This window comes from Megascapheus bottae, chromosome 20, assembly GCF_031878675.1.
Source record: "Megascapheus bottae isolate mThoBot1 chromosome 20, mThoBot2.hap1, whole genome shotgun sequence".
NCBI lineage: Eukaryota > Metazoa > Chordata > Mammalia > Rodentia > Geomyidae > Megascapheus > Megascapheus bottae.
The window spans coordinates 1608742-1680191 of record NC_143528.1 but is presented as its reverse complement, the minus strand read 5'-3'; the positions used below and the strand labels follow the sequence as shown (position 1 = coordinate 1680191).

Below are 71450 nucleotides of genomic sequence, written 5' to 3'. Positions count from 1 at the left end.
ATATATGAGTATTTGGTTATTTGAAGTCAGATAGGGAAGGGAGGAAGACAAAATGAAGGGCAGGGTGGGGGAAGGGAAATGGGGACCAAGACATGAGAAAGGGTATCAATGTATGTGAAGTAATGCACCCTCTATCTGGTGAATATAATTTAACCCTTCTGTTAATTACAATAAAAATATATGAAAAAAAGAACTGAGAGTTTGATTCAAATGGTGCATCACTTGCCTACTAAACTTAAGGCCCTGAGTTCAAATCCCAGTACTGGGGGAAAAAAGTGAGTCTATGTGTCTGTCTGTACCTTGAACATGACCTTGACCTCTTCCTGAAATGTACTTGTGTTATGTAAGGAATCTCCTTTCTCTTCCCTTTACCACTATTTTGTCTATTTGCTGTTTGGAGACAAGTGTCTAAACTATGTAGTTTCTCATACCCTTTTTTATGTTTGTTTTACAGTGCTGGGGATCAAACTCAAGACCTCCAACACTAAGCTAGTGCATTTCTACTGAGCTGTGCCAATCTTCTTCTTCTTCTTCTTCTTCTTCTTCTTCTTCTTCTTCTTCTTCTTCTTCTTCTTCTTCCTCTTCCTCTTCCTCTTCCTCTTCCTCTTCCTCTTCCTCTTCCTCTTCCTCTTCTTCTTCTTCTTCTTCTTCTTCTTCTTCTTCTTCTTTTTCTCTCCCTCTCTCTCTCTCTCTCTCTCCCTCCCTCCCTCCCTCCCTTCCTCCCTCCCTCCCTCTCTCTCTCCCTCTCTCTCTTTCTCTCCCTCTCCCCCCTCTCTCTCCCTTTCTGTCTCTGTCTCTCTCCCCCTCCCCCTCCTTCCCCCCTCCCCCCTCCTCCCTCCCCCCTACCCCCCCCCTCTCTCTCCCTCTCTGTCTCTGTCTCTCTCCTGTTCTTGGACACTTTTTGCTCACGGCTAGCACTCTGCCATTGAGCCACACAGCACCACTTGTGGCTTTTTCTTAGTATGTGGTACCAAGAAATCAAACTCAGGGCTTCATGTATGCTAGGCAACACTATCACTAGGCCATGCTCCCAGTCCAGAACTTCTATTTTTTTTTTTGCTAGTCTGGGGGCTTGAACTCAGGGCCTGGGCTTTATTCTTGGACACTTTCTTTTTTGTTCAAAGCTAGTGTTCTGCCACTTCAGCCACAGAGCCACTTCCAGCTTTTTCTGTGTATGTCGTACTGAGGAATGGAACTCAAGGCTTTGTGCATATTAGCCTAAGCACTCTACCACTAGGCTACACTCCTAACCAGAACTTCTAATTTTTATGATTGGCTTCAGGGGACAAAGAAAGGCAAGAGATAGAAGACAACATTAGAGGCACTTTGCTTCTAAGGCTGCTTCTTAAGCGTTTTCACACTCATCAATCGAAGGGCTTAGTATGCCCGGGCATCTTTTTGTTGTTGTTCCAGGGCCTGGAAACTGTCCATGAGCTTTTTTGCTCAAGGCTAGCACTCTATCACTTGAGCCACCGCTCTACTTCTGGCTCTTTTGGTGGATAATTGGAGATAACAGTCTCAGGAACTTGGTTGCCCAGGCTCGTTTTGAACCTTAGTCCTTAGATCTTAGCCTCCTGAGTAGCTAAGATTATAGGTGTAAGCCACTAGCACCTGCCTCCAGACACCATATTTTGGAGACATGGTTTTCTGAGCTGCAGCATATACCCTCAGAGACTAAAAACACCTGAAAATCCAGTGAAGGTGACAACACAAGTTATGTATGTTTTCACAAAGGAATGGATGAGTTAGGATGTGGAGGTGACAAGAAGACTCTCTGACACACTCCATCTCTGTCTCTCTTTCTTCCTCTCCTTCTTTCCCTCTCTCCCTCTCTCCCTCCCTCCTTCCTTCCTCCTCCCTTCTCTTCCTCTCTTCAATCCCTCTCTCCCTCTCTCAGGTTAAGAGACCTGAGTCTTAGAGGAGCCTGAATTACAATCTTGAAGAGTTTGGTGTTTACACTGAAACATTTGGGAGCTTCTGAAAGACTTTAAAACTAATAGGTCAGAACTACATTTTTTGGAAATCGGATTATATGTAGAAAAAAAAATCTCATATCTGGAAAATGGAGGCCAGACTGGAAGATTTGAAGCCGGGCTTGTGCCAGCAAAGATAAGAATAACATAACAGTGTAGCTTCTATAGCCTGCTGTGGTGAACTACGTCTCAGTCTTCACTGTGATAAAATGTAAAGAACTGTTCGTTGTTGCTGCTGTTAGTGCAGAGATTGAACTCAGGGCCTGGGTGCTGTCCCTGAGCTTTTCTGCTCAAGTGCTCTACCATTTTGAGCCATAGCTCCACTTCCAGTTTTGTGGTCGTTAATTCGACATAAAAGTTTCCCAAGCTTTCCCGCCAAGGCTGGCTGCAAACCTCAATCTTCAGATCTCAGCCTCCCAAGAAGAGGCCAGCTAAGAACGTTTCCTAAAAGACATCAGAAGGCTAAAAGGCAAGCAAGGAAGTAATGTATTGGGAAAATAGAAATTGAGAGATGTAAGGATGATATTTGCCAAGCCAGAGTAGCAATAGAGAGTGTCACTTCCAACAGCCTAATCCACACATTGTATTCCTGGGAATCGTGGTTCATACAATTCTGGGAATCCATGTTGAAGGCGAGGCTCAGGTGGTAGAGCACCAGCCAGCCAATGAATGAAAACATCGGGTACTACATTCCAATTTTAGTGTTAGGAAAAGAGGAAAAAAAGCAGTAGCTCATCTTCCCAGAAATCTGTACATGAAGCTTAGACTTTCTTTAGGAGTTTAGGAAAAAAGTTCCAGTAGTACTTGAAACTCTGTTACCAATAGACATCAGATATTTCTCTTACCATATTTATAGTTGTTACAGGTAAGTTAACATATCTTGCTGTTGTTGTTATAGAAGTGGTATACAGAGGGCTTGCTGTTCTGTGAGTCAGGTCATAAGTACAATTCTTTATGAACCATGTCTCCCTTTCCCTTGCTCTCACCCAGTTTTCTCCTCCCATCCCCACCCACCAGCTAGACAGTTCACTTTCCACATAGTGTCTACTGTTGTATTTGGTTTTTCGTTTTTCTTTTTTGAGGGTCATGGGGCTTGAACTCAGCCTGGGCACTGTCTCTGAGTTCTTCAGCTCATGGCTACCACCCTACCCTTGAGCCAAGCCTCACTTTCCGTTTTCTAGAAGTTAATTGGAGATATGAGTCTCAGGTCCTTTTGTGCCCATGCTGGCTTTGAACCTTGATCCTCTGATCTCAGCCTCCAGAGTAGCTAGGATTACAGGCATGAGCCACTGCACCTGGCTTAATGATGTATTTTTTTGGTGGGGGGGGGTCTGTCGTGGGTCTTGAACTCTTGGCCTGGGCACTGTCCTGAGCTTTTTTTTTTTTTTTTTGGTGGGTCATGGGCTTGTACTTGGCCTGGGCACTGTCCCTGAGCTCTTCTGCTCTAAGCTACCAGGCTACCACCCTACCCTTGAGCCAAGCCCCACTTACCATTTCCTAGAGGTTAATTGGAGATAAGAGTCTCGGTCCTTTTGTACCTGGGCTGGCTTTGAACCTTGATCCTCAGATCTCAGCCTCCTGAGTAGCTAGGATTTCAGGCTTGAGCCAGCCACCGCACTGCACAGTCGTATCCTGAGCTTTTCAGCTCAAGTCTAATGCTCTTATCATTTGAGTCACACCACCACTTGTATTTGTTTTATCACTATTTCTAAATGGTTAAACTTGTGGCTAGAACTTATTTGATGCATTGAGAAAGAAGCACATGTATTACTATGATCACATTCTTCGTGTTTTGATTATTTCAATATAATAAGTTACTTTTGTAACTCTATCTGTTGTGTCTTAAGCTTCAAGACAATGTTCTGAGGTTTTCATCATTCCATCAAACTCCCAAGGAATTGGTAAAATGCAAGGGTAAGTAATTACTCTACCTGAGGGGCAGATGTTAAGAGTTCAGTTCCTAGGAAGGGCAGAAGTCTGGAAAAGCACTCTGTAGTTGGAATTAGTACCCTAGGAGTAAAAATAAACTAGAAATAACCATGGCACCAGCATGATGTGTTGGGGGCCGAGTAACCCCATGTCTAATAACTTTCTGCTGAGGCTTGTAGTAAGGATAAAACACGTGGATCTCTTTGTCCTGTCCATCTTGTATACTGATAGGCTCCCTCACCCAATATAAGGAGGAGGGATTTAGGGAATAAAGGGAGACAGATCTTCCTGCCTTGATGAGGCTGCATGGCGTCTCTGTTCGTGCTCCGGGGTAAGAAGGCTGGGTGCGGGAGGACAGTGGGCTCCTTCCTCTTACAGCTTGGCCTGGTCGGGGTGTGTTTTTCCCCATCCCCCTACTAGTAGAGGGGGACCGGGGACGAAGGACCCCGACAATGATGGCCATGCAGAAGTAGGAGGATCAAAGTTTGAAGCCAGCCTGGGCTACTTAGTGAAGGCCCTGTCTCAAAAGAGAGAGAAGGAGAGTGAGGAGGGAGGAAAGAAAACATAGATCCCTAGCTCCACCAAAAAATAAAAGGAAGTTTTACTTTTATAATGTTGATTTGGTTTGGGCTTTTGTGGTTTTGTTTTATTTGTGTAGGTCCTGGGGCTTAAACACAGGACCTGGGGGTCAGGAGTGTGGCCTCGTGGTAGAGTGCTTGTCTAATATGCATGAAACCATTCCTCAGTACCACATACACAGAAAAAGCTGGAAGTGGTGCTGTGCCTCAAGTAATAGAGCACTGGCCTCGAGGAAAGCCCAACGACAGTGCTTAGGCCCTGAGTTCAAGCCCCAGGACTGGCAAGAAAGAAAAAACAAACAACAACAAAAAAAGGGCCTGGGCACTATCCCTGAGCTCAAGGCTGGCTTTTTGCTGATTAATTGGAGATGTCTCTCAGATTTTCCTGCCTGGGGTGGTTTTTAACTGCAATCCTCAGATCTCAGCCTCCTGAGTAGCTAGGATTATAGGCCACTGGTACCTGGCGTTGTTGTTTTATTTTTGAGACAACTTCTCTTACCCAGCCTAGCCTGGAACTTGCTATGTAGCCAATGTTTCCTAAGAGCCCTGTGTTTTATTTTCAATACAAAAAAACTCTGACAATGATTGCTATTTATAATATCCATATTACCTAAACATTCTAGTTTAGATACTTAATTCAGTTGCATGAATTTTTGTGTGTTTTTAAAATTTTTATTGTTGTTTGGCTGGTTGGTTTCGGTGGTTGCTTTTTTGGTCTCTGTGATGCTGGCTATTGAAGCCAGAAACTCACCTAAACCTGCTACCTAAACTACATCCCATTTGCAAGAAGTTGAATGTTTAAAATTCATTTTCTAATTTAATGTATCTAAACCAGTTATTATAGAAGGGAAGTGTTTTTTCTGTTTGGTATTAATAAAGGGTTTGTTAAAGTTGTAAAATAAAGAAAAGAAAAGCACTCAACCAATTGAACGTTCTCATTCACTGCCATTAGCTTGCTTTTGAATTGCAAGGATGGCCCTGACCATCTTAAATGTGTAAACTGGGTTAACTTTGTCATGATTGCACCTGCTTCCAGCCATCTGTTATCATCCGTAAATTGCAATCATCTTTTGTATTTCCATAAGCAATTTTTCCAGCATAAAGATAACTAGACACATAAAGAAAAAAGATAAGATGGAGCAACAGATCATAGAAAAAGTAGCTCCAACAAGAGCGAGGACTCAATAACTGCATACCCAAAGCTATGGCCATGGTAATGGAAATATAAACATAACTATATAGACATAAAACCTATGACTCTATAGAAATAATGTTTTATTTCTTAAATTAATATGTTTCTATGACATACAAACCCTTAGCCTAATTTTGATTAAGTTCTAAATACTAAGTCCCAGTGATTGTAGAGATTCCCTCCTTGAACACTTGTATGTTAAACTTGTCATTTAAAATATGATGTAAAAATCAATATTAATAAATTCTTTAAAAAATAAAAAGTAGCTCCAGATAGTTGAATTTCTAACACCCATGTTCATGAGTGAAGATGGACTCAAAAGTTTCAGCGAGGAGTTGGAAGCAGTAAAAAGTAGCTGTGAGCTGGCATATATAGTTCAATGGCAGAGCTCTTGTCTAGCGTGGCCAGTTCCCTAGTTTTGATCCCCAATGCCACAGGTCCCCAGGCCTATTATCAGCTTGCCAAGAAATGCCACCCTGACTCAAATAAGGATGATCCTAAAGCCAAGGAAAAATTCTCAGCTGGCAGAAGCCTATGTGGTCCTGAGTGGTGAGGTAAAGAGGAAGCGGTATGAGGCCTGCAGTTCTGCTGGCTTTGATCCTGGGGCCAGCAGCTCTGGACAGAGCTATTGGAAAGGGGGACCCTCTGTTGACTCAGAGGAGCTGTTCAGGAAGATCTTTGGAGAGATCTCATGATCTTCCTTTGGAGATTTCCAGAGTGTGTTTGATCAACCTCAGGAATACATCATGGAGTTGACCTTCAACCAGGCTGCCAAGGGTGTCAACACCATGGACCCCTGCAAGTGCTGTGATGGTGAAGGGAATGAGCCTGGCACCAAGTTGCAGCACTGCCACTACTGCAGTGGCTCCGGCATGGAAACTATCGATACTGGCCCTTTTGTGATGCGTTCCACATGTAGGAGATGTGGCAACCGAGGCTCCATTATCACAAATCCTTGTGTGATCTGTAGAGGAACAGGACAAGCCAAGCAGAAGAAGTGAGTGGTGTTTCTTGTGCCTGCAGGAGTCGAGTCTGGCCAGATTATGAGGATGCCTGTGGGAAAACAAGAGATTTTTGTCACCTTCAGGGTACAGAAAAGCCCTACATTCCAGAGGGACAGCACAAACATCCACTCCGATCTTTTTATTTCAATAGCTCAGGCTATTCTTGGGAGGACAGCGAGAGCCCAGGGTCTGCAAAGGGAGACGATCAACGTGATGATTCCCCCTGGGATTTAGGCAGACCAGAAGATTCGATTGACTGGGAAAGGCATACCTCGATAAACAGCTACAGTTATGGTGATCATTACATTCACATCAAAGGCAGCAAAGCCTGATCCTGAGCTATGCTGAGGATGAGGCAGATGTGGAAGGGACCATGAATGGTGTTTCTCACACAAGCACTGGAAAACGGTCCACTGGAAACTAGGCTGGAAGCAGCATTTCCGCCCCCCCCCCCCCACTCAAGGCCAGGACCTCAGACATAGGAGGAACCCAGACCAACAGCACTGAGCCTTTATCTGCAAAGCCCTCTGGACCCCCTGGCAGCAACACAACTATGTGACGACACTTCTGCCTGGAAAGGTCCTCATAGGCAGACATGAGCAGTGACATGTAGCACCCAAGGGCTGGAAGAAATTTTTTGTCCACCAGTAGAAGCGTCTTCACTTCTGGCTTAGGCAGGGTAAGACACTTGGACTCTCTTGCAGTAGTAAAACTCTTGAAAACAAATATGGTTATCTTAGTTTAAAAAAAAATTAAAGGCCATGCTTACTGCTTACAAGTGAAGCCTTAAGCTGCATCAAGTTGTGACGTGATTAATTTTCCTCTCAGCAAATTCCCAGAAGTTCTGGAATAAGACCTTCCTGACAGGCGGTCTTCAGGAACTGAGGATTGTACACCCTACCAGGTCTGCCCTCCCCCAGTAGGCTCTGCCAACACATCAATTTCTCCTCTTGGAGTTTGTTTTTAGTCCTGGAGCTTCCGTACAGCTGGAAAGTTGGGTGTTCTTCCTCCTGCCCACCTCAGATGGCCACTTGTCCCAACTGCTGAGTTGTTGCTCTAGTCTGGCATGGTAGGACTTGCCTACACTGTGATCCTGTAGGGCAGACTTCTGAGAGCTTCATTCTGCCCACATACGCTGTGTGTTTAAATTGCTCAATGCCACACTATGAATCATTGTCTTTTTCCTGGGCGAAGGTTTGCTCAAGAGAGCAGAGTGCAGTGTGAGCCAGTGAAGGCTCCCACATGTAGCCAGAGCAAATGATCCATCCTCAGCCTTTACTGGTAGCATGTTACATTGTCCATGTGTTTCAAGGTTCTTGAACTCTAGCACAAGACAGGTGAATGAAGAACACTTTCTCAGTGGCCTCCTTTGTGTTTTCCTTTATAATTTACAAAAGTAAAGCATCTATTAGTGTCTGACTAAAGAATGTAAAATGATTCTGTATCAATGTAAATATGATTTTTTTACTGCAAAAGGTAAAAAATAAAAATAAAAAATAGCAGCATAACCTGATGCCGGTGGCTCATGCCTGTAATCCTAAACTACTCAGGAGGCTGAGATCTGAGGATTGTGGTTCAAAGCCAGCCTGAGCACTAAAGTCCATGATACTCTCATCTTCAATGAACTACCAGAAAACCAGAAGTGGCACCGTGGCTCAAATGGTAGAGCAATAGCCTGGAGCTGGAGAGCTCAGAAACAGCACTAAGGTGCAGAGTTAAATCCCCACAACCACCACCAACAACAAAAATAGCAACATTATAATTTCAGTCAGTATGCTGGAGGTATTCATGGAATGTGAAGTTGCAGACTTCTGTAAGAACCAGAATGTAGAAAGTCCTCAACCAGGTAAGAATGAGAGGCCTTAAAAGTTTCTGTAGTCTGACTTGGTGGCCATCAGCTAGCCTATGGACAAGATCCCAATTAATTTGTGAGTCTGGTTTTACTACATATTGTATTATCCCTATGCTTTGTAATAGTACATGGCATGGTACCACACAGCTTTTTTTTTTTTGCCAGTCCTGGGGGTTGCACTCAGGGCCTGAGCACTGTCCTTGGACTTTCTCAAGGCTAGAGCTCTACCACTTGAGCCACAGTACAATTTCTGGCTTTTTCTATGTATGTGGTATCAAGGAATCAGACCTGGTTCTTCGTGCATGCTAGGCAAGCACTCTACCATTAGGCCAAACTCCTGGACCTAAAACAGCTTTTAATCAGTAGTTTAGTGCTCCCTTCAATTCCTCTATTAAAACTTAAGATTTTGCAAATAGTGTGGCCTAGAGCAAAAGAAGCTCAGGGACAGTGCCTAGGCCCTGATTCAAGCCATAGGACTGGCAAAAACAAAAAACAAAAACAAAACAAAAAAACCCACTATTTCAAAAAGAATTGAATGATTGGGAGGGGGTGGAGGGAAGGAAATGGGGTCAAAAACATGAGAAGGGTTATCACTGTGTGAGAAGTAATGCACCTAGTGCCTTACGAATGTAACTAACTGTAACTCCTCTATACATTATCCCAACAATAAATTGAAAACATTTTAAAAATCAAAATAATTAAAGTTTAAACCTCAACAAAGCACCATTGATATCTTAAGTAATGTGTCTAATTGGCTCAATAAAAAAAAGTGTGGGGACTTTCTGGCTTCAATATTACGATCCTGGTTAATTGCAGATGTAGTATATTTAGACTTCTCTTATTTTTTGTTTTTTGTTTTTCCTAGTCTGAGTGATTATAGCTCAATAACCATTCATATCATTTTCATATCATTTCCATTTCAGTTTCATATGCTGAAGCAGACTCTTGAAAGCAAAGTGGAGAGACATGGGTATATTCTAGGATGAGGGGCTTTAAGACCAGAGGACATCATGCCAGCAGTGTTCTTGGCCTCAACAATTATGGCACACGATGGATGATCCAGGAGAAATGAAAAACATAGTTTCCCCATGGCGCCATTGGAAAGCACTGTACATTTACAATACAAGTGGTGGTGTTCCTTGGTCATTTCTATTTGCCTTTCATTGTATTATTAATTACAGATCTCTGGAAATCTAATAGCCTAATAAAGGCAGTAAGAAACCAAGCAGGGTCTCTGTTTTCCTCTAGAGGCAGTCCTGCATGGTTGCTCAAAACATGGGTGTTGTGGAACAAGAAAGGACCTAGAATAGCCAAAACACAGGCAAAAAGAGCAATGCAGATGGTATTACAATACCAGACTTCAAGCTCTACTATACAGCCATAATAACAAAAACTGCATGGTATTGTCACAAAAACAGACCAGAAAATCAGTGGAACAGAATAGAAGACCCAGAAATAGAACCACATACCTATAGTCAACTTGTATTTGACAAAGGAGCCAAAGATATACAGTGGAACAAACACAATCTATTCAATTATTGGTGCTGGCAAAACTGGGCAGCCACATACAGAAAACTAAAAACTGACCCTAGCCTTTCACCATACACAAGCATTAACTCAAAGTAGATCAAAGACCTCAATGTCAGACTGGAAACCAAGAAACTGCTACATGATAGAGTAGGAGAGACACTGGAACTCATAGGCACAGGCAAAAGATTCCTGAATAGAATCCCAGGGTCACAACAGATTGGAGAAAGACTAGATAAATGGGACTACCTAAAAATAAAGTTTCTACACAGATAAAAGCATAGTCGCAAAAGTAGAGAGAAAGCCAACCAATTGGGAAAAGATATTTACCAATAATACATCTGACAAATGCTTAATATCCAGTATCTACAGGGAACTCAAGAAACCAATCCCCCCCCAAACCCAACAAACCATTCACTAAATGGGCAAGGGAACTAAAGAGAGACTTATCAGAAGAAGAGATTAAAATGGCAGAAAAGCATATGAGAAAGTGTTCATTATCTATGGTCATAAAGGAAATGCAAATAAAAACAACCCTAAGATACCACCTTACCCCAACAAGAATGGCCAAGATTTTGAACTCAGACAATGACAGTTGCTGGCGGGGTTGTGGAGAAAAAGGAACCCTAATACACTGCTGGTGGGAATGTAAACTAGTTCAGCCACTCTGGAAAGCAGTGTGGAGGTTTCTTAAAGAACTGAAAATTGACCTTCCCTACGATCCCGCCATACCTCTTCTGTGCATCTATCCTGAAAATCATGACCCAAGATATTATAAGGACACACCTGCTCAGCTATGTTCATCTCTGCACTATTCACAATAGCCAGGTGATGGAAACAATCCAGATGCCCTACGCAGATGAATGGATACAGAAAATGTGGTATATATATAAAATGGAATTCTACATAGCCAACAGACAAGATAAAATAATGGCATTTGCAGGGAAGTGGATGAATCTAGAGCGAATCATGTTGAGTGAGAAGTCAAGACCTAAGGAACAAAAGGCGCATGGTATCCTTAATATGTGGCTATTAGATCCAAACAGTACAAGAGCGAGGACTCAATATTTGCATACCCAATGCTATGGACATGGTATTGGAAATATAAACATAACTACATAAACATAAAAACCTATGACTCTATAAACATAATGTTTTATTTCATAAATTAATATGTATGTATGATATATAAACCCTTATCCTAATTTGATTGTTCTAAAAACTAAGTGCCCGTGATTATTTATAGAGATTCCCTTCTTGAATACTTGTTTGTTAAACATGTCATTTGAAATATGATGTAAAAATCAATGTTAATAAGTTCTTTAATAAAAAAAAATGGGTGTCGGCTGGGAATGTAGCTTAGTGGTAGAGTGCTTGCCTTGCATGCATGAAGCCCTGGGTTTGGTTCCTTAGTACCACATAAACAGAAACATTGTCTTTGCATAACATGGTTTAGTGGATCTATCCCCCTGAGATTGTTTCCAGACATTTGTTTTTTGTTTTGTTTTGTTTTTGTCATTTGTGAGGCTTGAACTCTGGGACTGGGCTCTGTCCCTGAGCCCTTCAGCTCAAGGCTACCACCCTACCCCTGGAGCTGCAGCTCCACTTCCGGTTTTCTAGTAGTTAATTGGAGTCTCACAGTCTTTTTTGTGTGTGTGTGCAAATAGTTTAATCTCTACTCCAGAAATCCTATTGTACTTCATATCTTTTCAAAATAGATTTCAAACAATTATTTACTTAAAAATGTAATTTTGAAGTTAAGCTTTTCAGAACAACATTTGCAATAACCTATATACAAGAGGTACTAGGTACCACTGGCGAGTCTCACAGTCTTTAGTGAGGGGCTGGCTTTGAACCTCAATCTTCAGCCTCCTGAGTAGCTAAGATTATAGGCATGAGCCACCAGGCCTGGCTCTGTTCCTAGACTTTTGCTACTATAATTACTACCATATTGAATATGCCTTGTATGTGTCATTTCATTTATGAACAAGGACATCTGTGTGAGTCCTAGTAATAGACTATCTATTGTGTATACTTACTTTTGTTGGCATGGGCCATCCAGATAGATGTTTTGAAGTTTTCTACTTGCCAGGTCTTTTATCATACAGATCACTTGAATGTAGCCATTTTTTTTTAATGATCTCTGCTTTTGACCCACTACTTAAGAGTCTTTTCTTTTCTTTTTTTGCTAGTTCGAATCTTGGAGTCTTTATTAAAAGGCCAGTGACTGCATGGTGGACTCTCATCTCCAAAGTCCAGCAGCCAGAAAACACACTCAATACAGTTAGAAATCAGGCCAGAAATGACATAAACAACAAATCCAATACCAGCAAGCCAATTCAGCTCCAAGAGAGAGCTGAATTGGGACACAATGGTGACCTGAGAACAGCCAGGAGACAAGACACAGGACCCAAACATGAAGACACCTGGCAATGCCTATGCCCTAAGGTAGTTCAGGCCTAAACAGGTTCAGGGCAGGGCGCAGGGTTATAGGAAATTCCCAGTCCCATGTGCTGGACTAACAAGCCTAGTAACTTATCAGTGAAGTGCCCACCCCTGTCTCCAGGGATGCAGGCACCACCCATTACCTGGGGCAGGAGACATCACTTTCTCCCAGACTTAAGGGTCATTTCTTAAACCAAGGATATAAATATATCCTCCAGTATTTCCTTCCAAAACCTTAAGGTTTTGTTTTTCATATATAGGTGTTTGATCCAATGAAAGATAATTTGAGGTATGGAATGATTCAGGAACTAAACCCTTTTCCACGATCATCCCACATTTTGGGAACCAGAGCTAGAACACTATGTTAAAACACAGAAACTGGGGGCCAGAGTTTGGCCTAGTGGTAGAGTGCTTGCCTAGCATTCATGAAGACCCAGGTTCGACTCCTTGGTATCACAAACATAGAAAAAGCCAGAAGTGGTGCTGTGGCTCAAGAGGTAGAGCTCTAGCCTTGAGAAAGCCCAAGGACAGTCTCAGGCCCTGAGCTCAAGCCACAGGACTGGCCAAAGGAAGAAAAAGAAAGAAAGAAAGAATTTTTAAAATCAGCTCACTACCCTTTGTTATCTGTAAAATAGAGATAATAATAACAATACCAATGTGACAGGGTTGGCTTAATGAAGAATTAAGATGTGATATTAAGCTGAGCACTGGTGGCTCACACCTATAATCCTAGATACGCAGGAGGCTGAGATCTGAGAATCATGGCTCGAAGCCAACCCAGGCAATAAAGTCCATGAGACGCTTATCTCCAATTAACCATCAGAAAACTTCAAGTGGAGCTGTGGCATAAAGTGATAGAGTGCTAGCCTTGAGCAAAATAATACAGGGACAATTCTTAGGACCTGAGTTCAAGTCCCATGATCAGGAAAGAGAAAGAGGAGAGATTATTTGTTTTTTGAGGCTGAAGCAGTGGCTCAAGTTTGTAGTCCCAGAGACAGAGATTGGCATGGTTATGGTTTAAGGCTAGACTCAGGAAAAAGTCCATCTCAGTCAACAGGCCAGTCATGACAGAGCAAACACACTTGCCATCCCAGCTGTACACAAGACTGTAGTATTGTATACAGTCTATGTCCAGCCTTAGGAAAACACTCTTGACTCTACCTGAAAAAATAACAAAAACACAAAAGGGCTATGGATATGGCTCAATGGCAGACTATATGCCAAGTGTGAGGCCCTGAGTTCAAACCCCAGTACTGCCTCCCAAAAAGTTTTTGAGGAACCCTAGAATCCTATACATGTGTAAATCGCTCATCCATTATTGTCTTCATCTACTCACAAGTACACAGGGATGTAGGCTAATCCCACTATCCCACGTGAGAACTTGAGCCTTTCTTCACCATAGGCTGTGCAATCAAGCCCATAATCCAATGACTCTGACTCAAAGCAGAATTCCTTCCCTGACTTCCCACTGGTGTCCAGCAATATCATCCTGGCCTAGAAACACCTTCACAGTAAGGTTTGCCCAGGTGCTTATTTTCCAGCTCGGTGAGGTCCTGTGCTTTCTTTGTTAGCTCTCTTCCAAGCCTAATTTTGATTGAAAATTTCCTTCCAGCTAAAGGTTACTTTATAGGTAAAAGGTTTTAGAATCACTGAGACCGTGTGTGTGGGGGGGGGGTGTGTGTGTGTGTGTCTGTGTGTGTGTGTGTCTGTGTGTGTGTGTTAGTCCTGGGCCTTGAACTCAGGGACCAGGCACTGTTTTTGAGCTTTTGTGTACACGTGAGCCACAGTTCTACTCACAGCTTTGTTGGTGATTAGTTGGAGATAAGAGTCTTACAGACGTTCCTGCCAATGCTGGCTTTGAACCATAGCTAGGATCACAGACATGAGCCACTAGTGCCAGGCGTCATTGAAATTCTTGCATATATTCATGTTTGTGTTTGTGTTTAACCATTTGGAATTACGTGAGTCCACTTGCAGTCAATGTAACAGATACCAGAGATAATCAGCTTACAAATAAAATTGTTGTTTTGATGTTAAGCACCTGCAGGAAACTAAAGTTGAACCCTTCTATGTCACTCTGCACCAGGATTAACTCCAAATGGATCAAAGACCTCCAGGTAAAAGCAGATACCCTGAAAACTTTACAAGAAGGTATACGAGAAACACTAGGTCTTCTTGGCACATGTAGAAAATTTCTTAATAAAGACCCAGAAATACAAGAAATCAAAGAACATTTGGACAAATGGGGCTTCATTAAACTGCAGAGCTTCTGTATGGCAAAGAACATAGCTAGTAAGCTAAACAGAAAGCCCACAGACAAAAGCCTCATATCTAAAATATATCAATAGCTCAAAAAATTGAATCACTCCAAAACTAATCTCCAAAGAAACAACCATCCCACTAAAAGATGGGCCAAAGAGATGGGCCAAAGACTTAAAGGGAGACTTCTCTGAAGAGGAAATAAGAATGGCATACACACATGAAGAAATGCTCGACATCTCTGGCCATAAAAGAAATACAAATCAAAACAACTCTGTGATTTCACCTCACTCTAGTTAGAATGGCCATTATCAAGAAATCTAATGACAACAGATGAAGGTAGGAATGTGGCCAGGAAGGATCACTACTACACTGTTGGTGGGAGTGTAAACTCGTTCAACCACTATGGAAAGCAGTGTGGCAGTGCCTCAAAAGGCTAAACATATAGCTCCCCTATGACCCAGCAATTCCACTACTTGGCATTTACCCAACCATCCAGAAACAAGGACATACTAAATCCACTAGCACAACAATGTTCATTGCAGCACTATTCACCATGGCAAAGATATGGAACCAACCCAGATGACCCTCAGTTGATGAGTGGAACAAGATGTGGTATTTGAGGGCTGGGAATTTGGCCTACTGGTAGAGTGCTTGCCTCGCATGCACAAAGACCCAGGTTCAATTCCTCAGTACCACATACATAGAAAAAAGCTGGAAGTGGTGCTGGGGCTTAACTGGTAGAGCACTAGTCTTGAAGAAAGCCCAAGGACAGTGCTCAGGCCCTGAGTTCAAGCCCTAGGACTAGCAAAAAAAAAACAGCAAAAAAAAAAGATGTGGTATTTGTACACAATGGAATTCTATGCTGCCATCAGAAAGAACAACATTGCTTCATTTGTAAGGAAATGGAAAGTCTTAGAAAAAGTCACAGTAAGTGAAGTAAGCCAGACTCAAAGGAACATAGCCTCAATGGTTTCCCTCATTTGTCATAATTAGTATAAACCTTGGACTCTCCTAGAAGAGGATTACAATAGCTCAAAACCTAGATACATAAGGCCATATAGGATGAGGCTAAATGAAAGGACCTCCAGCATATGGAAACAAGAGCCATATAATGATTGTTGTTCTTAATGTACTATGTTATTTCTCATCTCTTTTGTTGTCCCTTGGTTATTCTCATATTGTTACAGTGTCTTACCTTGTTATCTGGTATATTGTACATATGTTTATTTGAAATAGGAAAAGGAAGGGGAAAACAAGATGAGGAGCGGGGTTGGGGGAGGGAAATGAGGACAAAAACATGAGAAGGGATATCAATGTTTGTGCAGTAATGCACCTTCTACCAGGTGAATATAACTGTAACCCTTCTATTAATTACAATAAAAAAATTAAAAATGCTGTTTTGAAACAACTTACAATTAGAAAAGGTTTGTTTAGGCTTATAGTTCTGTCCGTGGTCTCTTATCCCCATTACTTAGGGTCTGGGGTGATGGAGAGCACAATGATGGGGAGAGAGGGACAGAGCAAAGCTGCTCAGGCTATGGAGAGAGAAAAGCAGACAGACAACCACAGAGAGGGAAGGAAGGAAGGGTGGAAGAGGAGGAAAAGAGGGGATATCCCAATATCTCATTCAAGGGCATGCCCAATGACCTAACTTCCTTCCACCAAGCCTCACAGTTCTTACTGGTTCTGCCACCTTAAAAAAGTGCCACAAGTTGGAAACCAACCATTTAACACATGGATCCTTGAGGAATACTTAAAATAATTAATTGTACGGGATGTCGGTGGCTCAGGCCTGTAATCCTTACTCAGGATATGATCTGAGGACCACATTAACTAGCAAAGAAGCCAGAAGTAGAGTTATGGCTCAAGTAGTAAAGCACCAGTCTGGAGCTAAAACTTAGCTCAGGATCAGTGCCCAAGTCAAGTTCAAGCCCCAGGACTGGTCCAAACACACTATTCAGGAGGCTGAGATCTGAGGATTTTGGTTCAAAGTCAGCTCTCATCTCCAATTAACCACTAGAAAATGGGAAGTGGGGCTGTGGCTCAATGGTAGGGCAGTAGTGTTGAGTTGAAGAGCTCAGGGACAACACCCAGGCCCAGAGTTCAAGCCCCATGACCCACCAAAATAAAAAGATATGATATGATATGATATGAGCTGAGTGCAAATGGAAATGGATCATGCCAGTAATACTAGCTACTAGGAGGCTAGGATGTAAGGATTATAGTTCAAAGCCAGCTAACACAGGAATGTTCATGAGACTCTTATCTCCAATTAACCACCAGAAAACCAAAAGTGATGCTGTGACTCAACATAGTGTACTATTTATTTATTTATTTATTTTGCCAGTCCTGGGCTTGGGCTCAGGGCTTGAGCACTGTCCTTGGACTTTCTCAAGGCTAGCACTCTACCACTTGAGCCTCAGCACCACTTCCGGCTTTTTGCTATGTATGTGGGGTACCGTGGAATCAAACCTGGGTCTTTGTGCATGCTAGGCAAGCACTCTACCACTCGGCCGAACTCCCGGCCCCTGTACTATTTATTTTTAAACTAGGATTGTCAACTTATTTGGTGTAATCAAGTTGGGACTTACATTTATTTTCTTTCAAATATTTCATTGTGTCTGTATAATTTAGTTCTACTACTACTGCTGGTAGTAGGACGTGAATGCAGAGCCCCACTTTCATTTGGCTTACTAGCTCATGGCTGGCTGTCTACACCTTGACTTATCCTCTAGCCCTACTACTGCTGCTAAACATGTATTGCCAGAAGCCGGTGGCTTATGCCAGTAATTCTAGCTACTCAGGAAGCTGAGATCTGAGGATCACAGTTCAAAGCCAGCCCAGGCAAGAAAGTCTATGAGACTCCAATTAACCTCCAATTAATTCCAATTAATCTCCAGTTAACCACCAAAACAGCTGGAAGTGGAGCAATGGCTCAAGTAATAGAGCACTAGCCTTGATCACAAAAGACCAGGAACACTGTCCAGGCTCCGAGTTACATCCTTAGGACCAGCATACACACACACACACACACACACACACACACACACATATATACACTCCTCTCTCTCTCTCTATATATATATATATACATATATATACACACATGTATTCATATGTACATATATGTGTATATATACACACATATAAATTGGTAAATAGTTTGAACATAAAATTTGATGAAAAGGAAATGGATAATAGTATATATTTAAAATTACATTTTCTGCTGGGCATGGTGGCTCATGCCTATAATCTTAGCTACTCAGGAGGCTGAGATCTGAGGATCATGGTTCAAAGCCAGCCTGCGCACTAAAGACTCTATGACTCTTATCTCCATTTAACCACTAGGAAACCAGGAGTGATGCTGTGGCTCAAGGGGTAGGGTAGTAGCCTTGAGCTGAATTGCTCAGGGACAGTACCCAGCCCCATGACCGACAAAAAACAAATTATATTTTCCTTGCACAAATATAGTCAAAACAATGATGAGATATTTTTAACCCATCATAATAGGAAGCATTTTAAAGTTCAATAATTTTTAGTTACAGTGAAGGTGTAGGAAATAGACAACTTTCAAAGGCAATTAGTAAAATCTTAAATTTATACAATCTTTCTGAAGGCAATAATCTATTTGATTCTTGGCTGTTTTTTGTTTTTGTTTTTTGTTTCTGTTTTTGTGATGCTAGGGAATTGAAGTCAGAGCCTTTAACATACCCTCTACCATTGAACTATCATCTGTCTAGTGAAATATTTAAAATGAGTACCTGCTAATTGTCTCTTTTTTCTTCCTCCTCCTGTTTCTCCTCCTTCTTCCTCTTCCTTTTCTCTCTTCTTCCTTTCCCTTTTCTTCGTTGTTTTCCTTTCCTTGCTTTGTAGTAGCCAGGCTTATTTTCCATTTGTGATCCTCCTGCCTCTGCCCATGATGGGATTCTAAGTAGGTGCCCCCACTCTGAACTCAGATTTCATTCTAAACATAGGTTATTTATGTACATATTTAAGAATACCTTGGGCTGGAAGTGTAGCCTAGTGGCAGAGCGTTCTTCTAGCATGCATGAAGCCCTGGGTTTGATTCCTCGGTACCACATACTCAGAAAAAGTCAGAAGTAGTGCTGTGGCTCAAGGTGCAGAATGCTAGCCTTGAGCAAAAAGTGTCTAAGGACAATGCCCAGGTCCTGAGTTCAAACCATAGGACTGGCAAAAAAAACCTTTTGCACCTTATTAGTAACAACACTGAGCAACACTCCTAAATGTCTGAGAGCAAAGCATGATGGAATATTATGCACCATGGTTAAAACTGAGCCAGATCTGTCATACTATGTTATGAAAATATATCCTCTCTTAAGCAAACAATGTACATTATCTAATTTGTTTACATGTATATTATTTTTTTTTTGCCAGTCCTGGGTCTTGAACTCAGGGCCTGAGTACTGTCCTTGGGCTTTCCTCAAGGCTAGCGCTCTACCACTTCAGCCACAGCACCACTTTTGGCTTTTCTAGGTATGTGGTACTGAGGAATTGAACCCCAGTCTTTGTGCATGCTAGGCAAGCACTCTACCCACTAGGCCAAATTCCCAGCCTTTTACATGTATATTCTAAGACCATTCATGTAATGAACAACTTTAGTTACTTCCTGGTATGTTTTGTTGCCATTTTCTGTACTGGAGAATAAACTCAGAACCTGGTTGTTTTGGTTTGCTTTGTTTTTAACATACACTAGCTCTCCAAGGGGTGGTGGGGAGGGGTTCATTGTGACCTTTCTAAACACTTATACAATATACTCTAATCATTTCCCCTCTGCTCCCCCCTCCCCAACACTCGCTTAATACCACCTTCTTCCCTTCCTAGGACAATTTCGAGAGATTTCACTGGTCTGTTTTCATACTTTCCAGTAATCTTTTTGAAGCACTCATTAAGCCAACTTTCTACCTTTTTTGCTTGCTTGCTTGCTTGTTTGCTTTCTTTCTCTCTCTCCTTTCCTTCCTTCCTTCCTTTCTTTCTTCCTTTCTTTCTTTCTTTCTTTCTTTCTTTCTTTCTTTCTTTCTTTCTTTCTTTCTTTCTTTCTTTTTGTTGTTGGTGGTGGTGGTGGTTGTGGGACTTGAATTCTGGGCCTGGGTGCTCTCCCTGAGCTCTTCAGCTCCATGTTACCATTCTACCCCTGGAGCCACAGCACCACTTCTGGTTTTCTGGTGATTAATTGGAAATAAGAGTCTCATAGACCTTTTAGTGCCCAGGCTGGCTTTGAACCTCGATCTTCAGATCTCAGCCTCCTGAGTAGCTAAGATTAAGGCATGAGCCATCAGCATCTGGCTCTCTTTTATCTTTTAATTGAACTTTGTTGTTCTTTGTGACATGGTATATTTATGTAGGTAAGGTGTTTCATTGAGGTATTATTTTAATACTGGATTTGAACTCAAGGCACTTCTGGGCAAGTGCTCTATCACTTGAGCCATACCTCTACTTCTAACTATGTGCTAGTTAATTGGGAATGAGCCTATCTCCGATTTGTCTGCTGGCTAATTTCAAATTGAGATTCTCAGATCTCAGTGTCCTGAGTAGCCAGGATTATAGTCAGAAACTACGGAAACTTCATCACTAATTGAGTTTTGATTGAAGTATAATGTATACACAGAAACAGGGAACACACCTGAGTTACTATTACCTCGGTCAGAGATCCAGAACATTTTTCAGGAGTCTGATGCTTAAGAGAAAGAAGTTAACTAAAGGTATAGACTTGCAAGTTATCTGCCTGTGACAGCAACTGATAAATTTTTTGGACTAGATAAGAACATTTAAGGAAAAGCTAAAAGTGAAAAAATATAGAGGGCTGAGACCACATAAAGATTTAAGGGACAGAGAATGGTACATCTGCAAAGGAAACTGAGGACATCAGAGAGAAAAACACCAGAATCGTGGGCGAAGGCTATCTGACTGTGTGGCTAGGACAGGCTGCAACCCTCCAGTGCCATCTGGGCATGCCAGGTGGAAAATTTGCAATGTACTGTGTATGTTATTGGCCTGCCACTCTTTCACCTTGGACTGCAGCCAAGCTCTCTGTTCAAGGACTCTGATAGATGCTCTCTATACGGCCACACCAGCAACCATCCTCTCTGGATGCTACATGCCTAGTGATACAGAGAGCCCAGAGTGTGCCAGAGGCTATAGACCCACATGGGAATTAATTCCAACCCTGAGGTTGAGAGGAGACCAAAGTGGTATCATGTAATAGTAGGTGAAAGGCAGATTTCCTTACAGGACAGGTGAGGACAGTATAGTTGAGAATTTCTGGGGATCTTCCCTCTGAAAAGACAGAGCCCCACCATGAGTGACCCCCTGTGGTCCAAAGCTGCCCAGACAGCGGCCTCAAAGGAAGTGTCTGCATCCCATCCTTTCCTCAGCCATCAGAGAGAGGATATGTATGCAAATAAACAGTTCCTGGGGAAAAATGAGTCTCAGATAGGACTTGCTGAGGAGCTGCTACCAGGAGCTTTCTGGACTTGCCTGGAGCAAGGACTGATGGATGTCACCTGGCTTCTACCACCCAGTCTCCTTCTGCCTCACACGGAATTCCCTCCCCTGAAGCCGAAGGTGCAACACTGCCCTCCATGGAGCCCCGTGCACCTCAGTCTCAAGCACTGCTCAGTCTTACAGGAACTAATGCAGCCTGGCTGAGTGGAAATGCAGCCCCAATTGTCCTTTAATTCCTGCCTCAACAAGCCCTACTAGACCCCACCGTCCCAGAAAACAAATGATATTTGCAGACACCAAGTGGCTCTTGTTGCTAGCTGGGTACCCGTTTGAAAACCCAGAGGCCAACCCTGTGTCCAGCTTTGTGGCAGCAATGCTCTTTCCAGTGGTTTGTGGGCCCTGACATTGGGCCCTGTCCACCTGCACTGCAGGGTCCTACATGGCAGGCTAGCGGGCATGTTCAGGTCCACTTCTCTTTACAGTGTTTTCCGTAACTTTCTTAATCAATTAAGGACAAAACACCTGCTTGGAGCTCAGGTGGCTGGCTGTCCTGCCAGCTAGGCAATGGAGAGAGAGAGGATTTGACACAGAACTGTGCTGTTCTCTCATTTTTCTTTCCAACTGGGAAACCTGCAGTGACCTTGATTCCTCAACTTGTGCCTGCTCACGTTGGAAACCTGTCCTCTACCTCCCTCATGTTAGTGTACAGGGAAACTAGCTTCCTACCTACTGTATTTTACACACACACACCTTTGATGTTGGATGGCCCCCAGAGGGCACTTTCAGCCTCCCCACCAGAACGGTCTGACCACCCTGATCAGATTCCTTATATTCTTGTTTGGCAGGATCTGGTAGAGAATCCCTGTCTGGTTATCTCCCTTTCTTCTCTCAACAAGCGATGTCTTGGCCCTGTGCCAGGCTGATGCCCCCCCCCATTCAAGCCCTCAGCTCCCCTTTACCCAGTCCTGGCTGACAGTACAGACTCCCTACTCTTTGAACCTCCTCCATACTTTCCTCCTTCTTTCAATCCACAAATGCCAGCAGGAGGAGCAGAGGTGCCTTCCCCAGACGAGGTGGAGGCGAAAGTGGCCGTCCCAAACGCTGCGAGTAATGCCGAAGGCCCAGTGGGCAGGACGCAGGGACGGGTCCAATGAGCAGCAGTGAGCCTGCGCTTTCCCAATTCCACAGTGGCCCTCCCGCTGCATGAAATTGGTTTTCCAGATGACACTGGGAATCCTAGGTTCCAGTATTGGCCTTTCTCCACCAGTGATCTCTATAATTGGAAAACCCCGAGTGCTCGTTTTCTGATAACCCCAAAGATCTGATCTCTCTTCTAGACAGTGTTATGTTCACTCACCAGCCCACCTGGGATGACTGAATCCTGTTCACCACGGAGGAGAGGGAAAGGATCCAAGTGGAGGCCCGGAAATTGGTCCAGGGCGATGACGGGAAGCCCACTGTGAATCCAGATTTGATTAATGATACTTTTCCCTTAACCAGACCTCCCCAGGATAAATGGGACTATAACACGGCAGAAGGTAGGGGAAGGCTACAGGTGCATCACCAGACTCTACTGGCGGGTCTCCGGCTGCTGCTCACAAGCCCACTAATTTGGCTAAGGTGTATTCAGTTTTTCAAGGTAAAGCAGAAACTCCCTCTGAGTATTTAGAGAGACTTATTAACCAACTTAGGGGCTCAGATTTACTTCCTGCCAGGTGGACCCAAGGTGACAAACTCCCAGAGCCGGCCACTGTCAATACTGACCTTAGCATTAGAAGATGAGTATCACCTTTATCAGCAACAGAACCCCCCTGATTCAGGAATTGATGTCTGGCTCAGTTTCCAAAAGCACGGGCGGAAACTGGAGGGATGGGATTAGCTAAACACTGGCCAGCACTCTACATAGAAATAAAACCTGGGGCCAACCCTGTTCGAGTCCGACAGTACCCCATGTCCCTGGAGGCTCGGGTGGGAATAACTCCTTACATTCGCCGCCTCCTAGACTCACCCACACTATTTGCTGAGGCCCTCCAGGAGGATCTAAGTGAGTACAGACAAAAACACCCCGATCTGGCCCTTCTACAGTATGTCAATGATCTTCTAATAGCAGCACAGACTCTTGAGAGGTGCATCCAGGGGATGGAGGACCTCCTACAGACCTTAGGAAAGCTACCGAGCCTCAGCTAAGAAAGCACAGATCTGCAAGACTGAGGTAACCTATTCAGGGTACCTACTGAGAGGAGGGCAAAGGTGGCTAACTGCTGCCCGCAAAGAGACAGTGCTCCGCCTCCCCAGACCACAATCACAACAACAGGTGCGGGAATTTTTGGGGACAGCTGGATTTTACCAGCTGTGGATTCCCGGGTTTTTGGAACTGGCCAAGCCCTTGTACTTGGCTACTAAGGACTAGCAACCCTTTTGCTGGACAGAAGAAGCTGAACAGGCTTTCCAATAAATAAAAGACAGCTTTACTGTCTGCTCCCAGCCTTGGGACTCCTGGATGTTCTCAAACCCTTCCAGTTATTTGTGGATGAGAGTAAAGGGGTAGCTAAAGGAGTTCTGATTCAACATCTGGGTCCCTGGAGACGACCCGTGGCTTATCCATCTAAAAAGCTTGACTCTGTGGCTGCTGGATGGCCTCTCTGCCTCCAAATGATTGCGGCCATGGCACTGATGGTAAAGGATGCAAATAAGTTGACCCTGGGACAGGAGTTACAGGTCACAACACCTCATGCTATCGAGGGCATTCTCAAACAACCTCCAGACCTATGGCTCAGTAAAGCTGGGCTCGCTCATTATCAAGGACTATTGTTAAACCCTCTTAAGATTCTCTTCCAGTCTCCAACTGCCCTTAACCCGGCCTCACTACTGCCCGATCCAGACCTGGAAGCCCCACTTCATGATTGTGTTGAGGTTTGGGCCAAGTGCATGGAGTAAGAGAGGATTTGCAAGATGAGCCTCTGCCAGATGCAGAGATTGTCTGGTTCACCGATGGAAGCAGCTTTATGCACCAAGGACAGAGGTATGCGGGGGCTGCAGTAGTCTCAGAGACTGAAGTAATCTGAGCTGAGTCCCTGCCTGCAGGACTATGGCCTCTGGTGGTTCTTTTGGGGTCCTAGGAATTAGGGTACAACAACACCACACACACAGATGCATGGTCAGTTTTCAATGATTTTTTTTCCGCTGCCTAAGGGAGATTTACCTAGACTTCTGCTGCATTGCCTCCATGCTGTCCTGCCCTGCTGTGCACTTTCTGCCCTGTAATGGATGGTGCTGGTTGAATTGTCTTCCTCCTCAGGATCTAGCAGGCTGGGACAGGACTGTCCTATCTTCTCCTAGGCCACTATAGAACTCAGGGTATATGTTAGATAATACATGAGTGTTTGTGCCTTGTGAGCCTCTAGCTTCAATGCACAATATTCTGAGAGCTGTAGACATTTAAGAGATTGTTCATTCTCCCTAGATTCTATTCATGGGTGTACTTATTTAAATTTTTTTTTTTTTTGCCAGTCCTGGGCTTGAGCTCAGGGCCTGAGCACTGTCCTTGGACTTTCTCAAGGCTAGCACTCTACCATTTGAGCTTCTGGCTTTTTGCTATGTACGTGGGGTACCGAGGAATAAAACCCAGGTCTTCGTGCATGCTAGGCAAGCACTCTACCACTAGGCCAAACTCCCGGCCTCGGGTGTATTTTTTTTTTTTTAATTTTTTTTTTGCCAGTCCTGGGCTTGAGCTCAGGGCCTGAGCACTGTCCTTGGACTTTCTCAAGGCTAGAGCTCTACCGCTTGAGCCTTAGCACCACTTCCGGCTTTTTTCTATGTATGTGGTACCGAGGAATCGAACCCGGGTCTTCATGCATGCTAGGCAAGCACTTTAACCACTAGGCCAAACTCCCGGCCCCGGTGTATTTTTTTAAAATGATCTTTCTAACAGGAACAAAAACATGAGACGGGATATCAATGTGCAAGAAGTAATGAATGCACCTACTACCCGACGAATATAACTGTAACCCCTCTATACATTACCCTGACAATAAAATAAAATTTAAAAAATGAAAAGAATAACACTGGAAAAAACAATCTTTCGTTGTTAAAATGGATTACTACAGTCATATTGGATTTTAAAATCTCACTTCTTAAATATAAATATCTAAACCCTATGAAAGGGAAGAGGACACATATCATTTAGAAAATGTTCATTTAGGGGTTGGAAGTTTGGCCTCGTGGTAGTGCTTGCCTAGCATGCACGAAGACCTAGGTTTAACTCCTTGGTACCACATACATAGAAAAAGCCAGAAGTGGTGTTGTGGCTCAAGTGGTACAGCTCTAGCCTTGAGAAAGCCCAAGGACAGTATTCAGGTGCTGAGTTCAAGCCTTAGGACTGGCCAAAAAAAAAAAAAAAAAAAAAAAAAACGTTCACTCAACTTCATGGGTCCAGTGTACAATGTTTGTTTCATTTGAAACTCAGATATATTTGAAGTATAATGTTTAAACCAGGTGTAGTGGCTCATGCCTATAATCCTAGCTACTCAAGAGGCTGAGATCTGAGGATCACGGTTCAAAGCCAGCCAGGGCAGTAAAAAGTCCCTGAGATTCTTGGTACCCATTACCCTCCCCCCCACCCCCCCACCCGTCTTGGTTTTCCCCCCTTCCCTATCAAATTTCAAATAACCAAATACAAATAAATTCAATATATCAGATAACAAAGTGAGATACTGTAACAATATGAGATACCCAAGGGACAGCAAAGGAGATGAGAGATAACATAGTACATTAAGGACAACAATCATTCGTTATATGGCTTTTGTTTCAATATCCTGGAGGTCCTTTCAATTAGCTTCATACTACATTTCCGGCTTTTTTTCTATGTATGTGGTACTGAGGAATCGAACCCGGGTCTTCGTGCATGCTAGGCAAGCACTCTACCACTAGGCCAAACTCCCGGCCCCGTCCCTAAGATTCTTATCTCCAATTAACCTCTAGAAAACTGGAAGTGGAACCATGACTCAAGGAGCAGTAGCCTTGAGTTGAGGTGCTCAGGGATAATGCCCAGGCCCAGAGTTTAAATCCCATGACTGACAAAAAAAGAAAAAAGAAATATGGTTCCCATCTGTTATTAAAAAATCAAAATAGCCGGGTGCGGTAGCTCACGCCTGTAATCCTAGCTACTCATAAGGCTGAGATCTGAGGATCTAGGTTCAAAGCTAGCCCAGTAACTCCTATCTCCAATTAACCGCTAGCAAAGTGGAAGTGGCATTGTGACTCAAGGGGTAGGGCAGTAGCCTTGAGATGAAAAGCTCAGGTACAGCACCCAGGCTCAGAGTCCAAGCTCCACGACCAACAAACATAAATAAATAAATAAATAAAAATGCTTAAAATGAAACAAACAACAAAAAAGATCTTTGTCTGCTCTGACTCTTGTGGACTTCATGTGAGCCACTGATTGTTTAGCAGGTGGTGTGGTATAAATGTAGTCATTATGGCTTCTCTGCTTTGGCTAAAGATCAAGGGCAGATGTCATCCTCATCAAGATTACGCAAGCAACATTCACTGCATTTATTGTTTCTTAGGGCTGTTCTGCCCAACTGTAAACCTGTCTAGATCCTCTGCCAGGTGACTGACAGGGTGAAGACAGAGGCAGCTTTAAGCCCATGGCCTTCTAGGAATGATGGGAAGTGAACACAGTAATGCCTTCCTGTGATTCCCAGGCCACAGTGATCACCAGGGCTTAGCCTTTGTCATCTCTGCATTCCTTCTACTAGTCATGACTCCAGTAAGGGGTAAGCATGAGTTGGGCCAGAGGACTCATACCAAGGGGCTGGGATGTGGCTCAGTGGTAGAGCTCATGATAACACAGACAAGGCCTTTGGCTCCATTTCCAGCACTGAAAGAAAAAAAAGAAAAGAAAAAAATATCGGGAAGAGAATGATACAAAAGTTACATTAATCAGTGTGTGTTATATTTATAGAGGATATGTTGAAATCTCTATGTACAGCTCCTTAAAGATAACTTTAAGAAAAAAAGAAAAGAAAAATAAGCTAGTGGGAATTCATAAAACAAATAAGCGCTCTAAGTCAACTTATTCCCAGAAAGTGTGGGAATATATTCCTGTATATCTATCTATCTATCATTGGAGAAAATACAAACCAGGCTAGATTCCTGCCTATCTATCTATCTATCTATCTACCCATCCATCCATCGATCTATCATTGGAGAAAATACAAACCAGGCTAGAGCCAGTGAGCATAGAGAGTCCAGATACTTATTTGTTTCATTAAAGAGAGTCCAAACACAGACCTATGATATTATCTTCAAATGAAGTTACAGGTTGAACCAGAGAGAAAGCTAACAAGATTTGAAATGGCAGTGCTCACTTTTCACCTCTTCTGAATTTGACATTCCTGTCTCATTACCAGATCACATTCCTTGGAGTACACTTTAAAATGATTGTTGACATTTTTACAAGGCCTGTCTCATAAAGAACATTGTTTTATTGGCCCCTTTTCTGTTAAAATGGGTTTCCTGTGTGAGTTCATTATAATGTTCAAGTGTGAAAATATACATGTGTACAATATGCCAGTGAAAACCCTGTCATTTCTCTTTGTGGTACTGAGATCTGGACTCAGGACCTAGAGCTTGCAAGATAGGTGCTCTACTGTTTTAGCCATACCTCCAATCCTGTTTCATTGGTTAATTTTGAGATATATTCTCACTTTCTGCTGAGCTAATGTCTGGACTCAATATGCCAATTTCAGTTTTCCTGCTAGGATAACTTCCCTTTGATAAGATGGACTCTTAAAGACTTTTCTGCCCAGACTGGCTTGAATCCACAGTCTTCCAAATTTAATCTTCCCATATAGCTTAGGATGACAGACAGGTACTGGCTACTGTACCCAGCTATGGTCTGAGAAGGAGATCTTTTGAACTTTTATGTCCAGGCTGGCCTGAAACGGAAATCTTCCCATTCTCAGCCTCCCAAGTAGCTAGGGTTATAGGCAGGAGACGCCAGAGTCCAGCATTCTTTTCTTTTTTTCTTTTATCTTGTTTGCCAGTCCTTGGCTTGAGCTCAGGGCCTAAGCACTGTCTTTGGGTTTTCTCAAGGCTAGTGCTCTACCACCAAAGCCACAGCACCACTTCTGGCTTTTTCTGTGTAAAAACCTGGGTCTTCGTTCATACTAGGCCAACACTCTACTACTAAGCCACATGCCCAGCCCATCTTTCTTTTTTTCATATTTTTATTGTAATTAATAGAAGGTTACATTATATTCACCAAGTAGAAGGTGTATTACTTTACATTGATCCCCATCTTTCTTTTTTAATATAGCAGTAATCTTCAAAAAGAAAGGTCCATATTAACTTAGGGCCTGGGCACTGTCCTTGGACACTTTTTGCTCAAGGCTAGCACTCTGCCATTTGAGCCACAGCACCACTTCTGACTTTTTCTGTGTATATGGTACTGGGGAATTGAATCCAGGGCTTTGTGTGTGCGTGCATGCGTACATGCGCTCGTGTGTGTGTGTGTGTGTGTGTGTGTGTGTGTGTGTTGATCCTGAGGCTTAAACTCAAGGCCTGGGTGCTATTGCTGTGCTTTTTTACTCAAGTCTGGTTCTTTACCACCTGAGCTAAGAATGTCCGTAACTGTCCTGCCCAGACTGGCTTGATTCTCAGAGTAGCCTCCTGAGTAGCTAGAAATTACAGCCATAAGCCACAGATGCACAGTTGTTTCTTTTATGGAAAAGAGAAAAGCCTACAGGTTAGGGGTGGGGCAATGACAATTCCAAAAATGACTTGGCCATTGACCTGTGTCTTGCAAGAGTAAAAAAAAATAAAAAGAAACATATATTTTATTGGCAGAAAATATCCAACTTCTCTCCAAAGATAAACTAACTCCAAGAACCTCTATAGGATTAGCTTGATTTATAATCGCTGGAAATGAAGAGAGGCTGAAAAACAAAACAAAACAAAACAAAAGCAACTTCTTAAAATTTAAGGAAAGCCAGGCATCAGTGGCTCGTGTCTATAATCCCATCTACTTAGGAGGCTGAGGTTTGAGGATCTCAGTTTGAAGCCAGACCAGACAGAAAAGACTGCAGTAAGACTCATCTCCAATTAACCACTCAAAAAATCTGGCAAATCTGAAAACAAAAAGAGAAACAACAATAACAACACAAACAACACACACACACACACACACACACACACACACACACAACCAGGGCTGGCCAAGTGCCAGTGGCTCATGCCTATAATCCTAGCTACTGAAAAGACTGAGATCTGAGAATCATGGCTCTGAAGCCTGCCCGGGAAGAAAAGTTCCTTGAGCCTCTTACCTCCAACTAACCACCAAAATGCCGGAAGTAGAGTTGTGGCTCAAGTAGTAGAGTGCAAGCCTTGAGGAAAAAAGCCTCACAGACAATGCCCAGGTCTTGAGTTCAAGCTCCAGGAACAGTACACACACACACACACACACACACACACACACACACCAATATTGGAGATGTAGGACAGCTTGGCTAGCAACCCAAAGTTCAAACCCAAGAAACTAGTAGAAAAGGGGATTACATGTACAAAGCTTTTTCTCTTAGTACCGCTGCTAGTACAGTGAATCATTGTGGGATTTTTAATAAACATCGAAGACGAAGAAAACTTGTCCATGCTCATGGGTGGTGCCACAACCCTGGGGGAAGAAACCTCTTCTTGGTTCACAACACAATGTGTGGCACAGCCAGCAGTAGGACAGCAGTGGTGTATGTTGGAAATGAGTTCCACTTCTCACTGGCAGCTTAAACATTTCTTCTAATGGGACACTCTCCCCACTCCACAAATCAGGTTTGTAATATTGCTCAGATCTTCATTCTGGAATACAAAAATACCTTCCATAATAACCTAAAGAGAATCCAGATTCACAATAAGGAGAAATTTTCTAAAATGGTGAATAAATAAACTTGAGCTGAGGACAGCACTATGGTTAATGTCATTTGATCTGTCCTATTTGTGTCTAGAAATGAATGTGACAGAGATCTGCCTGACTGGTGAACTCGGTAACCCCTAAGTGAAGAAAGGAAATAAGAAGGAAAACAAGATGGCTCAAATGGTAGAGTATCAACCCAGGAAGCCCACACCAAAGCCAGACACAGATATTATATTGAGACATGTAATACTATATGCCACCTTAGAACTCTGACAAGAAGGCCATAACCAGAATTAAGCTGCTATCTTTGAAACTCCTGAACTGCCTGCCTGCCTGCCTGCCTGCCTGCCTGCCTGCCTTCCTTCCTTCCTTCCTTCCTTCCTTCCTTCCTTCCTTCCTTCTTTCCTTCCTTCCTTCCTTCCGCCTATCCTGAGGCTTGAACTCAGGACTGGGCAGTTCCCGGAGCTACTTTGCTCCACCAGTTAAGCCACAGCTTTACTACTGAACTTTTGCGGGTAATTGGAGGGAAGAGTTTCATGGACTTTTCTTGCTTCAGTTGGCTTCAAATCATGATGCTTAATTTCAGCCTTCTGTGTTGCTAGGATTATAGGTGTGAGCCAATGATGCCCAGCTTCCCCCCTCCCTCCCTCCCTCCCCCCCTTCTCTCTCTGTTTAGTTTTTTATTGTTGCTTGTGCTTGTGCTTGGCCTTGGACCTGATCCTCCATTTACACTATCTACGTATTTGGAAACACAGATATGTATCACCACGCCGTTTTGTTGAGATAGTCGTGCTTTTTGTCAAGATCAGCTTTGAACGTGGTCCTTCCAATGTCTATCTCCCAAGTAGTTGTGATTATAGATACGAGTCACTGTGCCTGGTTCTATAGCTTTACTACTATGATGAGGACTATTACTATTATTTTTATGATTGTGAGGCCTGAACTCAGAGCTTGAACACTGCCCCTGAGGACGAGTCTTAGCTCTCAGGCTCCTGAGTAGCTACGATTAGAGCCCTGGGCACCCAGCTTTACTAGTTAGTTGTACAGTGGAATTCAATGAGTCAGATTATGAGTGCAGTGCATCTCGGTCAGTGCCACCCTGTCCACCAGTCTCCCTTGTCTTTCCCAATCTTTCACTCTTCTTATAAAGCCAAGAATCCTGGGGGATTCCCCCTAGCTGCCCAATCACTTTCCAAAGGTACCACTCCTGCCCTCCGTAATCAAATTCAGTTCCCACCTTTATGAATTAACATATAACTGAGAAGTGCACTTCTGGAGGAGTGGGTCAAGTGGGCTACTTACAGGTGTTCATTGGTCCTGGGGGCAGACAAGGGGATCAGATGTCAATCCTGATAGGGTTCATACAGCCTGAGCCACTCGCACGGGGACAGTCTAGTCATTTTTGTGTCTAGGTTTTGAGGTGTAATTTTTACCTTAAAGACTTAATCAAATTATATATCAAGAAGTTACATTCTGACTGCGGTGTGCAGAATTAATTAAGAGGGTTTGGTATTCCTGGAGGCAAAAAGGAATCGCCTAAGAATAGCCAGGAGTCAGGTGTGTAATCCGAGCCATCAGAAGGCAGATTACTAAACTCCAGACCAGACTGGGCTGGTGCAGGAAGGCTCTGAATGAATGAGTGAGTGAATGAATGAATGACGACTGGGTACAGATAGAAAGGCGCGGGTCAGGCGTTACAAGTCGGAAGGGACAGTGCGGGATGTGTACACGTGGGAAGTCCGGTGGGACCGCCCCAAACGGTGGCAGATGGCGGCGGGAGGGCGAAGGTCGTCAACCCCAAGCCCCTGGGCTTGATCAGCGAGGGGAGACTGGGGGAGGGGGGCCCGGGACTCTGGTGGGGGCCCGGGACGCTGGTGGGGGGCCCGGGACGCTGGTGGGGGGGCCCGGGACTCTGGTGGGGGCCCGGGACGCTGGTGGGGGGCCCGGGACGCTGGTGGGGGCCGCTGGGACGCTGGTGGGGGCCCGGTACGCTGGTGGGGGCCGCTGGGACGCTGGTGGGGGCCCGGGACGCTGGTGGGGGCCGCCGCCGCTCTCGGGAGGGCCGGGCCCGCGGCGAGCCTGCTCGGCACGCGCAGGGTCTCGGCGACTCGATGACTCGGGGCTCGCTCTTCGGGGCTGAGTCGCCTCGGCGGGAGGGGCGGCCGGTGTCGGCCGTGACGTCGCGCGGAACCCTGGGGAGGGGGCGGGAGGGAGAGCGCGCCAGACGCCCCTCGGGCCAACCCGGGCCGGCGGCGCGCGTCCCCGCCGCCCTCCGCCGGCGCGCGCGGGGTTGCGGGCGGGCCGGCACGCAGGGGCACGTCGGGCGGCGTAGACAAAGGCGGGTGCGCGCACGTCCTTACGCACGCCTGGGCCGGCGCGGCGGGCAGGGCAGGGCCGGGCGGGAGGAACCGTCGCTGAGGACTTGGAAGCCGGAGCCTCGCGGCCGGTGAGTAGGGACCAGTTGGTCTCCCTTGGAGCGGTCCTCCATCGCGACACGGCCCCCGGCGGATGTCCAGGGCCCCACGCCTCGCCCCGCCCCGCGTCCGGGAGGCCCGGTCCTGGCCGGGTGGGGCTCCGAGCCGCCTTCCCGCCGCCGCCGCCGCCCCCGCGGTGCAGCCTGCGCGCCTCCCCTCGGTCGCTCGTCCCCCAGCGGGCCTGCGCCGCCCCGGCCTTCCGCCCGAGATCGGCGGTCGCGCAGCCCGGCCTCCCGCGGGGTGCGGGTCGTGGGCGGGCGGCGCCGGGTCACGCGGAGGCGCCCGCGGCCGTGGTGCCTGCTCCCGAGCTCCTCTTCCTCGGCTTCCCCGGAGCGCGGAGGCTCGCCGCCCCCCTCGCCGCCCCCCTCGCCGCCGGCCCCCCCCTCCACCCCCTCCCGGCCTCGCTCTCCACCTCACTCGGAGCTCTTGGCTTCGGCAGTCCGAGAAAGTTGAGGAAGACCCGTTGCCGAGACGAGGACGTTAAGATTCCGCGCGCCCTTCTGCCCTGAGATCACTTGACTCCCGCCGAAGCGAGCCGAGGACCTTGGCTCAGTGAAGCACGTCTCGGGAGAGGAAAACAGTATGGAAAGTACGGGCAGAATCCTGTGATCCTGCCTGCCGGGGTTGTAGTTGTCTCTGGAAAAAAGGGGGGGAAAAAAAAGTAGTTCTTTTTGCTTGGTATTTTGGAGAATTTCAGAGTCACAAAGAAGTTGTAATAGAGAGCCAGCCACACTCGATGATCTGACCTCACCAACTCATGTATGGTCCATCCTGTTCCCTCCCTCTTTCCTCCTTGGGCATATCTCAGGGAACATCTTTTTGTGTCTCTGAGGATCAGATCTAGGGCTTCGTGCATGCCACTTCACCACTGAGCTATACGACCAGCACAAACCTCTTAGACACCGTTAAACAGCGGCGAATCTTTGTCCTTATTCTCTTATCTGGTATGCCATTTGAAAAAAATCAGCGTTTTCCCGTGTCTACCGAAAACTATAATTGGAACTTTTCATTTGTTCCAAATTAATCAGTTGATTAGTTAATTATTTTTATGGTACTTGGCCTTGAACTCAGTTCTTCACATATATTGGGCAAGAGCTCTGCTACTTGAGCTGCGCTGCCAGTCTGTTTTATGTTTGTTCATTTTCGATAGGGTCTCACTTTATGCCTAGGCCAGCTTTGGCCTATTCTTTCCTCAGCCACTGGGATAACAGGTGTACTGCTGCACGAGCCGTTAATTGAGATGGAGATTTACAAACTTTCTGCCTGGGTTCGTATCCAACTTCAGCCCTCTTGATCACCTCTCAAATAGCTGTGACTACAGGTTTGAGCCATTGCATTTGGCCCAAATTTATTGGCACTATTCTGTAATCCATTGGAAAAGTGTGTATCTATACCAAATCTTTATGGCCCCTACACATTTCTTTCCTGAAGGTCAGCATTGTGGCAGAGAGGTTTCCTGTCTCACTTTAGTATGTGGCACCTGTGTGTCTGGACAAGTTATTGAGCTTCTCTGCACCCTGAATTCAGGTTTAAAAAAAATGAAGACAAGAGAACAAGATGACCTGGAAGTTGTCATCCAGATCAGAAATTTCAGTGTGTTGTTCAGCAGTGTGATCATTAGAGTCCCTTTTCTGGTCTTTTTTAACAGTCGTAGACTGGGTTCCAATTGAAGTACATAATGACTTTATATGATACTAAGATTTTATTTTGAATGTGAATTTCTTTCCTTTTTTTGGGTGGGTGCCACCTTGAACCACAGCATTACTTCCAGTTTTTTTTTTTATTTTAATTTTTATTTTTTTTTATTGTAATTAGTAAAAGGGTTACATGATATTTGCCAGATAGAAGGTGCATTAATTCACATACATTGATACCCTTTCACATGTCTTGGTACCCGTTTCCCTCCCCCCCCACAACCCCCACCCATCTTGGTTTTCCCCCCTTCCCTATCAAATTTCAAATATCCAAATACAAATAAGTTCAATATATCAGATAACAAAATGAGATACTATACCTTATTTGGAATTAAAAGTATCATGGACTTTCATGCACAGGCTAGTTTTGAACTGCATTCCTCAGATCTCAGCCTCCTGAGTAACTAGGATACAGGCGTGAGCCACCAGCACCCTGCTTAGGATGGATTCTTTGGCAAACTTACAACCGTGTACACAGAGCTTATGGACATACCACAGTTGGTTGGTGTGCTTTCATTAGCTGTAGAGATGTGGGTGGCAGTGACTGTGTTCTGTGTGCTTTGGACTAGTACTGTCGCACCTCTGTCAGAATTCTTGCCTAACCTGTTTAGTTCTTCCCACTTGAGAAAATCTCTTGCTCTCTTATGGACTGGTGATGTGTGGACTATACTGTAGGATCTCAGATAACTAAAACCTGGTTCTGGCAGACCTTTTACCTCTTAACTCTGTCATGATGCTCATGGGAAGGACTTGATGGAAAATGTTCCATTCCACGTGTCATTAAGTTACATAATAGTGCCTCAGTAGTATGAGTAATGCTTTACAAAGCATGAAAATGGAATTGGAGAGCCTGTAGGAATGTTTTAAGTGCTTGGAAGGCCCCCCTTACTTTCTCTTGTAGTAGGGTTGAACCCAGGGCCTTGTGCTTACTAGGCAGACAATTCTATCACTTAAATCATATCCCCAGCCCTTTTAGCTCTATTAATTTTGAGATAAGGGCCTGCCTCTTTTCCTCTGGGCCAGTGTGAATCTCTTCCCCCACTTGTGGGGCTTGAATTCTGAGCCTCGGACTGTCCCTGAGTCCTTCAGCTCAAGGCTAGCGCTCTACCACCTTGGGACACAGCATCACTTCCGGTCCTCTAGTGGTTAATTGGAGATAAGGGTCTCACGATCCTCAGCTCTCGGCCTCCAGAGTAGCTAGTATTGCGCGGTGTGAGCCACCTGTATCCATGACCATCTTACACATAGCTGGGAGCAGTGACTGTTCCATCATCTCTAGCTATTAATTGAGATGAGGTATTGCTAACTTCTGCATGGCTAGCTTCAAACCTTGATCTTGTCAATCTCCTCTTGAATAATCACGATGAGAAGTGCTGGCCAGAATGAAGACATTGGTGAACTAAACTAACTTTTAAAATTTTTACTTATTTTAGTTTCATTGTTTGTCCTGGAACTTAAACTCGGGGCCCTGGTGCTGTCTCTGAGCTCTTTTGCTCAAGGCTAGTGCTCTACGACTTTGATCTACAATTCCACTTCTGGTTTTTCTTTTGGTTAATTGGGGATAAGAGTTACAAGCTTTCCTGCCTGGGTTGGTTTTGAACTATGAACCTCAGATCTCAGCCTTCTAAGTAGCTAAGATTACAAGCATGAGCTATCAATGCCCAGCTGACTTTTTTTTTTTTTTTTTTTTGCTTTACAGATTTCTTTGGGAAAGCACACCATACTTCTACCCAAGGTCATTTTTTAGTCCAGAAGTCTGTTTTTTGACATCTCATAGGCCATGAATTCATAGGGGATAGGTTCCAATAGCTCATGCTCCTTCCCATTGGTTCTCACAGTGTGCTTGTCTGGTGGAGCAGGCTGATCCAGCTGACTTATTTTTGATGGTACTAGATTTTGAATTTAGGACTTCCCATTATTAGGTAGGCACTCTGCTATTTGACTCAAGTCTGCAGTTTTCCCTCTGACCCTCTGTTCTTGAAAGCACCTTCTTGCTTTTGATTTTTTTCATTCTTGTTTGTTTTTTTTCTTTCATGGGTCATGGGGCTTGAACTCTGGGCCTGGACATTGTCCCTGAGCTCTTCAGCTCAAGGCTACAGCCCTAACCCTTGAGCCTCAGCCTCACTTCCACTTTTCTGGAGGTTAATTGGAAGTAAGAGTCTCACGTTTTTTTAGTGCCTGGGCTGGCTTTGAACCTTGATCCTCAGCTCTCAGCCTTCTGAGTAGCTAGGATTACAGGCATGAGCCACCGCTCATCCCTTCACATTGTACAACAATGTGATGATAATTTAAAACAACAACACCACAAAATGCAACAACCTAGCAAGGAAAGCTAAATCCAGGAAAGCCAAACTACTTATTCGTGGTCACGTAGAGTAGATATAACTGCTGTGCTTAACTAGTATATGTTGAGTACTAAAATGAAGAAATACAAGTCAGAATTATTAAATCCCATTCCACATTCATTAGTATGTCTAGTATTGAAATGGCAGTCTCATCAGGTGTTAAAGAGGTTGTAGAGAAAATGGAACTCCATGCATTGCTGGAATACAGAATGGTGCAAATAGGAAGAAAGGCAGTTCATGACTGTAATCTTAAGTATACTGAGTGAAATAAACCACTCTTGTCTCTTTCTTCCTTCCTTCTTTTTTTTTTTTTTTTGCCAGTCCTGGGGCTTGAACTCAGGGCCTAAGCACTGTCCTTGGGCTTTGTCAACACTAGAGCTCGACCACTTGAGCCACGACACCACTTCTGGCTTTTTTTTTCTGTATGTGGTACAGAGGAATCCTTCATGCATGCTAGGCAAGCACTCTCCCACTAGGCCAAACTCCTGGCCCGTGAAATAAACCAGACAGTAAGTTGTTGCTTTGGTTTTTTTTTTTTTTCTTTTAAGAAAAAGCCATGGGGCTGAGAGTATAGCCTAGAGCAATATTCCACTTGGTAATGATCTAAATGCCTTGCGTCTTAGAGCCTCCAAAACCCAGTTTTCTATTTTAATTTTTCCTAGTACATGGATAGGGCCTGGAACCTTTTTGCATGGGCGTAGGCACAGGTCCTTTGAGTTATAGCTCAGTTGTAACCCCAGCCCCAGTTTCTTTTTGAAACTCACTAGGTAGTCTGTGACAGCCTTAGACTTGAGGATCCGCCTGTATCCACCTCCTGTGGATGACAGCTGTGCTCCACTGTGCCTTTCTTAAATGCATGGTGTCAGATAGCAGAATGTCTTGTGTCTTTGTTACCCTCCCAGCTTCCAGATGCTGTTAAAATTAAATCAGGCCAGAATGACCTTAGATAAGACTAAGACCCTGACAGCTGACCACATTCTGTCATCTAGTGAATTGAGGCTTCTTTGGCCTGTTGTGTTCTGGCTGTTATTGAGTGCTTTAGTTTTTGCAGGATTGATCAGGCTCACTTTATCCTAGTAGCTGAGTGCTACTTTGTCCCTTTGTAAGAACTATGCATTTCTTCTACAGAGCAGCATCCATCAAGCAGTATCTTGTCCTTCGTTGCTTCTGATCCCCTAGGGCATTCAACCAGCCTGGCACACATTTCTTTTGTGTCTGCGTGCATGTTGGCTTACTGTCTCATCAGAAGTGGGCATCTGATGGGTCTAGTCTTGACAGAGTAAACTAAGAATGATGGTGGCGTTTCTCTGAAGTATAACCCACTCTAAAACCAGCTAGATTCAATTCCTCAGTTACAAATGGCCTCAAGACTGGGAATCAGATCTGAGCCAGTCTGGCAGCTTTACTAGTATTCTATAATGTCTGAGTTATTCAATCTTTCCAAAGCTCAGCTAAAAAATAGAGGCTGGAGTAATATTTTCAGTGATCAATTAATAACCTGGATGCTTGTCATTTTCTTATTGCCTGCAGCTTTGTAATAATGACTTATGATTGTGCCTTCAGTTTATCGAACATTTTTTCTAAGTACTACTGTGATAGCTTGTCTATATTATCATATTCAGTCTGCATGAGAATCCATGGGATACATACTGCTCCCATTTCATCTGTGAAGAAGCTGAAACATGCAGTTAGAAAGTAATGGAGACTGGGGCCATGAAAGTGGCCTAGTGGTAGAACGACTGTCTAGCATGCACGAAGCCCTGGGTTAGATTCCATGTTGGTACCACTTACATAGAAAAAGTCGGAAGTGGTGTTGTGGCTCAAGTGATAGAGAAAGCTCAAGGACTGTGCCCAAGCCCTGAATTCAAACCCCAGGACTAGCAAAGAAAAAGGAAAGATAGTAAGGGAGACTGGTTTTGCATGCAGCTTGTCTGATTCCCTGTATGTTTAACCATTCTCTTCACTGCTTCCTTGACATTCCAAAGTATTTGTTTGTTTAGAGACAGGTTCCTGTCCAGGAGCTCCTGGAACACTACTCATGGTCTGACTTCCAGACTCCTGCCCTAGCCCCCTTAGGGCTCTGTAACTTTTAAGTAAATACACATAGATAAAGATCTTGTTTGGGGAAGGAATTTAAAAGACATATATATCTGTTTTAATCTCTATAATGTATCTGCCACTCTGCAGAGTCTAGATACAGGTAAATATTCTAAACAGCTTGTTACTGTTACTCCTTTTTCAAGGCTGGCAATCAGTTTCATCAAATAAAAACAAGACAAAATCTCAGAGCTAAATGTAACTGGAAGCATGGTTCAGTGTTATCTGTCTAGCAAGCCTAAGCCTCTGAGCTCAAGCACAGTGCCACCAAACAAAACCATGTTGTCAGGGTTTTATACCCCTGTGGATGCCTGGGAGCAGGCAATACTTTTATTTATGGGGGATGAATGCGGGTGCTGTCCTGTACCTTACAAAATGTTCAGTGTCATCCCAGTTCTGTGACTGGATGCTAGAAGCACTTTCAGTCAAGGTTATGGTACCCAGAAATATCTGCTGATTGCTGAATGTTCCCCAGGGGATCAAAACTCACCCCTGGTTGGAAGTCACTTTCAATTTATGCTAAGAAGGATAAATTTCTATAGATGGAATTGTTGTATCCACCGTTATGTACATTAAAACATTTTAGGGAATCACTAAATTGTTTTTTATCGAAGTTGCAACATTTTATACTCCATCAGTATTTGAAGGTATTTTCCTCATTCTAACCAATAGAGTGATGTATTTATTTATTTTTTAATATTTTGATCTGGACACTGTTGTCTCATGCCTATAATCCTGGCTATTCAGGAATCTGAGATCTGAAGATTGTGTTTCAAAGCCAGCCCAAGACAGGTCTAGTTAACCAGCAAAAAGCCAGACATAAAGGAGTAGCTTAAGTGGTAGAGTGCCAGCCTTGAGCCAGAAAGCTAAGGGAGAGCCTGAGATCCCAAGTTCAAACCCAGTACTGGCAAAAAAAAAAAAAAGTTGTTCATATAAGTGATTAAACTCAGGACATTAAATTTACAGGCAAGCAAGTATTCAGTCACTTGAGCCGTGCCCTCAGTCTAGCTATCCTTCATAAATCAAGCCTTTGGTACTTTCTAAGCATGTAGTTTGTTTTTTAGCTTGTAGATTTTTGTGACCAAAAAGTAGGAATACTTCTATTTCTGAATCTTAAAATTTTGTAGTCCCTTGGATCTTGTTGGATTCTAATGAAATGTTAATACACACCATTTGTTGGGATGTAATATGTAGTACTTTGTACTTGGCCTTAAAAATGCATCTATTGAACTAGGGATGTAACTCAGTGATAGAGTGCTTGCCTGGCATGCCCAAGGCCTATGTTCCATCCCCTGAACCTTTTTTTTTTTTTTTTTTGCCAGCCCTGGGCCTGAGCTTGGGGCCTGAGCACTGTCCTTGGACTTTCTCAAGGCTAGAGTTCTACCGCTTGAGCCACAGCACCACTTCCAGCTTTTTCTATGTATGTGGTACCAATGAATTGAACCCATATCTTTGTGCACGCTAGGCAGGCCAAACTCCTGCCCCTCCCCCAATTTTTAAAATATGCATCTAGCAAGTATTATCTAGATATCTTTGTCAGTCTGTCTGCCTCATCTATGTATCTTGAAGTTAGGGTCTTGCTCTTGTTCGTCAGATGTTTTACAGTTTGAACCATACTTTTAGTTATTTTTCACATAGGGTCTCAGTGTCTGCCCAGGACTGTATAGCTTGGAAAGTGTAGCTTGCTGCTGCCATGCCAGCCTGTTCATTGAGGTGATGTATTCCAGGCTGGCCTCAAACAGTGATCCTTTTGTATCATAGCCTCCAAAGTAGATTATGGGTGTGAGATTTTGTTTCTGGCTTTAAGCATTGATTTTTTAATGAAAAGGATACTTTGGAGTTGGCATGTAATATCTCTGGCATATTCTTACAGTTACAGTCTTCAGAGTTTAGATGTGTCAAAGAGCTAGTTAAAAAGGTTTGCCTCTGAACTTACGAATCATAAACATCCTGCCACTTACTTCGGACAGGGTCAGACCTGGTATAGTAGAGGCTCTAAGTTTCCTATACCCTTTCTTCTAAGACTTCTTTTCCTTGTGAACAACCATGAAACATTTGAAATGTTTATTTACTTGATTATTTCTGGTATATATGTTCAACATTAAATATGTAACCCCTCACAATTGTCTGGCACATACTATGTTAATTATGAACAAGTCACTCTAAGAACTGAGACCACTTGGATGCCTAAAGGCCCAGAGTTACCATTCAGGGAGTTGAAGAATTTAGTGGGCTTAGTAATGGGACCTGTTACCTTCCTAGAATGATGCCATCTTCCTGACAGTCTTAGAACTAATTGGTTCTTATGTTTTGTCTGAAATAGTTTAGCTATTAGAGCAACTTTGGCCCAAATGGTTTTTATTATGGTGGTTGGATTCCAACTGAGGAAACTGAAGGTGGGTAAATTTTTCCTGTGAATTAATGGTTGCTCCACCTCAACTATTGGAGGTAATGGTTACATTTCCTTCATGCAAAGTAATGTCCTCTCCTAAGTGAGCAGTTTTCTGGAAATCATGGTTCTGGATGAATTCTGATGTGAGTAGCTCAGGTATTTCCAGTCATCATAGCCTTTATTATGGGAGCTCTCAAACACCAGATATCTCTGACTTTAATGAGTTTTCTCCTAAGCCCTCAAGATGTTTGTACAGTTGTTTGATAACTGCCATTTACTTGCTGTTTTCTCTTCTTCTAAGAATTAAATTGTAGATTGGTATTGGCAAGGTAACTGGTCTGGCTTGTTCACTGTGCTCTGGGCAGGAGGCTAGCACTCATAAACAGGCAGTCAGAGGGTGGGGCAGGCCACCAGGGAAGAGGTTACCACCTCTAAGGGAGGCGATTATTTGGCTCATAGTGAAGCAAACAATTCCTGTCAGGGGCCAGATAGTAAATATCTCAGTCTTTGTAGGTTACAGTACCACATATCCTTTTCTTTTTTACATATCTGTGAAGAAAGAAAACCCATACCTAGCTCAAGAACCTTTAGATCAGACAATATCAATATTTGGTTCTCAGGCTGTGGTTTGCCAACCTCTGAACTAGGTGAAGAAATGAGCGTGTTGCTACATGTGTTTAATATTTCAGGGGCATGAACCCAGAATAACTTTGGGAATTCTTAATTGATTTTGATCCAAAAAAGAGTAGATCAGAACTTTGGCTTATGGAGCCCTGTTTGGTAAGTGACAGTCCCATTGGACCTGTGTAACTGGCCAAGGTAACCTTGGTCAATAGGACAGAGAGTTCTGTTCCTTCCCTGCAGGATACTGGCCAAGCAGAATGTGACTAGAGTTAGCCTGGGCGCTGGTGGGTGCCTGGAACATAGTGAGGCAGGCTGCTTTGAGGATACGGTCAGAAACTGCATGTTCAGTGAGTCTGGCCAGGTTATATGAAAGAGCACTGCTGTACCTTAGATTCTGAGAACAGAAAATTCTGATACATGAAATCTACATCTAGTTTTCCTTTAACCCCAGGAAGTTCTGTAGAGCATGCCTGGGAAGTGTTCACTTATTTGTTTCTGGGTAATCTGGGAGATAGGAAAGTGCAGTAATTGAAGAGCCTGGCCTCAGACAGAGGTGAAATTGGAATTCCTGCTCTACCATTTAGTGGTTGTGTGACCCTGAGAAACTTAATCTCCTTAGCCTCAGTGCCTTGGTCTGTAAATGGCAGTGATCATACTGCCACAAAGAACTTGTGAGAATTGAGGCTATTGTGTGGAAAATGCTGCTGTCTCAATTCCTATCGTGTTGTCTTCATTCCGTGTATAAGCAGTAATGATAACATGAATGTGGAAGAAATAGGGATCAGAAACAGGAACATATGTTTGTGATTTAGATCCAGCGTGACTTTGATCATACTTGATCGCCCCCTGTGATCATGTTAGGAGAAGAACAAAACTGGATCTGTGCCTGCTTCTTGTTTTCTGGTCTGTTCAGTGGAAATAATACTTGTTGCCAGGAGTGGTGGCTCACACCTGTAATCCTAGCAACTCAGGAGGCTGAGATCTGAGGATCGAAGTTCAAAGCCAGCCCAGGCACTAAAGACCACCAATAGGCTCTAATCTCCAATTAACCATTAGAAAATGGGAAGTGGTGCTGTAGCTCAAGGGGTAGGGCAGTAGCCTTGAGCTGAAGAGCTCAGGGATAGCACCCAGGCCCAGAGTTCAAGTCCCAGGACGGACAAAATAAATAAAAAGTAATAAATTCATGGATACTGACTTATCTTAAAATTTATTCAACATTTTATAAAGTCAAACGTGATACCTTTCTTAGTTACTAATCTGCAACCTATCAACAAACATTATTTTTTATGTATTTATTTTATGAATTTAATTTCTTGAACTTGTAAATGTCTTAGAACCAAAAGGTGATTCATGCTAAGCCAGAATGTTTTGCTAGGGCTGAGAGTGTAGCTCAGTGTTAGAGCACATGTCTGGTATGTGCTAGACCCTAGATTCTGCCCTAGCACTATGGGCCTTTTGGGTCATTTTGTTGGAAATGGTTGATAGGATTCTGTCATGTTCAGGACTTCAATTAGTAACTTTTTTTGTTTGTTTGCTTTTAGTTTTGGTGCTGGTAATGGGCTTGAACTTAGGGCCTTGCATTTTTGTTCAGCTATTTTGCTCACAGCTGGTATACTACCACTCGCGCCACATTTTTTTTCTCCTGATTAATTGAAGATAAGAGTTGACCTTTTTCTGCCTAGGCAGTCTTCAAGAAACTGCCATCTTCAAATCTCAGCCTCCCAAGTAGCTAAGATTGCAGGGGATTACTGGTGTTCAGCTTTGCTGGAGCTTTTGTAATAGGGAATGAGGACTAAAAAATTGGTATGCTTTTATGAGATATTTGAAATAGTGGAACTTTGAAATGAATGACCAGAGTGAGAAGGTGGCTAGAGATATGTAATCTTGGTTGAAGAAATGAGAGAGTATCTTGCAACATTAAAATTGTATGTGTCCTTTTCTTCTGTAATCCCCTTTCTATGAATTTATCTTGGAAATATATTTGCCACATGCATTTTGGATATAGTAAATTCAATACATTATTTGTAACAACCAAAAGGTGGAATTGATGGTGTTTAGCCTCTTAGATGACTGCTTACCTAAATCTGGGTACTGTGTTTCCATTTGTAAGCTATGTATCTGTGAAGAGCAAGGGACCTCTGTGAGCTGATGGAATTCTTCCAAGCTATAGTAAGCTGAAAGAACAAGGTAAAAAGCAAGGTGGGAGGAAAGCAGAAAGGAACAATTAATATCCTCCTATACAGACATTCTCTTAGGAAAAATACCCAGCAAGAACTCTGGGAAATGACCGGTAGGAGGGGATTTAAATTTCTTATTATATTGTTTTTAGCCTTTATGTTTTACAGATATATATATATATATGTTTAATTCAAAAAGTTTGAGTGACTACAGTTCCTATTATTGGAGTTGTAACCTATATGGAACTGTTAATGTCTGTCTCACATTGGTGTTGTGCCTCTCCGGTCCCTTTGACCTGGATGTCTGGAGAAGCTGGCGCTGACGGCAGTCTCACTCCAAGACAGTCTGCCCCTCCCACAACAAAGCACATTGACGTTTTTCCCTCTTAATTTGTGTGACTGACAGTGCTTCTCTTTCCATCCCCAGCTCCAGCAGCATGTAAACAACTTTTGCCAAGAAGCCAGATCACCGCTGAGAAAGGGGTCTTCAGGAAGAATTTTCAGTGGCCACCTCTGCCAGGTGTGCCTGGAGTTCTGCAGGCATGAAACATTCCATGCCAGCCTCTGTGTGCCACTGGCGAAGGTTGAGGCTCTTCAGGTAGGAGGGTCCTGGGGGCAGCAGCACCAGGAACCCTTCCAAATGGAGAATGGAGCCAGATTTGAACTCTACAGTGAATTTGGGTTTCAGCTTATGAAGGAATTTTAAGCAAAACAATTATTTAATTTCACGTATTCACCTTCAAAAACATTGTGTGTCAAGTGCAAGAGTCACCCCATCCACGGGAGTTATCAGGAGTTTTCTAGCACCAGAGGTGAACTTGGTACTTCTGGCAATATAGACCTGCTGGACAGAGTGATCTGCTGAATGCTGTGGAGCAGGCCACAGAGCAAAACCTCTGGAAGCAGTGGACAGGTGGTGGAGTGGAGAGCTCTCCTTTGCTACATACGAGCACAGAGACATAGCCTGGACCCGGATGCTGGTACTGAAGACTTGTTCTGCGGTGCTCTCTATCAAGTTCCTCTGCTCTGTACAAGCAATTGAATGATGTGATCCTGGGGATGGAGTTTGTCACCCTTAGGGGACTAGCTTCCTTTCCCAGGTTGGTGCTGTCAGAAAGGACCATCTGAAGGCCACGGTTTGTGCGTGGGGAAGAGGGCACCAGCCTGGCCTGGATCCTCCACCATGTTCCTCTTGCTGCCTTTTGATAGCCTGATTGTCAACCTTCTGGGCATCTCCTTGACAGTTCTCTTTACCCTCCTGCTCGTTTTCATCATAGTCCCTGCCATTTTTGGAGTCTCTTTTGGTATCCGAAAGCTATACATGAAAACTTTGTTAAAAATCTTTGCGGTGAGTTATTTGGGTGGGTAGTGTCAAGGGGTGGGAGATGGGGACTGGTTTTAGCAGACACAATTCTTACCTGGCTAGTAAGAAGACGTGGCTGTTTCTGCTAGGTCTGGGGGAGGCTGGGGAAGTAGGGGGGTGGCCTTTGGAGGAAATGGTGAAATGAATGGCCAGAGCTCCTATTCCCCAACTCCATGACTCTACACTTTGCCTGCCATATCACAGCATGGGACTCAGCATCAAACTCATTACTAGGCACCGCCTCTCCCTGTAGATCAGGTATGTGGGATATGTGGTGCACAGTGCTGCCAACTTGTCCCTCTCTGAGAAGCCTTTTCTCTCCTTTACATAGTTATCTAAAGGAAGTACTTATATTTCAGCACAAAAAAATGGATAGAAAAGGGAGTCTGAAGTGTTTCCTTTTCTGAAAGACAGAGGAGAAAGAGTAAATTTCTGAACATAAGTAAGAACTCTTAATACCATTGGCCAGAACTGGCTGCATTATAAAGGAAGTAGATGAGAATGTGTTCTGGGAACTAGTAAAACTAAGTGAGTAAGACTCACTATCAGATTTTGAATGTTTAGGCAGAGATTTGGTCATACATTTGCAAAATCTCAAAACTAGTCATCAACTCTTCAGGAAGTCTCTTCCATAGGTCAAATTCTGTATAATTTTGATAACTGCAACATCATGGTCAAAATAATGCCATACCTCTTGTTTATGGGGTATCTGGTAGGCTTGTTTGGTAATGCTGGAGCTTTTCACATACTGAGCAAGCGTTTTTCTTCTTGAGTTTTACCCTTAGCCCTATCTTATATTTTGAACTCAGGGCCTGGGAGGGATCCCTGAGCTCTTTCATTCAAGGGACAGCCCTCTACCACTTTGAGCCACAGCTCTGCTTCTGGTTTTTTGGTGACTGATTGGTGAGACCTTTCCTATCCAGTCTGACTTCAATCACGATCCTCAGATCTCCAGCCTCCTGAGAGTTTAGGATTGTAGGTGTGAGCCACCAGTTTATTTTATAGTTAAAAAAAATGCTTTCCCCTTCCTGTAATTCCTAGAATTATGTGATGAACATGGTAAGTATCCACATTTTTATCAATGAGGAAAAAGACTTAGAAAGATGACCTAAATATATGAAATGTTCATTATAGTGGAGGAAATGAGATTTTTTTTTTTATTTTTGTTGATGCAACAATTTGAACTCTGGACGGACCACACACCTGCTAGGCAAGCACTCTCCTTCTGAGCAAGTAAATCTTTTTTACAACTATATTTTAAAATGTACACTCTTATGAGTTTTAATGTAGTATTATCATTATGCCATGGAAAATTCATTCATTGTTTACTGTTGTGCTAACCTGTGGAGTTGTAATTTTGGGCCATCAGAGACACATCTTGAACATCACTGGTCTGAGCAAAGTGATTTAGTAATGGAAAGTAGTCAAGGAAATAGATTAAGATTTCAGAAGAGTAGGAGCTGGTGATATGGTACCATGGTAAAATACTTGCCAGCATGTGTGAGCTTCTGAGTTCCATTCCTGGTTGCCACTGTGCCCAGCTTCATTAGCCATTTCTACATCTTACTGATGTTCTTTGTAAATACCATTAACTATCATTCAGTTCATATGTTGTGCTTTTGTCTGGTTTGGGGGCAGATGGGGAAGATGTAGATGGATGAGTCCCTTCTTGGAGGACTAAACTCAGAGCAGGCCCTGTGGATGCTGAGTTACTGAAGACTAGAATGTTTAAGGAGTATCCATATTTAAAGTGTTTCAGTCTTTTCCGAAGTATATTTGCTTCAGATGTCCTCTTTACAGTGATGATAGTATTTTAGAATGGAATTCCAACTGGTTTGAAAATGACTTTAGAAAAGAACCCTGTGCGTCTCTGCCCGAGGTGAAAGGTACCAGTCAAGTTAGGGGAAAAGGATGAGACCCTTGTCATGGTCTTCTAGCTGCACTGTGTGATAGTGGTTATGAGGGTTTGGAAGCCCATCTTGCTGTGCTTGTGGGATTAATGTGGGATGAGCATTTGTTTTGGACCAGGTATCCCTCATCTTGGATCCTTGGGATTTTCCAAACTCACCTTAATCATCCAACTTTACAGTCTGTTTCCTCATCTAGAGAGCCATGGTAATTCCAGCCTCACATGGAAGTAGTGAATGTCCATTCTATCTATTGTAACTTTGACTGGGTAAGGACACATTGAAGGAGATGAGGATGGTTAGTGGCAGGAAGGAGTTTGAGATTTCATCATTTCAGGTCTAATTTTTCAAATGGAGACTTTGATGGAGAGAAACACTAAGAGTTGATTAAGTACAGCCCTTATTAATTGCCTATTAAGTGCCAGTTACTCTCAAACCACACACATAGTAGGTGCTAGCTTCTACTTCCATATCTGTCTCATAGGAGAGACAGATATGCACACATACACCTAATTCAACATGCAGTGCCAATTGAATTACACCAAGAGATTAAATTTCTGATGCAGGAGTTGGGTAGGTAACAGTTTATAGTAGACTTGGCACTAGACCTGGATTTTCGAAGAGGATAGAACATTCTTCAGGTTCACTGGGTAAAGGTAAAAAGCCAGCACATAGTTCACTAGAGCAAAAAGAGTGCATGAAGCAGCAAAGTGGGTTTTTGTTTTGTTTTGTTTTGTTTTGTTTTTTTTGGAGTTCTAAATGGCTCCTGTGTCAGATATTTCTTTCCCAAGATTTGGGAAATTTTCAGTTGTTTCACTTAGTTCATTTGTTTGTACCTTGGTGCTTTCTTTTTTTTTTTTTTTTTTTAATTGTAATTAGTAAAAGGGTTACATGATATTTGCCAGATGGGCCGGGAGTTTGGCCTAGTGGTTAAAGTGCTTGCCTAGCATGCATGAAGATCCGGGTTAGATTCCTCAGTACCACATACATAGAAAAAAGCCGGAAGTGGTGCTGAGGCTCAAGTGGTACAGCTCTAGCCTTGAGAAAATCCAAGGACAGTGCTCAGGCCCTGAGCTCAAGCCCAGGACTGGCAAAAAAAAAAAAAAAAATTAAGATATTTGCCAGATAGAAGGTGCATTAATTCACATACATTGATACCCTTTCACATGTCTTGGTACCCATTATCCTCCCCCCCCACACCCCCCACCCGTCTTGGTTTTCCCCCCTTCCCTATCAAATTTCAAATAACCAAATACAAATAAATTCAATATATCAGATAACAAAGTGAGATACTATAACAATATGAGATACCCAAGGGACAGCAAAGGAGATGAGAGACAACATAGTACATTAAGGACAACAATCATTCGTTATATGGCTTTTGTTTCAATATCCTCAAGGTCCTTTCAATTAGCTTCATACTATATGGCCTTATGTATCAAGATTTTGCTCTATTGCAGATCTCTGCTAGTAGAGCCCAAGGTTTCTACTGATTATGACGAATGAGGGAAACCATTGAGCCTAAGTTCCTTTGAGTCTGGCTTACTTCACTTAATATGATTTTAAGTCTTTCCATTTCCTAACAAATGGGGCAATGTCATTCTTTCTGACAGGAGCATAGAATTCCATTGTGTATAAATACCACATCTTGTTGATCCACTCATCAACTGAGGGACATCTAGGTTGGTTCCATATCTTTGCTATGGTGAATAGTGCTGCAATGAACATTGTTGTGCTAGTGGATTTAGTATGCCCTTGTTTCTGGATGGTTGGGTAAATGCCAAGTAGTGGAATTGCTGGGTCATAGGGGAGTTCTATGTTTAGTCTTTTGAGGCACTGCCACACTGCTTTCCATAGTGGTTGCACTCCCACCAACAGTGTAGTAGTGATCCCTCCTGGCCACATCCCCTCCAGCATCTGTTGTCATTCGTTTTCCTGATCCTGGCCATTCTAGCTGGAGTGAGGTGGAATCTTAGAGTTGTTTTGATTTGCATTTCTTTTATGGCCAGAGATGTTGAGCATTTCTTCATGTGTCTATAGGCCATTGTTGTTTCTTCTTCAGAGAAGACTCTCTTTAAATCTTTGGCCCATTTTTTAATGGGATGGTTGTTACTTTGGAGATTAGTTTTGGAGTGATTCAATTTTTTGAGTTGTTGATATATTTTAGATATGAGGCCTTTGTCCGTTGTTTGGTTGGTGAAGATCTTCTCCCACTCTGTAGGCTTCCTAATTAATTTACTAGCTATGTCCTTTGCCATACAAAAGCTCTGCAGTTTAATGCAGTCCCACTTATCCAGCCTTTCTCTGATTTGTTGTGATTTTTGGTCCTTATTAAGAAAGTTTTGACCTGTGCCAAGGAGGCCTAGTGTATCTTCTTGTAAAGTTTTCAGTGTGTCAGCTTTTACCTCCAGGTCTTCAAAGTGGGTTTTGTGACCATTTATTTTATTAGATATTGGGAGGCCATTTAAGGTTTGAGCAAGAAAGTGATATGATTAGGCTCTGGCAGCATGTGTTCAGGTACAGGAAGGGAGGGTTGAAGAGGGAGAGGGGGGAGAAAAAGGGAGGGGGTGCGCAAGTGTGCAGTGAAGCCCGTGTTGGCCTGTATAGGTCAGAATAAAGGAGGGACGGAAGGAGCATGGAACAAGCAGATGTGAGGGAGGGCTTGGTGACATCGGAGGCCTGTGGAGTTGGAGGGCAAGGATGCCAGCTCCAAGACTGGAGTGTGCGGAGGAGGCTTGCTGCAGATTCTCAGTTGCTGCAGGGGGGTGCTGCCTGGACTTGTCATTGGCAGTGTGAGGCTGGCCCTTCTGTGAAATAAAGTGTAGGCTTGACAGTAGCTCCCTGAACATTATAGCCAAAGCAGGGAGAGGAGAGAGCTGTTAAAGGATGGAGTCTTTGCTGGGAAGTATAAGTCTGATGTTTTTCAGGGTCAGGTTCTTGGACATAACCAGTTGGTGGGAATGCAGTGGAGATTTGATTCAACTAGTATCAGAATTGTGTAGAGTGCCCATCAGAACAGCCCAATATTGTTAATGCCCTTACATTGACTTTGTCTGGGAGAAGCTGAAGGGGAAATAATTAAGTAATCTGATATGAATAGTCTTATAAATGACAGATCAGGGAGAAAAACAATTATAATGATGAAATGAACTCTGAACCTAGGATTCTTAATTTTATTCCAAAGTATCTGAAAACTACTTCCTAAAGTGACAGCTCAGAAGAGTTCCTGGTGTAGTTACTAGATATCACTATTATGCATTGGCCTGTGGTATAAGATAGGATTGATCTTTATGCCTTATTTCTGTCAGAGATCCTAACTGTAGGGATGCCTCCTGGATTAATATTTTCTATTGTTCTTAGTGAGCCCTGTACCCACATTTGAGCTTATGCTAAAGAAATGAGAGTACTGCAAAAAAGCCTCAAGAATGGATGGTTAGAGATCAGATTTTGCTTAAGTTGTACGAAAAGTCTTCAAACAAGAGGATTTAATGAACTTTTGGATGCTAGAGAATAACGTGCCTAGAAAAGTCTTGGAAACCTCACCCCATATCTTTCCTCTGCAATTCTATTGGGCACATCTTGATCTTTATCCTTTGTAATAAATTGTAAACAGAAGCAGTATTTCCCTGTAATCTGTGAACCACCTGAGCAAACAAAACAGCCCAGTGTGGGAGGTTATGGAAACCCCATTTCGTAGCCATTCAGAAGCACTAGTCACAATTTGGGCCCTGCTTTTGGTGTTTGGCAGCCTGTGTGAACTCACTCTCCAGGCATATAGTGTCAGGACTGAATTAAATTAGCTGCAGTTTGCTTAGTATATGCGTGTCCAGTCTCTTCTACTCCTCTAGCAGTGTTAGAAGTGTTTTGGGGAGTTGGTTTTCCCAGAGGCCCTTTCTTTCTCCCTCTATTAGGGCAAAGGTGGTTGAGTAAGCTGCCCTAGCCATCTCTTAACAGCTGTTCTCAGCTAATTGCCAGGTTTCTTCCAGCCCAACCTCTTGCTCCTTACCCTGTCACTGTGGACAGTACCTTAGTAAAGGGGATGAAGTGCTAGGGGTGTGTGCAGCCAGCTGAGCGCCAGCAGCAGTGGGTACTGCTGCAGACTCTTCCCATTCTTAAGAGACTGATGTGGCTTGCTGCTTGCTTCTTGCAGTGTAGTCTGAGTTTCAGAATTTAGCACAGAGTCATGTTTCTATTCTGATTATCCTTGCAATATCAGTATAGGATCCTGGCTAGAATGTGGAACCCTAAATATATGTGTTCATATTTTTAGATGTGTTTTAGATGTGTACATTTGGATGCTTGTGCTTTCTTATCAAATTTTTCTTACTTTTAGGAAACCAGGCAATTCATCTTCTTTCATTTTAGCAATTAACATTATCTACTCATAGAACCAGGGCATCAATGTTCACCTAATCTCAAATGTTGAAAAATGGGTTGGGTTTTCTCATTTCTGACTGTACTTTGAGTGGCTAACACTGAAGCCACCTATTGTTTTCTGGAGAATGGCATTTGAAGAGGTTTCCAGTTGAGGTCAGATCACTGATTAAATTCCCATCCAGTAGAACAGTCTTGTTGCTTTTTCATGCTCCACCAGCACAGTCTGGAGGGGGGTGGAATTGTTTTTTGTTCTTTTCATTTTTTGTTGGTCACTAGGCTTGAACTCTGGGCCACTTGAGCCACAGCACCACGTCCTCTACCAGTATAGTCCACCCTGAATGCCTCGGGTGCCATGCCTGTACAGCGTTGTGGTATTCTCTCTCCTGTGATAGAATTCTCTCCTTTGCGCCCTGTAAGAGGCATCTCTTGACCTCTCCTTTACCTCCTTTACTCACTGGAGGTGTTCTTTTTGGTAACATATTCCACAGGGGAATAAGTAAGCTGGCTTTCAATCTCTTACATGATAGAAGGACCCAAAGCAGACTCTGTTTATTCCAGGTAAAAAGACTGTACTCATGAAGGTAGAAAGCTCCAGTGAAAGCTGCTTCCCTAGCCTGGATTTTTTTTTTCTTTTTTCTTTTTTTAGTTGGACATGGGACTTGAACTCTAGGCCTGGGCATTGTCCCTAAGCTCTTCAGGTCAAGGCTACCGCCCTATCCCTTGAGCCACAAGTGCCACTTTTGGTTTCCTGGTAGTTAATCAGAAATAAGAGTATCACAGACTTTTTAGTGTCCGGGATGGCTTTGAACCTCAGATCCTCAGATCTCAGCCTCCTGAGTAGCTAGGATTATAGGTGTGAGCCACCACACCCAGCCAGGATTTTAGTAGTAATGATGACACCTAGTGTAACACACTTGTGTTTTCTAAGTTCTGTGACATACATGGTATATGTAAATGACCCTGCTAAGTAGTCTTGTTTTATAGATAAAGAGATCATGATTCTGAAAGTTAAATAAGTTCTTTATCTTCTTGAAAGCAAAAACTCACTTTTTGTGGTAATTTGATTGAAGGAGATCTGTCTTTGCTGGCTGTGTGCTGTTTGCTAGTGAGCTCCTCAGAGATCTGGAGACAGGTTCAGGTAAGTGAGAGGAGAGCCTGAGCAGCTGGCCTCAGCTCTTTGTGTTCCAGTTCTGTATAGTGGCTTTGGCCACCCTGGAAGAAGAGTGGAGCCTCTTTCATATCAGGTGCTAATTGACTACCATCTGCTCTCCACATTGGGACTGAGGCTTTCTTTCACAGAGTGGTTTTGGAGGTGCTCCTTGATTGAAAAGAATCTCATCCTTGTTCTGCTGTTTTGCTTTTTCCCTCCTCAGTGGGCTACCTTGAGAATGGAGAGAGGAGCCAAGGAGAAGAACCACCAACTTTACAAGCCCTATACCAATGGTAAGACTAATCCTTAGCCTGAGAGTCCTTTGAAATACGTCTCTAAGTGCTGTTGTTGGCACATTGGTTGAATTCATCTCTGTTGTTATAACACAAAAGAAAAGAGGTTGTTTGACTTCTAGTGGGTAGAAAATTAAGGCTCCCTAGCTGCTGTATGTAAAAGGGAAGAAAGAAGGGAAGGGTCTGGCATATGGCAAAAGAGGTCTCACAACCTTGAGGAGGGGCCAGGTTTGCATTTTGGAAACAAAATCCTAATACCATAGGAACTGCTTTATCCCTTAGATCTAGCCCACTCCCACGGCATGGTTTCCCTTAAGTAGGCAATAGGCCAGCAGCCCTGTGTCCTCATCCTCTTCCATGAGGCTGACCTCTGAGGTCTACCTCCTGTGGTACTGTTACAACTCCTTCATCTCTGGAGCATGCACTATACTTACACTTTGTTGGCTGTTTACCCTGAGTGTTTTTCACATAATTCCTGCAGTATGCCACTCAACAGATGTGTTGTATTTTTCAGGAATAATTGCAAAAGATCCTACTTCACTAGAAGAAGAAATCAAAGAAATTCGTCGAAGTGGTAGTAGTAAGGCTCTGGATAATACTCTGGAGTTTGAGCTCTCTGACATTTTCTACTTTTGCCGGAAAGGAATGGAGACTATTATGGACGATGAAGTGACCAAGAGGTTCTCAGCAGAGGAGTTGGAGTCATGGAACCTGCTGAGCAGAACCAATTATAACTTCCAATATATCAGCCTTCGGCTCACTGTCTTGTGGGGGCTAGGAGTGCTGATTCGGTACTGCTTCCTCCTGCCACTCAGGTGAGGACAAATGCAGTGAAGGAAGCCTGAGAGCTCTGCCTAACTCCATTCAGGGCCTCCTTACCTTTCATTTTAGAGAGAGGATAATGTGGTTCTTGCTCTAGCTTAGAAAGGGCATAAGTGGCAATTATTCTTTCAAGACCTTTCAAGATATTCAGGATAATAGACAGGAATCGTTGGGTTTCTTAAAGACAAACTGCTTGCCTGATCCAGGTGGGCTGAACCCAGCCAGGGAACATGGTGTCCTTTCTGGCCTGTCCTCTCTGAGCACGGCCTTCTTTCCTGACTCCTGCTTCTCTGATCCAGAGGCAATATTGAATTCTAGCTTTTTGTACCCTATGCTGTTTTGTGTGTTGTGCCAGATACGGGTACCTTCAGACCCTACTTCTTAGTGCTTCACAGAAGCTTTTGCTTCTGCCAAGCTGTAAAGCTAAAGAGAGGGGAAGCCAGCAGGACAGCAGGTGCCTGAGGGCAGCCAAACTGACTCTAGGGAGGCCTGTCACTCCAGCTGGTGAGGCTAAGGAAGCATATCAGTGAGGGTTAGTTTGGAATCACAGGGAGCTCTAGTTCTAATAAGCAATACCTATTTATGGGTAGAAATCTTTATTTTAAATTTTATTTTTTTGAAGTACCAGGTTTCACATTCAAAACTCCTGATTGCGTGAGTGTTTCCACATTCACTGTCCCTGGACTGCTGCAGTGTGCTCTTGTCTTCTCCTGCAGGATAGCTCTTGCGGTCACGGGGATCAGCCTGCTGGTGGTGGGTACCACTGTGGTGGGACAACTGCCAAATGGGAGGTGAGTAGAGTGTCAGTGTTCCTACAGGGAGGAGGAGGAGGTGGCATTCTGAGAATGGTGGTTCACACCAAAAGACCACTTGTTTTGATTCTGTGCCCAACCCAAGAATCTTAGATGGTTATAGAAACCTTTTGCTCACATTGGCATGCTCATTAAAAATGTTCATTTCCTGCCTGATCTTGATTAGTGACTGTTATCTAGGCCCTGCAACCCATAAATCCTTCCATTTTAAAATCCTCCCAGAGGAGGAGTCCAGGACTCAGATATTAACATGCTTCATTTATAGCATGTTTGGGGTTTTTGTTTGTTTTGTTGGTGCTGGGGATCAGAGCCAAGGCCCCGGCTCATACTAGTCAAGCTGTCTGTCACTGATTGCTCCCCCTAGCAGCACGGTGTTAGGTTCATAAGCTTATTAGAGAATAAATTCTAAAAATGGAATTGGAATATAGGGAGGGAGGGGTTGGTTTTGAATGTGCAGTGGGAAGTTGTAGAGCCAGTTCTGTTCTGCCAGGCTGTGAGGAGGCAGGCTGGATTCTGGTCCAACTTAAGGTAAGCAGCAAAGAAACCTAACAGACTCTGGTTCCTCTGTGCTGGGAATTGCAGGGCTGCATCTGTAATGTGGGCAGATGAAATCAGGCTACATTGCATTTCTTTGTTTCTCGTGGGTGGCTATAAAGATCAGAATCATGACAGAGCTTTACTATATGTTCCAATGCTTAGAATAGTGCTTGGCAGACTGGGGGTTAGTCAGCAGCTTGTCCCGTCTTCCTGCATGTCAAGCAATACTCCAGTTCTTACTGTGTTGTTGCAGGTTTAAGGAGTTCTTGAGTAAACATGTTCACTTAATGTGTTACCGAATCTGCGTGCGAGCCTTGACAGCCATCATCACCTACCATGACAGGTGAGGGGACTTGGTAGTGATGCAGTGGCTGAGAATGGAACCCACCTGCACTCAGCTGCAGGTGATGACACATGTGAGGTGAGAGTTGTTTCCCAAATGAATTCCCCCACACTCATTCTTGTTGCTTGCATACGTTTTTACCCTCAGGAAAAACCGACCAAGAAATGGTGGCATCTGTGTGGCTAATCATACATCTCCCATCGATGTGATTATTTTGGCCAGTGATGGCTATTATGCCATGGTAAGCAAGTTCTGTTTCTGTTGTTTTCTTGAAATGGGACTTATTTAGAAGAATCAACACTGGGAGACTTGTACTCTTCACAGAGCATAGAGTCACATGTGGGCCTAAACTAGATTCCTTTGGGGAATGCCTAGAACTTGGGTAAAAGCTGTTGTGAGCAGAATAAAGTAGCTAGAGGTTGTGCCCTGAATGATTGGTCTGGATATTTGGCATCCGATGGTAGAAGATTCTAGGGGAGAGCAGGACTTGAGAGCATTAGAGAATGTCCAGAAAAGGGTACTTGATAGAAGTTGAGGATGATTTGCACTGAAGTGCTCAGGTACATTTTTAGTTACAGATCTCTGGTACGACTCATAACAAGGAGAACTTTAGGATTGGGCAGACTGAGTAGTCGTTGTCTTGAGAGAAACCTACAGTTAGCAGTGAAGTATTAGAGGGTGAGGACTGGGATACTTACTTTGTGGGCCCAGGGGACAATTGTGTGAGAATGGATACACTGTTAATCATTCCTTTGTCTGGGACCAGGTGGGCCAGGTGCATGGGGGCCTCATGGGCGTGATTCAGAGAGCCATGGTGAAGGCCTGCCCACATGTCTGGTTTGAACGGTCTGAAGTGAAAGATCGCCATCTGGTGGCTAAGAGGTAAATGAACAAAATAAGCAGAAACCATTGTAGGAATAGAAAACTTAGAAAAAGATGTTTTGCTTCATGGTTTTGGAAGCAAGAATATCCAAAATTGGACATCTGTATCTGGCATGGCCTTTATGCCTTGTCATAACATTAATAGACAAGCAAGAGATTGTGCGTAGACAGACAAAATGAGGGGCTTCCTTGCTTTGCCCATGCTTGAGGTAACTAACCTAGTCCTGAGAAAAGCATTTATCGATCCTTCTTAAAAGTCTCTTAATGGCCTCATCTCCCAGCACCACCACAGTGACAGTCAGATGTCATCGTCAGTGTTGGAGGAGATGAAAGCACCATTGGGCCAAAGAGGTTTAATCCAGCGTAGCCACTGTGCAGTCAGATAGCCAGGGTTCACTGAGGGTATGGCAAATGCCTCCTTCAGATAGAACCAAGTCAGCAGTGTCCTCCGGGTCAGACTTTAGTATTGAACTGAACAGTTGTATGAATTTAAAAGTAGTCCTTCCTTTTGTTTGCTCATCTAATTAGTGTCAAACATAAATGCACTTTGATAACAGAGGGCAGAGGATCATCTGAGCTTTTATTTTGTTCTAAAGGCTGACTGAACATGTGCAAGATAAGAGCAAGTTGCCTATCCTTATCTTCCCAGAAGGTAAGAAGGGGTGATGACCATGAAGGGCTTTGGGGTGGGAGACCAGTTAAGATTGTGATCCCGATGTTTGCACTGGGTAATATTAGGTCCCATTCAGACTGTGAGTGAGACTGAAAACTGGACAAAGTTCAGAACGTTGCCTGAGTTGAGCAGTGTGGACTTTCTCAGTTCAGGATTCCCTTCTGTGGCATTGGCGGCAGACCATGGAGTTTCTTGCAGTGTCCCTCAGCCTTCCCAAGCCGACATAGCCACGGAGAGGATTTTCCTAGTTCTGTAAAGTGTTCATGACAAGGATGAGGACAGTTGGAATTACTGTAATTACATTATACTTAAATGTTTTACTCCTATCTGCATTTTAGGAACCTGTATTAATAACACGTCAGTGATGATGTTTAAAAAAGGAAGTTTTGAGATCGGAGCCACCGTTTACCCTGTTGCTATCAAGGTACAGGACCTCCAAGAGCACATGCTCTCTATCGTAGCTGCTCATTGTTACCTCTGGGCTGACCATGTCACCACGTGCTAACGGAGGACAATGTGCGCAGTAAGAGGCCCAAGAACTGGGCATTAGTGGAGGAACCAGATTTCAAAAATGGCAGGCCTCTCATCAGCTCTGTGTTTTCCCCTCTCACTTGCTGCCTCACTCCTCATAGAGCTGGCTCACTGGAGCACTCCACTTGGGAAGAGGGGGCAGCAGACTAGTTTAAGTGGAGGGAAGGACTGGCAGGCCCCATTAATGCCACAGTGCAATAACACTGCTGCTTGGATTGCAGCAGCATCTCATGTCACAAGCAGCTTCTCCACTCTGCGCAGCTCTTCGCAAACTTGTCCCTTCAAGCTCCCTGGACAGTCAGCTTCACACCTTTTTCTCTTCTTTCCTTCCCATTCTTTGAGTGTCACAGTGGGTCCACATTTTTTCTTATAGAATCCAGATCTGGGGTTGAGAATGTGGCTTCATGGCAGAGTGCTTATCTACCATGCATTAGGCCCTGGATTTGAATTTTAAAAATAGTAAGAACTTTTTTTAAGAAAATCTAGACCTCACCTCATTACTCTTGCCAAAAAAGGCTGTTGTCAGTATGGTCTGAGTACCTGGGCTGAAATCTCAGTAGAATCAGCAGTGAGCAAGGTCTATGGAGCATTGATTCTTGACCAGCTCCTGTGAGTTGCTTACTGCTGAGAGGGCACCAGGAGAGGCCGGCACGAGAATGATTGCAGGATGCCTTAGATGAACTGAACAAATTAGTGGAGAATGATGAGTCAGGGAATGGTCTCTCTCCTAACACACTGGGAGCCAGGCCTTGGGGAGCTGCTAGTGTGGTTGTCTTCACTTCAGTCATCCTTACACATCAGCTGCACCTGTGAGCTGCCTCTGGCGGATGGTTAAAATGCAGGTGCTGGGTTCCATGCCAGAGTTGCTGAGTGGACATTTTAACATGTCCTTGGCTAGTGGTAATCAAGAGCCTACTGGAAGTTTATTGCTCTAGAGAACAGTTCTTACCCATTGTTGTTGGAACATGGGCTCCTCTGCAGAGCAAATACATGTAAACTTTGTATGAATTTTCATTCGATCTGTAGAATAAAGTGGATAACCTGAACAGTGTCAAGGCTCATCACATCTCCATGGAAGTTAAGTCACTTTTGAGGTTCTATTGTACTTTGAGCTTTTGCCTTGTTTGTGTAGTGTCACCTCAGAGTAGAAAAGAAATTGAGCTCTAATCAAGGTGCATGCTACTCACCATGCCTGGCTAACAGCATTTTCTTATAGTTCTGCACTTAGCTAATTCATTGAAATTCTCCCTTAGCTTTCCTTTAGTGAACTCATTAGCCTTCTACAGTTATATCTAAATTTCTTAGTTTCTGTTAGTTAATATTTTTTGTAGTTAGGTATATAATCTTAACATACTTGATTTTATTCAAAAACTAAGGCTGAAAAGGCCTAAAAAAAGATCATACCGCTGGGTGTGGTGGCTCACGCCTGTAATCCTGGCTACGCAGGAGGCTGAGATCTGAGGATAGAGGTTCAAAGCCAGCCCAAGCACTAAAGAACCTAAAGAACAAGAGACTCTTATCTCCAATTAACCACTAGAAAACTGGAAGTGACGCTGAGGTTCAAAGGGGTAGGGCAGTAGCCTTGAGCTGAAGAGCTCAGGGACAGTGCCCAGGCCCAGAAGCCAAGCCCCTGCAGCCCAAGGCCCACTCTGCAGGTGGTCCTCCCAGGAAAAAGGAGGCATGTTGGCCCAGGAGAACAAATTGAAGTTTTATCTTCTTTTATTTCTCCTCTCTTCATTCCCTAGTCTTGCACTGTTATCCCTCAGCAGAGTCTTCCCCCTGTTTATCACAGCCCTTCTACTCCGTGCTTCATGCATCCTCAATGCCCAGTGCTTCCTGTTACTTCTTTTGTAACTTTCTCCTTCAGCTCATCTTAAACCAGAATTTCCCTTTCCTCTTGGGATTGCTGTTTGGTCAGAGGAAGGTTTGTAACTACAGCTATATTTTCCCAAAGATGCCATTGAAGAGAGCTTTTACCTCCACATGCCTGCTTCTCAGTGGGAAGTCCAGTACTCAGTTACAATCTTGTGAGACAATCGTCAGTAGATAACCATTCACTAGTGGGCACAGCTGAATTCTTCTTGCCCAAACAGATCATTCATGTTGTTAAATTATAAATACATAAATTGCATTTGTAATTGCATTTAAGTAATAAAAGCATATCATAAGCTCTCTTATTGGTTTTTCAGTCTGGGGCATGGGGAAAGATATAAAAAAGCTGGCACTTATACAAGAAGATACTTAATTTGGGTGTACATTACTCATGTTTCTAAGGGAATGCCATGATGTTGGGGGTAGTTAATAAGAGGGGGCAGGTGGAGGTGGTGAAATGTTGGCAGTAGTTGGATTTGGGAAATGGGTGGTGTATGGGAGTAGATTATCCTGTTCTCTGGTTTGGGAGTATCTGGAAAATTTAATAAGTCTGCGTGTGTCTGTGAGTGAGAATGAAGCAAATTGCTGATGGAGGATGGTAGTCAGTACAGAGCTGAGGACAGAGCCGGAGTGTAGCTCCAGAGCGGAACTGCCATGAGCAGAGCTGCCTTCTTACTGTTCTCGTGGGAGCAGCACTCTGCCAGGGCTGCCTGGTGAGTCCGTTCAGTGGTCAGACGCCCACATCTGACCTTCCTCCTTCCTGTGTTTCCAGTATGACCCTCAGTTTGGTGACGCATTCTGGAACAGCAGCAAGTATGGGATGGTGACCTACCTGCTGAGAATGATGACCAGTTGGGCCATTGTCTGCAGCGTTTGGTACCTGCCTCCCATGACCAGAGAGGTAGGAGCCGCCAGCCCCACGGCCCTCTCCACACCACGTCTGTCACCATGAGTCTGGCCCTGAGGTCTGATTTGTTCTTTGTTACAGAAAGATGAAGACGCTGTGCAGTTTGCTAACAGGGTGAAGTCTGCCATTGCCAGGCAGGGAGGATTGGTGGACCTGCTGTGGTAAGTAAAAGCAGCAGTTAGCTGAGTGAGTCAAGACCCAAACATACCCAAGCAGGTGCCCAGTTTCCTTTCAAGGGCTTCTCCCTGCTGATGTGGTGGTAAAACCCCACACCTGTCCTGGAGAGGGAGGAGGGGCCAGAATCCTTTTCCCTGGTTTCTCCACAGAATTGCCTTGGCCTGCCTTTCCTTCCAGAACATGGAGCCAGGCACTGGGAACAGAGCTGACTGCTTTCTTGGGATTTGTCCAATCTACCAGGGGACACATGTGGTTACCATCTCTAGAGGGGGATGACCCGTGGCTGGTGTGGCAGTCTCCTAGGAATATGGAGCTTTCTCTGATCTCTGTGCGTTTAGACTATCCTTAGAAAGACATTTCATTTATTGCATTTTGCTTGTTACCTACTAGAGAAGACGTTGACACACTTTTTTTGTAAAGTTAGTAAATGTTTTAGACTTTATGGGCCATATTATGTCTATTGCAACCCCTTCTGCCATTCTGGTATATCCAGAAAATGAATTAACGTAGTTGTAATAGATGGGAGGCTGGATATGGCCTTTAGGCTGGAGTTTACTACGCTCAACCCAGCGTGTGAGGTACTTATGCTCCACATCTGGAGAGCCATCGAGACATATGCTGCTTCAGATAAACTTTGCCACACTGTGGAAATGTTAGCTTTTGAGACAAGGATCAATGTTGTGAGTGCTGGTGCACAACTACTCAGCTGCTCAAGAAGTGGAGTATTATCAACTAGAGGCCAGCTCAGACAAAACCAAAAAGTGGTAGTTAAGTCCTCGGTTCAGTCCCCAGTAGTGCAGAAACTTTTTTTTTTTTTTTTTTGGTCTGTCATGAGGCTTGAACTGGGCACTGTCCCTGAACTCTTGAGCTCAAGACTACCACCCTACCCCTGGGCCTGGGTGTTGTCCCTGAGCTCTTCAGCTCAAAGCTTCTACCCTACCCTTGAGCTACAGCACCACTTTCAGTTTTCTAGTGGTTAATTGGAGATAAGAGTCTCACATCTTTAATGCCCGGGCTGGCTTTGAACCGAGATGTTCAGTTCTCGGCCTCCTGAGTCACAAGGATTACAGGCATGAGCCACCGTGCCTGTCCAGAAACATTTTTTTTTTTTAAATAAATGTAAGAGTCAGCTGCAGATGGGATTTGACGAGGTTGGCATAAGAAAACAAAAGGTAGCCTCTACACTACACTGGGGTGGCCCCACAGTGAGAGGCCACTATTTCCACTGGCACTTACTTAAAAGTGGTCAAGTTACTTTCTCTAATGTCACCAAGTAAGCTCTGGAGCCGGATTTGGAACACAAGCTGACCGGCTTTTTGAGTTAGGAAATTTATCTGTACCTCCATGTTCCCTTGTCACCAAGCATTGCTGTCAGCCATGCATTTTAGAATAGAGCAGGGAGTTGGGGTGTGGGTGGGAATGGGACTGGGAAGGAGGAGATGCAGGTCTAGAGTAGTTAGAGGTATGCAGAGGTGTGGATTGGTAAGGCCATCACCCTGAGAGCAAGCAGTCTGAGGGGTGGCTGGCTTACAGTACTGTCTATAGAGTGTAGACGAGGTAAGAACTTACATTTCCCTAGGGCTGGGTGAGCCACTTATGGCACTTGCCTGTTACACGTAACACTGTAGGCTTCATCCCAGAACTTTTCCCCCCAGTCCTGGGGCTTAAATTCAGGGCCTGGGCACTGTCCTTTGGACTTTCTCAAGGCTAGAGCTCTACCGCTTTACTGAGGAATTGAACCTGGATCTTCGTGCATGCTAGCACTCTACCGCTAGGCCAAGCTCCCGGCCAGGAGTGAATTTTATAGGTAACATTCTATAAAGGAATTTATGGATGCTTTGAATCTCAGTACTTTCTAAAGCACTCTTTTCCTTCTGGGGACACTGCAGTGAGTGCCTTATTGTCCTCTGCAGTGTAACCCAGAGATGAATGTTAGTCACAAAAATGTCAAGCTCCCTGCACAGGGTGTGTTGTTAGAATGTGTGTTCATCGTGAACTGTACCCTCCCTCGAGTTCCCAGGAGCTGGAGTGGTTATGCAGTCCTCTTGATGAGAGGCTTGGCGTCCTGTGTTTCCTGCTGGCCTTGCTGGCTCCCAGCTGTTTGGTGTATCTCCGGGATGGGGCTGGCCAGAGAGCCTTTCTGCTGTGACACGGGCCTTTCTCTCCTAGGGATGGCGGGCTGAAGAGGGAGAAGGTGAAGGACACATTCAAAGAGGAGCAGCAGAAGCTGTACAGCAAAATGATTGTTGGAAACCATGAGGACAGGAGCCGTTCCTGAGTCTGCACGCCGTGCTGGCCGGAGCATGGCCTCCCAGCCCTGACAGTGAGCCAGCGGAAGATGCTGCTCCCACTCTACCACCACTACCGCCGCCGCCGCCACCGCCGAGCCCTGCTGCTGCACCCTTCCACTCGGATCCCAGGACTCCAGCTTCTTCAGAGCCACACACGGCTACCTGGGCTCACGTGCTGTGGAGCTGCCGGTGCTCCGGCCAGGACGAGATGCCGCCTTCTTCCCTTACGATAAGCCCGCTGGAGGAGTGCCATTAAAGTCAGCTCTCCACCTGCGCTCGTCTTGGGCTGAGTGGTTGGGAGGCCCGGCCTCAGCCTTGGTAGGGTGTTGGGATTCGGTCCTGTGGTTTCCTGTGTACCAGGGACTTACTAAGGGAGGCCTGCGCGTGGCTCCTGAGGAGAGGTGCGCTGCCGGGCTTGCCCCAGACTTCTGCAGACCCCGTGAAAAGAAAGAAGACTTGCTTGCAGGAGCACTGGGCCAGATGAAGTTTGTAAATTCTGGATCCCCTGCTTAAGAAGGGGTGTCACGGGCTGGATAGAGGCCAGTGCCCCCTTGACCAGTCTGTGACAAGAGCCATCAATCTGTGTTCAATTCCAGGCTGAGCCTGCATTTCCCATGAGACTTGCACTTTGTTTAATGTGTGCCTCGTCTTCCCCGTGCGTGTCATGGGTCAGCAGGGGAAGGGATGGTGGTGACATCTACCTCACAGGGTTGTGTGGGGACACAAGTGCTGCCATGAGTGAAGAACATATGTGATGTGTCATGTCACAGGTCCAGGTTCATGGAACGTGGCAAGACAGTCAGCTCAAAGCTGTGCACAGGGCTTTGGGCATGTTTCGTGAGTAAATAAAGACTGGATGGTGAATGAATTGAGGGACTTTCCCTTTACTCTCTGCCCCTCGAAGGTAGCCCCGAAGAAAGGTATTCCCTGTCAAGTTTAGTTCTTGTACTTGAACATACTAAGAACCCTGGGGTGGCAGGGTCTGCACCTGATATGCAGAATGAGGGTAAACTGCTTATACCCAGCATTTGCACATCTCTGGTTAGTTTACGGTTTCCAGAATAGACTGGTTTTTCCACAGATGGAGCCATGGGATTGGAGGTGTATGCAAAGCCTTGGTTGGTTGAGGCGGAGGAGCTGGGGGCTGAGTTGGGGCAGTGTAGTGTAAGAGTGGGACAGAGGTCCTGAGGATGGGTGAGGAGCCAGGCCAGGCAGACAAGGGTATTGGCTTACCTTGAGTTCCACACAGCCACTTCAAAGGCAGATCCAGAGCCAGCCTTCCTTGAGAGATCGGCTCACTTTTCAGTGTTCTGGGAGAGAGGGAGGTTTGCCTCAACCACCCCATCCATCTGTCCCTCCCTCCCTCTCTTCTTCCTCGTTCCTTCATGCCATTATGGAAAGACCAGGACACCTCTCAGGATTTTGTACCGGCTGCGGTAAGTGTCACCTTGGACTTGGCTTGTGCTGTGAGGGAAGCCTGCTCTTGAGGCTTCGAACTGTCATTCAAGGCCCCTGTTCTGTTTGGTGGTATCCCTGCCACCTTCCCTCACCTCCCCACATAATTGCCTGTTTCTTTAACCTGTCCTGTTGCTATCCCCTGAAAAGCTCTTTTCTCTCAAATAAAAACACTGTTATGACTAAAAATGCCTCTTATGAACTGTTTTATGGGATGTTTGAGAATAAAAGGTTTTCAGCTTGTAAAGGGGCTGGTGTGTATAATGTCAGAGCCAGTTGGAATGCTATTTACAAATTGGTTTTCTAAGTCAAGTTCTTGTGAGATTTCTCACGAAGTAGTTGCTTTTATTTATTTCATGATGTGCCTAGGGGATTTTGTTTTGGTTTTGCTAGTCTCATATTCCACACACCTGTTACCGGTAATAGGGAAGCGATAAGAGGAATGTGAATTATACCCATGAAAATGAAATCTGTACCGTCAAGTGTTAGTTAAGGCAATTTAGGTCCGCCTACTTCCCATCCCTTTGAGGGTTTTTTTTGTTTGTTTTTTGTTTTGTTTCGGCCAGTCCTGAGGCTTGAATTCAGAGCCTGGGCACTGTCCCTTAGCTTTATTTGCTCAAGGCTAGCACTTTTACCACTTGAGCCACAGCTCTACTTCTGGCTTTTTCCTATTTATGTGGTACTGAGGAATGGAACCCAGGGCATCATGCATGCTAGACAAGCACTCTACAACCAAGCCACATTCCCAGTCCCCTGCCCATCGTCTTTAACGGGATCCTGTGGGCCTAGGTTGTCCTGGAGTTTGAATATTGATTTGAGATTACGGAGTTGGGTCTGTAGAAAAAATCTCACAACATTCTCTAAACTGCTCTCAGACCCCTTCCCTGATTGACTGGGGCAGTGGCCAGATTCAGCCTGCTTCCTTCCACACTTGCTGCTTCATTGCTGTTTTCTTTATATCTGTGTTTCTTGAGACATAACCAAGGACTTGGGTTGTGACTTCTAAGGCCTTCTACCTCTGCAATGTAATGTTTGCCCCCAATGCCACGGTTTGAACTCAGGGCCTCATGCATCACTTGCTCTGCTTGCTTGCTTGCTTGCTCAGCTGGTGCTCTTGAGCCACCCAGCTTTTGCTGGCTGTTTTGTAAGGTGGACTCTTTTTTTTTTTTTTGTCCTGGAGCTTGAACTCTGGGCCTGGGCACTGTCCCTGAGCTTTTCAGCTAAAGGCTACCCTACCCCTTGAGCCACAGTGCCACTTCCAGTTTTAAGGTGGTTAATTGGAGATGAGTCTCATGGACCTTTAGTGACCCGGCTGGCTTTGATCCTCAGATCTCAGTCTCCTGAGTAGCTAGGATTACAGGTGTGAGCCTAAGGTGGAGACTTTGTCCAAGCTGGCTTCAAGCTCAGTCCTCCAGATCTCTTCTCCTGAATAGGATTACAGGTGTGAGCACCTGGTGTCCAATTGATAACTAAATTTTGAGCTTTTCACTCAAATTGGCTTTGGTTTTAAAATAAAGCATTTGGAGCCATTTGTTCCCCCCAAACCAGGCTAATGATGCAGGCCTTTTTTTTCTCTGCAGGGGTCCCCATGTGTGGAACTGACCTCAAAAAGTGTAGGTGATGTGAGCCAGACCCACACTTCTTGAGTTGAGCTACTTAAGATGTGAATTAAAGACCAATTTTTCATGGAAACGTGAGCCTTTTGCAGCTAGAGAAAAGTTTCCAAAGTATCAGTCAAGCACAACTGACGGGAAGCTCAGTAGATGGCTCTATAACCAGAGCTAAATGAGCAAACTTGAAAGAGTAGTTTCCAGAGGCAGTGTGACAGAGAACTATCCTGGGGACATAATTTCTTGTAGCAGGCCCTACTCCCTCTACGCCCCTCCCAGACAAAGGCTTGATGTGGAGGGACAGTGAACGGGCCAGTGACAAGGGACCTCTCAGGTCTTTGTGACAGAACCATTGGTGGGTACAGACCCTAAATATTGTATAGAAACCAGATCTATGAACCCTGCTGCTTCCTAGAATTGGCCAGTGTCAGGATCTGCTCCCCAGTTTGTGCAAGATGCCTGTGGGAAGGCACATCACCTGCTATGCATGTTGGGTGGCCAGACTCTTCAGATACACCCATCCTGTGCAGCCTGGGTTGTCGGGGCGGGAAGGCAGCACATGCACACTGACTCTTGGACAGGTTAAGAGCCGACCATCCAGCCATCCGTCTTCCGTTGCACTCACACCCCTCTCCCCTAGTCAATATGTCTCTCTCCGATGGGAAAGTTAATAAATTTTGCTCTAGATTAAAAGTATTGATCATTTCATTTGTAAACGATAAATAAAAAGGGGGAACTTTTCATTGCACCAGGGGTAGTGTCTGGTGTATTTTGCTGGTGAAATTTAGCTCGCTGTTGGGGGGTGGGTTTCTCATATGCATTCCGGCCGGCCGGCTGCATTGATTTCCTATTAGTCTCCCAGCACCACCCAGTAACACATCATTTCACTACCTGCTATTAATGGTCTTTTGATAAATAATCACTTGTAAGTCAATAAATTTTTATTAAACAGTGTGGCTGTTTGATTTATTAAAATCCGACCGTGTTTGTCTGGGAGAAAAGGGATGCTGAATTGAAGTGGAGGTTTTCATACATCTTCCTGACGCCGAGCAGTCACCGCGCACTCCAGAGAAAAACAATTGCATTTTAACAGAAACAAAACAGCCAAGTTTGGAACTTGGGCCCAGGGAAACTTTATCTTCGTCAGTGTGGGGCTTATTGTATAGGGAGCTGCCGCAGGCTGAGGCCACCTCCGCTGAGTCAAGAACTTTGCTTCTGAGAGTGATGAGGTTTCCGGGCTATTTTCTGGGCTGGCTCCAAGGCACCTGTGCAGGTGTCATAGGACTGGAGCCATCTTCCATTAGAAATCAGAGATGTTGCCACAGGTGGTGGCTCACACCTGTAATCCTAGCTACTCAGGAGGCTGAGATCTGTGAATCAAGGTTCAAAGCCAGCCCGGGCACAAAAAGACCTGAGACTCTTATCTCCAATTAACCTCTAGAAAATGGGAAGTGGGGCTTGGCTCGAGGGGTAGGGTAGTAGCCTGGAGCTGAAGAGCTCAGGGACAGCACCCAGGCCCAGGGGTAGGGTGGTATCCTTGAGCTGAAGAGCTCAGGGACAGCATCCAGGCCAAGTGCAAGCCCGATCACCCACAAGAAAGAAACAAAAGCAATCAGAGATGTTGGACTGTCGGACATTTTAGCTGCCTTTCTGGCCTAATCACCAAAACCACATCTTGGGCAGGATATGCAGAGAGAGAAAGAGAGAGAGAGAATTTGTTGTTGAGAGCAAGCCAGTAGCAGAGATTGAAAGTCTTCGTGAGCTTACCATTGGCAAAAGAGTTGGTGTGAAGCTTGACACATTTTCATTAAAACCTGACTGTAGATAGACTTACAGAAAGCTGCCGAGCTACTGCATACAGAGCCTAAAAAGATGTTATGGGGAAGGAAAAATCCCCTTTGTGTGGCTTTGAAAGGGGGGATATTCGTGAGTCCAGCTGAGGGCCAGGAAATGCCACAGAGGTGAGTATTTACACAGTGCTACTCTGCAAAAGCTACTCTAGCTACTTGGGCCCAGGGTGCAGAAGGTTGATAGAGGAGCCTAGCCTCTCTCTGGTGGTCCTTGGGTCTGTAGCCTAGGCTGGTTTTTGAGCTCCTGGCCCTCCTGCTTTGGTTTCCTAACTAGTAGGCATGCACCACCAATCCTGCCTCAATCCATTTTCAACATCAAGAAGAAACTTCCATGTTTCATTTGAGGCCCCATCTCTAGCCTTTGTTGATTCTTCTCTCCTTGTTTCCCCTGCGCAAGTTCACTGTGCTCTTGGGTAGGAGGATTTTGATGGAAAAGCTGGAGAAGAATCTGAATCTCTTGTGCTCTGAGTTGACTTGTGAATTGAGATGCATCAAATGAGGAAAGGAACAAATTGCTTAGAGACTACCCTGCTAGCTGCTAGTGGAGGATTGGGGGAGGGGGATGAAATTGGCACAAAGGTGTGACAAGGGGGTGTGGGTATCATACCTATTGATGCAGGAGAAGGCAGTCAATATAATTTGGAGGTTGGGTGGCAGGTGGGGGGGGGGGACTCTTTCCCTTGGCAGGAAGGGAGAAGAAATGAAGCTTCCAGGAAGGAAGGTCTGGTGATTCTTGGGACAATGGCAATTGTTCTTGCCTTTGATCACATGGCCAGGAAATGCATCTAGAGTGTTTGAGGCTTTTGCAGCTCAGAATGCAGGGGTGTGCTCAGTCTTCCCATCTGATTCCACACAGGATCAGATCAGAGAGATCCTCAGGCTCCTTGAACCCTATCCTGCCTGGCTTCAGAGCAGCACAAGCATTTGCCTCCGTAAGGAGCTTGAAAACCCAGGTGAGCAGCAGAGCGGGACCAGAGCTCTGCTGTCCCCATTCCTGAAGCCTAGGCAGGGCTCCGGTTCCCAGATTGATTCCCGGCTGTGATTTGTCATCTCTCCCCGGCAGGCGCTGGTTTCTCTTGCTTCGGGAGGCCCCTTCGACACCTGCTTTATTTTTCTTCCTGCGCTGACGTGACGGGAGACAGGTGTTAAACTACTTAATCACTTTAAAATTGTTTTAATTTTCTGTTTTTTATTGATCTCTACAGCACCAATTAATCAGCTCACTGGACCAGGCAGTTAGTACATTAAAAATTGTCAGAGAGGCCGTGCATCTTGCAAAATGTCTAAAAAATATTCGGCTAGCAAATTTTGTTTTTCTTTAGCATGCAACAGTCCTCAGTGTAGAACTCCCACTTAGAAGGGGTTCCCAACTGAGGGAACATTTGGGGTACAGAAGGAATGCTGGCTAGGGGACTATCTGCAGGAATAACAGAAACAGAGGTCTTTCAGCACCCATTTGCCACCGGCTTGCTTTCTTGTACTTGTGTGGGGTTGTGGAGCTGCGCTGGGTCTCCTTTCCGCTGTGGTGGGTGTTGGATGTGGTTTTGTGTGGAAGGGAACACTTGCTCAGCATGTGTTTTGACCCTGCAAGGGCAGAACTTTCATGTCAGGGACTGGCCTGTGGCCAGGCCCAGCCCCCCAGCTCACTCTCTCTCCCATGGCTGTCAGCACTTTTGATTTATTCAACATGTCCAAAGCCACCTCCCCTGGGGTAGTGGCCAGCTGAACTTGGTACGCTGTGTGGCAGGCAGCTAGGAGTCTTGTCACCCTTCCATTGGCCTAAGGGCCTTCCGTGGAATGTTCTGGGCAGGCAAACACTACTGCCACCACCACCCTCCCTGCATTACACACTTGTCTTTTGCTACTCTTTTTGCCAATGATTCATTAGTTACCCAGCTGTACTTTCTGTCTTACATAAAGCATAGACTATTCAGAGGTTTCATGATTTCTTCTTAAGAGCAGAAATTCGTTTTCTAATTTCTCTTCTTTTGGGGAAGGTGGGAAGGGGCTGTCCTGGGGCTTGAACTCAAGACCTGGGCACTGTCCCTGAGCCTATTTGTGCTCAAGGCTAGGGCTTTATCACTGGAGTCACAATGTCACTTCCAGCTTTTTCTGAGTAGTTTATTGGAGATAAGAGTCTCATGGCCTTTCCTGCCCAGGCTGACTTTGAACTGTGATTCCCCAGATCTCAGCCTACTGAGTAGCTAGGATTATAGGTGTGAACGTTTTCTCCTGGTTTTTCTATCACTCGCTAAAAGTAAGCCCCATATTCTCCTCCCTCTGCCTCACCCTGTAGCAAATTAACTATTCAACAGCCTTGTCTTCAAGGTCTGAACTGCACCCCTCCAGCTTGTGGCTTCTCCCTGATCCCTCCACTGGTACTTAATGCACAATGACTCGAAGTCTTTTTTTTTACACTTGACCTCTCCACGTTTCTTCCACTTGCTTGACTTCTTTCTGTGCGCTCAGTTCACAGAACTGAATGGAAGGGGAGGTTTTCATCTGTGTTCCCAGCCTCCCTACTCATGTGAGGATTCTCCTGAGACTTCAGGCATGAGTCGCTCCTGGGAAGGCAGGGTGTGAGCCCTGCACTGTGAGGCCAGCTGAGGTCTACGGACAGCCAGGCCCAGTGAGCTCTGCATTCTGGCTGCTGGACTTATCTGACCCAGCCCCACCCAATTTGTATTAATTGGTATATGATTGGGGTAGAACATATAATCTAGTATTGATTTTCTCTCTGGACGCCACAGCTTTATTTGCTCACATCTGCTTTGTGTTTAATTGGTGCTTTGCTCTGGAAACCAGAGACCTTATCAGCCTGTTTTGTTTCTTTTCCTGGGGCACACAGGCATGCACACACCCCAACACCCTCCAGCTAGGGGCCTCTCCCAGACTCTCCTACTTGGAGGCATTCCTGGGGCATAGGGGAGTGGGTGATGACCCCAACGGACTTTCTTTATACTTGACCTCATGGGTCAAGTTGTGACTGATCCTTTCTGGTGTTAGTGTGTGTGTGTGTGTGTGTGTGTGTGTGTGTGTGTGTGTGTAATGATTTTAGGGGGAATATGGCTTTGGAGTCAACTAGGGTTCACATCTACTTCCTCCCCAAGGATGGCCTTGAGGCCAACAGATTTTATTTTTCTGCCTTATGACGTCTTTTCCTTATCTGAGAAAAAGGTAAAATCAGCTACTTTGGCCAGGCGGGCCAAAGTAATCCTAGCTACTCTGGAGGCTGAGATCTGAGGATCAAGGTTCAAAGCCAACCTCGGGCACAAATGGACCTGAGATTCTTAACTCCAATTAACTTCTAGAAAATGGGAAGTTGTTGGGCTTGGCTCAAGGGTAGGGTGGTAGCCTTGAGTTGAAGAGCTCAGGGACAGCGCCCAGGCCGAGTACAAGCCCCATGACCCACAAAAAAAGAAAGAAAGAAAAACCACTTTGTGTGTGTGTGTGTGTGTGTGTGTGTGTGCACATGCCAGTAGTTGAGCTGGATCTCAGGGCCTAGGTGTAGTGCCTTAGCTTTTGGTTCAAGGCTGGCATGCTACCCCTTAAGCCACTGCTTCATTATTGACCTTTTAGTGCTTTTTGAGTAAGTCTCACAGACTTTCCTGCCTGAGCTGCTTCACATCCTGATCCTCAGATCTCAGCCTTCTGGATAGCTAA

At 44.5% G+C, this 71450-nt stretch overlaps 1 protein-coding gene and 1 pseudogene across 2 annotated transcripts; both read left to right on the top strand.

Annotated features, from left to right (window-relative positions):
* Positions 1 to 5946: 5946 nt before the first annotated feature.
* LOC150049066 (dnaJ homolog subfamily A member 3, mitochondrial pseudogene) lies at positions 5947 to 7100 on the top strand (annotated as a pseudogene).
* Positions 7101 to 32475: 25375 nt separating this feature from the next.
* Gpat4 (glycerol-3-phosphate acyltransferase 4) lies at positions 32476 to 64516 on the top strand. 2 transcript variants are annotated; one of them, XM_090353874.1, is made up of 13 exons: positions 32476 to 32578; positions 44363 to 45283; positions 52956 to 53025; positions 53540 to 53840; positions 54564 to 54638; positions 55450 to 55539; positions 55687 to 55780; positions 56306 to 56421; positions 57018 to 57073; positions 57433 to 57518; positions 60270 to 60398; positions 60486 to 60565; positions 62751 to 64516. In XM_090353874.1, the coding sequence occupies exons 2-13, from the start codon at positions 45119 to 45121 to the stop codon at positions 62857 to 62859; spliced, it is 1371 nt and encodes a 456-aa protein (XP_090210000.1). In that variant the 5' UTR covers positions 32476 to 32578; positions 44363 to 45118; the 3' UTR covers positions 62860 to 64516. The 2 variants fall into 2 exon arrangements, with proteins under 2 accessions (XP_090210000.1, XP_090210001.1); XM_090353875.1 differs by lacking the exon at positions 32476 to 32578 and adding an exon at positions 33034 to 33195.
* The last annotated feature ends 6934 nt before the right edge of the window (positions 64517 to 71450 follow it).

Excerpts from the sequence above, each read along its gene's own strand:
- Gpat4 (XM_090353874.1), top strand. The coding sequence starts at position 45,119 with ATGTTCCTCTTGCTGCCTTTTGATAGCCTGATTGTCAACCTTCTGGGC. Across the intron at positions 55,781-56,305 it reads GTGATGGCTATTATGCCATG|GTGGGCCAGGTGCATGGGGG; the intron begins GTAAGCAAGTTC and ends GTCTGGGACCAG. Across the intron at positions 57,074-57,432 it reads TATCCTTATCTTCCCAGAAG|GAACCTGTATTAATAACACG; the intron begins GTAAGAAGGGGT and ends TCTGCATTTTAG.